Here is a 66,833-nt window from a genome sequence, read left to right as displayed (position 1 = left end):
CCAATGTCTGGCTCTCTTTGGGAGAATGGGCCTTCGAGGTGGCCCCAGGGAGCGTGGATTGGGGGGTGCAGGGAGGGGGGGGGAAAGGACCACGACAGGACAAACTTGTGCTGTTTTTCCAAAAAGTGGTTTATTTGTCGAACGCTTTGCCCCTGGCGCGAGGCCAGGCCATCCCTCCCTCCCTCCCGAGGCGTTTGCTACAAGCAGAGAGTTGAGGATGGGTCCCCAGGCAGAAATGCAGCAGGGCAGAGCAAGATGCCAACCGGCCTTCGGGACTGGCATGGGCCCCTCTTCTGATGCCTACAAACGCCACCAAGAGATCCCCAGCAGCCAAGCAAAGAAGGAGCGGCAGAATCCCCCACCCCCACCCCCAGCTCAGCGACCGGCCTGCGGTTTCTGTCAAGGAGATAAAGTGCGTGGAAGGAGGGTCTCCAGGGAGACCCTCCTCGATTATAAAGTCCATGGGGAGAGGGGGTTTCTGGCCCTACCCTCGGATTTGGGGAGGGAGCGAGCCAGAGGGAAGGAGAGGGGCAGGGACGGGCTGGGGGGGGCTTGGAGCGGGGCAGGATCAGGCCCCAGGGAGGGTTCAGGAGGCCGTCTGGGTGGGAAGCACGATTTCTTCTGCCTCCTCCTCCTCCTCCTCCTCCTGCTGTCTGCGGAAGAGGGAGACGTGCCCCAGGTAGCTACGGTCGAAGCAGTCGTTGCGGGGGGGGCCCTCCGCCTGGGCGCAGCAATTCTGGGGGTCCTTCCAGAAGCGCCTCTGGGAGCCGCAGAAAGCGGTGATGAACTGAGATTTCTGGGGGGGGAAGAAGATGAACTGAGATTTCTGCAGGGGAAGAAGAAGAGGGGATTGAGGGGGGGGGGCGAACCGAGTTACCTCCGGCCCTTTGAAAGCAGCTGCTTCACTTCATCGCTTCCAGCCAGGCTCTGGATCAACCCGCTTGGGGTCAGAAAGATGCTCTTGGGAGCCCCCTCCCCTCCCTGAGGAGAGAAGATATGTGTCCCCCCCCCTCCCAGATGGGACACTCACCACTCCTTGGGCGCAGAGGGTCCGTTCGCTCTCTGGCAGTTTGCAGCAGGATTCCGTGATGTTCTGGACTAAAGCCGGGCTGGGCTTCCTGCAGAAAAGGAGGAAAGCCACACTCAGGAAAGGCCGGAGGGGATCCAGGAGGCCTCCAAGCCCTTCCAATCTCCCAAAGCAATCTTGGGAGACTAAACCCTCTGGCTTAGCGTTTAGGTGCATTTCACATTGCAGCCACAAGAGGGCGAGGTAGGTTGGCAAATCTGACCTCTCGCATTGAATTGCTTCTAGGACCCCCATCAAACACAACAGCCCATCAATTCCCCCCCCCCATTTGAAGGGCTCTTTTTGGGGCTCCTGAAAATCTGCCGGCTGTACAAACTTCTATTGGTATCCTAACCGGTTGGCATAAATGGCCCCCGAGCACAGCACCCTTGCTCCATAGGCTTGCCTTCCAGATGGCTTGGACTACCACCCCCATCACTCCCTGCCAGAAGACCCCAGCCCACGTGAAGAGCTTCAGAGAAGAGCCCCCTAAGTGCCCAGATTCCCAAGGGGAGAGAGATCCTCTTCCTGGCAGCTCCAACCCAACCGGCCAATTTTTTATTTTTTTTACAGATTAACAGAGTTGGAAGGGACCTTGTAGGTCATCTAGTCCAACCCCCTCCCCTGCTTAGGATGGTGGGAGAGAGAGCTACTCACTGCTTGCCCTGGCTTGACGCTTGGCTGCAAATGGAGTCCAGGGTGGCGGTGGAGACGTCGGACAGGTCCAGCGATGCCCCCTCGCCCTCGTAGTTGGGGAAGGGCACTTGGCTGGCGAAGCAGCTCAGGCGGGCCTCGCGGGTGTCCCCACGGCAGCAGTGGAAGGGACGGGTCTTGAAGGAATACTCCTGCTTGCAAAAGCGGGCCAGGGATTTTTCCCACTGGAAGAAGGGGGGGCAGGGGGAGAGAAGCGAGGAGAAGGGATTAGCCACCTGGGGAGGGGAGGCTCCCCCCCCCCCCTGTGCGAAGGACCAGGAAGGATCTGCGTCCAAAGATTCTGAGGACAAAAGGCTAAACAAGAAGCTAAAACAGGGTGAGCAATTACGTCTCCGGTACGACGTGTGGATTTCAACTCCCAGAATTCCCGAGCCAGCCATGCTGGCTCGGGAATTCTGGGAGTTGAAGTCCACAGGGGGGGGGGTAAAGTGTCATATTCGCCCACCTTGGGCTCAAAGTTTTCCAGGCAAGTTTCCCCACGAAACAATCGGTTTCACAGCCCAGGTAAACACACAAACCCTTTGTGGCCTTTTTTACACCTTCTGCAGAAGGGTGTGAACTCAGCACCACAGACCCAGCCCAAAAGGGGTTGCAACTTTTGACCTCCCCCCATCCGCAGAGGCCCCTTTCAGTTGGGACTTCCGGATGGATGTGGGGCTCCCTCTGAGATGGGAGGGGGGGCGGGCAGAGCAGGAGGAGTGGAGGGGGGGGCCACCCAAATTATTCAGTGGAGAAGGGATGGGCGACTCCTGAATGTCTCAATAAACTTTGTCAAGAGCAAAGTTTTCCAGTTGCTTCACACACCTGGGCAGGAGCGTCGGGGGGGGGGGGACGGACCCTGGTTGAACGGAGGCTGGAGGGACACAAACGCACAAATGCAACCGGGGGGGGGGCGCAGGGGTAACACTCACCTCGTTGGAGGCACAGGGCAGCCTCTGGTCCTCGGACAGCTGGCAGCAGCGGGCGAACTGGAGCTCCAGTTGGTTCAGGGCCTCCCCCTGGCGCGAGAGGTGGCTGAAGCTGGTCTGGGGCAGGTTCCAAGGGCCGTAGCTGGCCTTCCTCCGCCCCGCGGCGCAAAGGGCCCCCAGGTTGCTGAGGGTGGGGCGGCCTGGCGGGAAGTCTTCCAGCTTGTAGAAGGGGGGCCTCCGGCGGCAGCCCACCTCCGTGCATGGGGGGCGCCTCCCTCTGGGCCCCAGGGGCACCGGCTGGGGCTCCCCGTGGATCAGAATGGGCAGCTCTTGCCCTAAAGAAGGAGGGAGAGGGGGGGCAGGTTATAAAAGGGGCACCCCAAAGCCCTCTCTTACTCTGGCTGGCTTCAGATAACCAGCACCTCCCGAAGAGGCTCCTTGCTGGCTGCACCCCAGAAGGTTCCTCTCGTTCCCAGATCAAATTTTCTCTTTGCTTTTTTCCCCTCTTCAGTTGGTTCCTTTGCAGGGGGGGGGGGGGCTCTCAAGGGCTGCCCTTTCAGCCCCTCCTGTTGTGGGGGCACCAAGTTCCCCTGCAGAATGAGGCCCTTGGGGAGCCTTGAGGGGTTTAGCTTAATCCCAACAATGCATCTCTCTCTCTCTCTCTCTCTCTCTCTCTCTCCCTCCCTCCATCTATCATCTATCTATCTATCTATCTATCTATCTATCTATCTATCTATCTATCTATCTATCTATCTATCTCTGTCTCTCTCTCTCTCTCCCCCTATCTATCTATCTATCTATCTATCTATCTATCTATCTATCTATCTATCTATCTATCTATCTATCTATCTATCATCTATCTATCTATCTATCTATCTATCTATCTATCTATCTATCTATCTATCTCTGTCTCTCTCTGTCTCTCTCTCTGTCCCTCTCTCTCTTTCCCTCTCTCTCTTCTATCTATCTATCTATCTATCTATCTATCTATCTATCTATCTATCTATCATCTATCTATCTGTCTGTCTGTCTGTCTGTCTGTCTCTGTCTCTCTGTCTTTGTCTCTGTATCTCTGCCTGTGAGATTCCCCTGTATGGGTTTGGGTCTGGCTGTCATCTAAGCCCTCCCTGCCCCTCCTCAGCAGCCTCACCGTTGTCCAAATTCTCCTGAATCTTCTGGAACAGGAACTCCCGTGAGATCTGATCAGTAAGAATGTCGTGTTGGGAGATCTCCACCGGGAACTGGCCTGGTGGGGGCTGGTCATCTCCATTGGCTGGGGAGAGGAGGAGGAGGAAGAGGTGGTTAACCATGGATTGGGCTCATGGTTTGTTTAACTGTGGTTCCCTAGTTAACTCACACCCGGCTGAGCCAAGCGTTGACCAACCACACTGGGGTCCAACCAAACAGATCACCTGGTTGCAGTTTCTTTCGTTCCCTTTTTGTGGAAGTGGGGCTTTCAGGCCGGACAGCTGAAGACGGCCCCCTCCCCCAGGAGAACGGGAGCAGCCCCCTCCCCAGTGCTGAGTGAGGGATGATGGGAGGTGTGGAGAGGTCAGGGAGATGGGGAAGCCTTACAGGCTCCTTGGCCTGGCCTGCCCTCCCCCCACCCAACTGTCTCCTCCCTTCAGCCCCAGATTCCCACCCCCACCCCAAAATGCAAAGAGGTTCAGGCGGAAGTAAACTGGCTCGGCTACGAAGGCTGAAGCTGCACCTGGAGGATTACTCATGATGAGGTTTCCAAGGAATGACACAACATCTCACCCCTCGATCCTCACAATCGCCAGAGCTCAACGGTTCCTGGCCTCTTGGCAGAGCTTGGCCCTGTTTTGGGGTGTGGGAGGCTCCTGCAGCCCAAGGGGGGGGGCTGTTTTCCTGGCTCCCCTTCCCCAGAATGGGCGTCTTTGGCTCCCTTTCTCCATCGCTGAGCTGGAGGAAGGGCCAGGCTGGTGCCATCTGCTCCTTCCCTCCCTCTGCGAGGGGCTCCTCAAAGAGCAGGGCTGGCATTCTGGGGGTGGGGGGGGTCACTTGACTGCCCCAGAGCCTCGCTCTCCTCCATCCACCCAGGTTGCCCTTTCTAGCCCCACTTCCTCAGCACAAGGGCAGCCCCATCAGCTGCCTTACCCTGAAAGGTGCCCCTGTCCCTGGATCCTCCCTTTGGAGGATGGAGGGGCCCTGAGCCCCACTCTGTGGGTCCCTCCTTCCCTTGAGCCCCAGGAAGGGACCACTGCAGCTGCCACCCCATGCCCACTGCTGCCACTTCTCCACCCCTTTAGCCAGTCCTGGGCCAGCGGAAGCCAAGCCTCCTTCGCTGGAAAAACTTTCAGACAATTTGGCTCCATAAACAACACAAAAGGGACTTTCCCCTCTCTCTCCCCCCCGGGCGGGGGGAGGATACCAGCCAGCAAACAGGGAATGAAGCAAACCTCAGGGATTCAGAGGGGGGGTGGCGGGTTGGAACCGCTCTCGCTCTCCCGGCCCCACAAGAGCCTCCTGGTGGCCTAGGACCCGCCCGTAGTGGAGCCAGCTGTTTTCAGGTCGCCCAAGCGGGGCGGGGAGGCGACCCCCGAGGGGCGCCTTTCGCCCGGACCCTCCCTCCGGCCAGCGGCGGCAGAAAGCGGGCTGCCTTGAGGGGTGGGTGGGCTGCCCGGGCAGAAGCCCCCGTCCCCGGGTTAAGCAAGGAGCCTCAAGGCAGCGCCAGGGGAATTCAGGGCAGCCCCCTCCTCTCCGCCCCCCGAGGGCTCCGCAGGGGGCGAGTCCCGGCCGGCCCTCCCTCCTCCTCCTCCTTCCCCTCCCGGCCTCCTGAGCGGGACCTACCTGGCGGCGGCGCCTGGGTGGCCGAGAGGGGCCAGGCGGCCAGGCAGCAGCAGAGGCAGAGCCAGACGGCGGGCATGGCGGACATCACGGCGGGACTTCTGGCTTGCTCGCTCGGGGATCGGTTGCTGGTGCCGCCGCGGCTCCGGCCCCTTTTATGCCCGGGCGCTGGGCGGAGACGCCGCCTCCGCGGAGGGCAGGACCCGCCAGCCGCCTCCCGCCGGACGGGACGGGCCTCGCAGCAGCCTCTTTGGGGAGGGGGAGACCGCGCCCCGCCCTCCCGCTGCGCCCCCCCCCCCCGAATTTGCTTACAGGGCAAGAAAAAAGGAGAACTTGGCCCGGAGTTGGTTGCGACATCGCGGGGCCCGATTGCTTAATCCGGGGCGGGGGAGGCAGCAGATTCACCCAGCAAAGCTGGGCTCCGGCTGATGGAGGGAGGCCCCTCCCCATTTATCTCTCCTCCTTGCCTCGTGGGGTGGGAGCTCTTGGGGGCCCCTAGAAGCCCCCGCCGTAGCTCCACCCCCCCCAAAAGCCCCCCTAGCTCCGAGCACGCAGCCCAGGGGTCTGGAAAAGCGTCGTGGGCGTCGGGAGGAGCGATCCCCAAGTAGATTTCCGCGATCCGGCGCCAGGTTGAGCATCGGGTTGCAGGCGTGGGGGCAGGAATTGCTGCGGAGCCAGATAAGAGCCCGAAGCCCAGGAGGAGGGGCCGGGTGGGGAGGGGGTCTTTTGGCCGCCTCGAAGCAGGACCCGAGAGCTACCCCTGGCCCGGACCCTCCCCCCCGGGGGTCTCCTGTTGGGGCTTCCTTTGAGGGCGCAACCCCCAAATTCTCCTGCTTGGAAGAGATCTGCTTCTGCCTCTCACCGCAGCGGCCTCTGGGGATCTGTTTGATCACCAACCGAGACCTGTTTTCGACCAGATTAACAGTAACCCAGAGTTGGTTGGGCTGCAGGTGTTCCCTAAATTGTGGGCATAAGCCCACCGACTCTGGCTAAGGGTGCAGGGAATGGGGTGCAGAATCTGATGGGCTATGTAGTCCGGCTTTCCTTTTCTATAATAATAGATGAGCAGAAATCTCTTAGGAGGGGCACTTTTAGGGAGCGAAGGCAGGTGCTGAGTGACACCTTCTGTCTTTTGGGGGCCAGTGGGGGGGGGGTTTCAGTCCGGGTCTCTCTCCTGGGGAGGATCTGGAGAAATCTGTGGTGTTTCCTTGGCAACATTTTTAAAACTGGTGTGAACATTTTTAAAACTGGCGTGCCAGGCTGAAGAATTCTAGGGGGGGGAAGTGGGGTCGTGGCCTCTCCAGATGTTGTTTTGAAATGCTGTCAGCTGAAACCGCAGCCACTTGCTCAACCGGGTGGGTTTTATCCTCCCCCACCCATGAACTCTGACCCCCCTCCCCAACTGATAGGCCTCTGCCGGAGACCATGCGCCACCTGTGTGGGCAAAGGGAGACGCATGACCGCAAAGTCAGGAGGGCCAGACTCAGCAGATCCAAAGCCACCTCTGGGGAAACCGCCCCCCCCCTGGGGACCCCAAGTGCTGAAGGCTTTTGCACAGGGAGGGGCCCTCTGGCTAGCTCAACCAGCCCCCGAAACTCCCCTGCCAGCTCGACAGACCAAAGTGGTTTCAACAGGGATTAGGAAGACTGACAGCAATCAGAAATGACGTGGTTTTGCAAGTTGTAGTCACGTATTTTGGTGATTCGTAATACTGGAGCAACTTAAAAACAAACAAACAGCAACTCTTCGCTGTGGGAAAGTATCCGGCTCTGGACTTTCTCTCCAAGGTGAAGAGGGTGCTAATTTTGGAAAGAGGCACCTGGAAGTCAGGCTGAGGCATAACTCAGGAAACAAAGAGGTGGTTTTGCCACTTCAGAGTGTTGCAATGTTCCCACTATATTTAAAATTGGATTTCTGGGCACGGATTTCTTATTTCCTTCCTTTTGGCACTCATGGTTTGGTTTTATACAAGAGGCTTGGTTTGGAGGTGAACTGGACCCTTTCCACTGAAGGCCCCAGCAGGAGACAGGCAACCATCTCCGGGATGTCCAAAAAAGAAAGTTTGGGGTTTATTCGATTTATATGCCGCCCTTCTCCCAACATTAAAAGAAACACATAACTACAAAAGTTAAAAAGAAATTAAATAGGATATTCCCAAACCCAATTAGAATTAACAATGACACATTTTTTTAAAAACAATTCAAATTAAAATTAACAATAATCAATACTTTGATTTGTTTTGTTCAGGCCAGAAGTCAAAAATTGGGGGGGGGGGGAATAAATTGGTGGAAAAGCAGCTTGAAAGTAATTAACAGCCCCATTTCCCCCCCTTCTGCTGCCGATAACTACAGAAGGGAGATTAAAACCAGCATGTCGGGAAAAGAATGGCTCCCCTTTGTGAATTGTTTTAAGGGGAATCCTGCAGGTCATCAGGGAATCCACTTTTTGAGCAAAAGCCTCAGTGTCTCTTGCATGGAGGCCAGTGGTCACTCTGGGGTAGAAAAATGGATTCTAGACATGCTCAGAGGTTAAAACTTTCAAAGCCTTCCTCCACACGGACTCAGCAGCCCTGATTCTGCAGACTTCGCCTTCATCCCCAGGATCCTGGTGGTGATGCCTGGCTCAACACAGCATTCCTTTGGACTACAACTTCCATCCTCCTCTTCCACGGTCCTGGAAGAGCCAGGTTTCCCTGCGAATTCAGCAGTCAGCAAGTCTCAAGAAAGACCCTCGCAGAAAGACAGGTCGGAGGGAGGCCAGCCCGGGAATTTCAAACGCTGATGTGAAGGCCATCCCTCCCTTAAAATATTAAAAAGTTAAATATTTAAATTAAAAACACTTTTTTATTTTTCCATCCTCTTCCTTCATTTTACTTTGCTGGCCTCCTGTCACAGATGCTGTTTTTTTTGTGGGGGAAACCTTAAGTTTTTAAAACTCCTTATTGTTTGCTTCCCTTTGCAATTTCCCTCTCTTGTCCCCCGAATTGTCATGCCAGCCGTTGCAAGTCAACATTCCCGGTTCCCCTCCGGGAGTTGTGTGCGATTTCTCCGCGGGTGGTTCATGAAGCCAATGTGGAAGGAAGACTCGGACACGAACTCCCTTCGGGACGAAACCGACCCAGAACGAAGTCTGGGGGCTTCTTTTATTAAGCATACACAAGGGAGGGGTGGATTCACATAGCCAATGGGGACCAATCACGATTGTGCAAGTTTACAGTATATGGTAACTCATTTACTCTCCTGTAGACTCGAAGAACACTCATAGTCAATAAACCTTTTATCATCCTGCAAACATCCAATGCTTAATTAATGTTTGAGAGTTGAACAGTTGTAACCCCTGATTTAATCAACGCTTAGTTACAAGTCTGTGGTTGCTGATCTGCTTAGTGTTAAGGGTACTGATTTAATCAACGCTTGGAGTTGGACAGTTTGTCTTATTGATCTAATCATACGGCCAATTATTGCTTTTAGTTTACTGATTTAATCATATGGTTAATTATTGCTTCTGTTCTATACGTGTTACAGTATGGCAGATGCATACCTGCACGTATATCGCAACAGTTGTGGGCTAGGAAGCCCCAGGGCCAGAGGGGGTGGCCAGGCATGCTCTCTGGACGCAGCTGACCCGTGGCTGGAGGAGAGCCGGGGGTGGCTGAGCGTTAAACCGCAGGAGCCGCCATCACCCGCTTTGGAGAGCCCGCTGGTCCCCTTTCCTTTTGCTTCGTCTGGCCTGCGGAGACAGATGAGCCCGAGCCACAGAACCGGCTGCATCCTAGCAAGGAAGCCCACTCTCTCGGCCAAGCCATGGGATTCAGGAAGACCCTCCCCATTTTGCTATGTGACACAGAGAATCCCCAGGTGGGTTTTGCAAGAGGCCCTTAAAAACCAGCGTTTCCAAAGCCTTCCGTCCACGAGACGGTTCCTCTTTTATCCCCAGAGAGAAACGACCGATTGACGTTGCCTTCCTTGGAAGGCCTCGCCTGAAACCCTCTGGTGAACTGACCGGCCAGCCGGAGGGGAGGGAAGAGGCGCTCCTTGGCCTCTTGGCCCTGAGCGAGCCGCAGCTCCGGTGGCTGTGAGTCAAAAGGGCAGTTTGGGGTGTCCTTTTTCCAGGCTGAGTCCCCACCGCAGGAGGCTCCTTCACGGTCAGCCTGGAAACTCAACAGAGCCCCCAACCCTCCCTAAGTGGCACCGGGGGGTGGGGGGGCGCTCCAAAGGGCCAGGGCTGCCTCGATGCCATCTGCCCACAGAGATGCCAGCAGGCCTCCCCCCACCCCACTCTGGACCTTCCTGGACTCACGCAAGGGACACTGAGGCCGTGGGGCAGAGCAGCTGTCCTCCATGTCCCCTAAGGCAGTGGTCTTCAACCTTGGCAACTTTAAGACCTGTGGACTTCAACTCCCAGAGCTCCTCAGCCAGCAAAGCTGGCTGAGGAACTCTGGGAGTTGAAGTCCACAGGTCTTAAAGTTGCCAAGGTTGAAGACCACTGCCCTAAGGGTCAAGGTGGCCTCAGCTGACCTGGGCTGCCAGGAAAGCCCCTGGGGCACCGCAGGCTTCTGCCAGCGCAGATCCCAGCCCTCCGGAGGAAAGTTGGACAAAGTTTATTGGGGAAATTGAGGCCACCTGCTCCTCACCCTGGGTTTCAAAGCAATGTGGGCCCCCGAGGGCTGGAGCAGCCCAGCCTCCTGTCCCAGGGAACCGGAGAAGGCTGGAGATAGGAGCAGCTCAGCCCCTCCGTGCCAGGATGAGTAACGGCGGGAAGGAACAAAGGCGCCATTGTCCCTCGGTGAGCTTGGGACGTGCAGCAGAGGCCAAACCTGACAGCACGGCCCATGCTCCCCCCACCCCCTTGTCTCCCGCCCCACACCTCTAGAATTCAACCAGGAAAGTTCCTGGGGGAAGAAGGGCTGACCTCAAAGGAGAAAGGCCTGCTCTGAAAGGGGAGAGAGAGAAGGAAGAAAGGGGGAAAGAAAGAAAGGAAGAAAGAAAGAAAGAAAGAAAGAAAGAAGAAAAAGAAAGGAAGGAGGAACAAAGAAAGAAGAAAGAGAAGAAAAAGAAAGGAAGAAGGAAGGAAGAAAGAGGGAAAGAAAGAAGAAAGAAAGAAGAAAAAGAAAGGAAGGAGGAAGAAAGAAAGAAAGAGGGAAAGAAAGAAAGAAGAAAAAGAAAGGAAGGAGGAACAAAGAAAGAAAGAAAGAAAGAAAGAAAAGAAGGATTGAAGGAAGGAAGGAAGAAGAAAAAGAAAGGAAGGAGGAACAAAGAAAGAAAGAAGAAAAAGAAAGGAAGGAGGAACAAAGAAAGAAAGAAAGAAAGAAAGAAAGAAGAAAAAGAAAGGAAGGAGGAACAAAGAAAGAAAAAAGAAAGAAAGAAGAAAAAGAAAGGAAGGAGGAACAAATAAATAAATAAAGAAAGAAGGAAGGAAGGAAGGAAGGAAGGCTTTCTCAGAGAAGTGGAATTTTCAAGGGTCTAGTCCTCCTTGTCTTTTTGAGCAGAGAGCCACTTGGAGGAGAGCAGGTGGGTGCGTGGGTGTCAGGGGCCGATTGCGCAAGGGGGCCCAGACAGATGCCCCCCCCCCAACCAGGGAGGGTTGCAACAGGGCCTCCCACTCACTCTTGGCCCGCATGAGTCCGTGGGGCTCCCTGGAAATCAGTTATGAAAGACCAACGTGGCCCAGAATCGTCACCTCCTTGAGAAACAAGTGGCCACTTATGACAGTGACATCCCCCCCCCCACTATCCAGAAGGGCCCCCACCCCTCTGCAAAGCCAGAAGAAGGGGGGGGAAACCGGGTCAGAGGAAGAGGGCAGCAGGTGAGGGCTTTGGCCCCCTGCCCACCGCCTCCCCCCATGGCTTTGGAGGCCTGGGGCAGCCCCTCTCCCAGAGGACGGGCGGGGGGCTGGCAGGGGGGCACAAGCAGGCGATGCCAGGCGAGGCCTCCGTGGGCAAAGAAGAGCCGCCTGCAGATCCGTCTGCACCCCCCCGATTCCACCGCCACAGAAGCCGGCTCCTGGGCATGGGCAGAGCGCCGTGCTTACCGCAGGTGCCCCCCCCTATACATAGGACTAAGAGCAACCCCCCCACCCCCTCCCCAAAAAATGAAGGAAGCGAGTTAAAGCCGCATGGATTGAAGAGGGTTTATTACCAGCCGCAGGTGAAAATTGCTCTGTCCCACTGAGGGTTAGGGGGAGCCCTGAGGAAGGGGCTGCAAATGCCCCCCCACCCCAAGCACTCCCCCCACCCACCCCCCACCCCCTGCAGCGGCTGCCGCTCTCAGCTCAGGCCTGGGGCCTGTTTGGAGCCTCCAAAGAGAAGAGCCACGCCTGGTCCAAGCACTCCTGAGTCAGCGCTGACCAACGGAGCCACCTTTGTGGGGAGGGGGGGGAAATGGACTGTTTTTGGGAGCCGTCACCAAGGCGGGGGAGGCCTGTCAGGCCGGGACGTCCTGTTCCCCGGAAAGACTTCCCCGTACAGGGAGGTAGACTGCCTTGGAACATGGAGGTTCGGTTTCACAGAGATGGGAGGAATCTTCCGGAGGAAGGGAGGTCAAAGGGCCCCTCCCCAGCCGCTCTCTCTCCTTTGCAGAGCTTCAAGTGAGGGGGGGGCAGCTCCTGAGTCAGGTGGGGGAAGGACCCCCCCCCCCAGAGCTTCCTCCGTGTCACTCCTTGGGCATCAGCCCTTATCGGCAGGAGGAAGGGAGGGAGGGAGGGGGGGCCTGGCCAGGGCATCCAGATCTAACTGGTAAGCTGACCTTCAGTGGCCAGGAAAGGTTCGTGCAGCCCCTCCCCCAAATACAGCCACGCAGGGCTCCGGGAAAGGGCGGGGAAGCGGGTGCGACACCTTCCCAGAACCTCCAGAGGGGGGCAGGTGACTCAGCCCAGGTGACGCTCCAGGAAGCTGCCCACCGAGGGAGGGGTGGCATCTGCAGAGCAGTCAGCAAGGAGGGAGAGATCCTCAGCCTTCTCAGCCTTCGTGCTCCTCGGTGAGGACTAGGCCCTTGGAACGAAGCCTGGAGGTCTCCTCTTGGGTGCGTGAGCCGCGCCAGCCCTGCGGTGGACCCTGCCTTTGGCTCAGAAGAGCTCCTCCGCGTTCCTCACCCGCGTCTCCTGGAGCTCCCGCAGCCGGCGCTGCACCTCCTGCAGATCCCTCTCGCCGTGGCGGTGGTTGTCCCGGCTGCGGACATTCACGGTGCGGTGGGTCATTTCCTTCCGGCCGACCACTGCAGGGGGGAGAAGCCGCCCGTCACCCCAGGAGCAGCCTGGCCACCCAGCAGCTCCCGGAAGCATAAACCCCTTGGCCCTGCGCGCCAGCCTGCCTGCCTGCCTGCTCACAAAACACTGAGGGCCAGAAACCTGACGAGTCCAGTTCTGTATTTTTCCCCGGCTACATCCCAAAATCCCCCTGCGGAGCCGAGCAGAAGCGGTTTGAGTGACCGCAAGAAGGGAGATCTCCCGCAACCTCCGGGCGGTTGCGTGGTGGATCCTTCGGCCCAGCAACATGGGACACCTGGTCCTCTCTTGAGGTTCTGGTGGCCCACCTTCTCCTCGGACCCCCAATCCCCCTGCCCGCCTCCCAGGCCCCTTCACTCCGGGCAATGCCAACTCACCGAACTGGAAGTTGTACTGGGCCAACTGGGCCCTCCGGATTTTGCGGTTGAGGGTCACCCCCGAATCGGCATCCAGGTCTGCCTGGAAGCCGGCCTGGTGGAAGAGCCGGTGGACCTGCCCGGAGGAGAGTCCAGCAAGGCCAGTTCAGCCACTGCCCCCTCCCCCCCGGCTGCACTGGGAGTCACAGAGGGGGGAGGCTGTGGGGATGCCCACTCCCCAATTATAGGGGGTTCTCTCAGCATTTGCAATGGATTTGGTCGCTTGCCAAATGGGGGGGCGCAATTTCCCCATCCCCTCCATCCACCCTGAGGCCCCCATTTCAGCCTTTCTCCCCCCCCAATTTCCTCCCCCCTGGCCAGGCCATTGGGGAGGGGGCTCAGCTCTCACCTCTCCAGCGTAGTCCTCTGCATCTGGGCCCACCGGAATCACCATGATTTGGGAGGGGGAGAGCCAGAAGGGCCTGGGGGAGGGGAGCAGAGCAGACAGCTCAGACACCCCCTCCAGCCAAGCCCACCCTGGAGACCCCCAACCCCCCCCCCACCGCTCCCCCTGGGCCGCTCTCCCTCCTAACTGGAAGCAGGGTTCAATTCCTGCCCCCTTGGGGGAAACCCCCTTTTGTGGCTCTTGAGCCCCCTGTCTCCCCCCCCCCCCACACTCAGTGGCCCCCGACTCACTCACCACTTGCCCCCGTAATTCTCGGCCAAGACAGCCATCATCCTCTCCACGGAGCCGAGCACTGCCCGGTGGATCATGACCGGCCTCTCGGGGGTCCCACCGTCCCTGCTGCAGGGGAGACAGAGGGCGGGGCTGGGACTCTCGTGCCACCCCCGGGGGGCCTCCGCCCACCACCTTTTGGGGGTGCCCAGCCAGACTAAAGAGGGGTACACTGTTCTGCAGGCCCTCGTCTTTTAATCAGAGAAAAAAAAAGGGGGGGGGCTCTCACCGTGCAGGCTTGAAGGGAATCCCCCCCCCTACACACAATGCTTTGAAGCAGCCCTTTAAAGGCCTTCATAAGGACTAGGAAGTTGGAAATCGCAAAGGTCCTGTTTCTATTCAAGAGCAGCTGGAGGGGAGATGGGCCTGCAGAGGGCTGGCATTGAGCCCAATTCTGGCCTTCTCTGCTGCCCCCCCCCCGCTTTTTGGGCTGAGGGGAGGGGGGGGCTTGGACAGAACTTTATTCTGCATTGGAGGGCCGAGAAACGCTATGCAATTCAGCCCCAATCCGAATGTTTTTTTTAAATGACCAACTGGAGGAGCATCCATCTTTGGGGGGGCTTCTGGCTGTGGCACCGGAGCCCGGCTGATGCCACCCACCACCCCCTTTCACCCTCCGTCTCTGCCTCCCCCCTGCCCCCCCGGGATTCCTGCTTGGCGGTTCCTCTTCCCCTTGCAAGGGGGGTGGGGGAAACAGAAGGGCCTCAGCCGGGGGAAGGGAAAAGGGGAACTGGGGGCTCTGACGGAAGCGCCCCTCCCACCTGCGTCCGTGAGTCCCCGCAGGCGTCACGCAGGGCTTCTGCGGTCACGGCTGAGCTGACACGCTTAGATCATGCTTGATGTTGTTGTTTTTTTAAAGAAAAGGAGAAGGACCCACAGATGGGACCAAAAAGGCCGTTTTGGGGATTCACGTCATGCAAACCTGATTTTTCTTCTTGGGGGGGGGGGGCAGCCCAAAAAATATGGGCGTAAGAAAAAAAAGAGGATTTGGGGGCGAAGGAAGGGGTGGCTTGGGGAGGGGGGCTTGCTCTGCAGAGAGGAGCACCAGGAGGGTTCCCCAAATCTTCTGCGACCGAGCCACTTTCTAGCCTGGGGGGTAGGAGGGGAGGGGTTCCCCACGTTCTTCCCCAGGGAGGGAAGGCCCCTCACCCCTTGTAGGAGAGGTCGAAGCGAAGGGGCATCTGGAAGTCCAGCTGAATGGTGGCACACTGGTGGTATCGCCCCAGAGCGTCCTGGATCTGAATGTCCACCTGCGAGAGACGGACGGAGGGTCAGCAGGGCAGAGACGGGGCCCACCGTCCGCAGAGAAGCCCCACCCGTGGGATCTGGAGGGGGGGGGAGGAGATCCAGGGAAAGGATCCGGCCCTTCTGGGCCTGAACTCTGCTGCTAAGCCGGAGGAGATGGGAGGTGGCATCCGGGCATCGGACGGGCAGCCCAGCCCTAAAGGAACATTTTTCTCTGACGGCTTCTGAGATCATAAAAGGCTGAACTGGGCGGAGGAGGGGAGCCGGCCCTGCGTGTCCAGGAGGATCTGAGGATCTGCACCGCTCGGACGTCCGGCTGTGCCACTCACCCCCCTCCCTCAGGAGGCTCCGCGTTTCGAACTCGGCTCCTGAACCGCTGCCCTCTGGGGCAGGGAACTGACTGGGGCCCCCAAAAGCTTCGCCGTACAATTCAGAGGTAAAAAGTGCGATTCATGGGAGCTAGAAACTTGGCCCCCCCATTCAGCACACGGCTCTATATAGCCGCCCACTTATGTGGCAAGAGGCAATCCCCCCTCCCTCCCCCCATGTGCCAGGCATGGGGTTGGCATCAAAGGGCCAGCAGCCCCGAGGAGGAGGAGGAGGATGGGATTCCTGGCCCGGAAGAGACCCACTCAGCAGACAGGAATGCTTGAGGTCAGGAGTGGAGGAAGGAGGATGGCACAGCTGCCTTCCCCTTCGGCCCCTGGCTGCCCTTCCGGTTGGCAGAGGGAAGACTCAAGAGATTTACGATCCTCAGATCAGAATCACCCCATAAACCATACGGGGGGGGGGGGGAGGGGGCAGAGCCTGCCTTGGGGGGGCCACGCCCAAAACACGAACACTTCAGTGGTGACTCACGGATGAAGTGGCTTCTCTCTCGGAGTCCCGCCTGGCCCCCTTCAGAAGCACCTGGGGCTGTGGGGGGAGGAGGAGGAGGAGGCCCCCTCCCACCCGTCACCCCCCCCAAAAAAGCCGGAGGGGCGGGCGTTGTGGCTGCCTTCTTTGGAGAGGAGAGCCCTCACACTCCGTGCCTAAAAGCCTCTGGTCAAAATGTCTCCCCTCCGCCAGGGGATGGGCTAGATGACCCCCAGGAACCCCTCCGTCTTCCGATTCTGCTGCTACTCAACTGACCTTGGGCCCGTAGAAGGCGCCGTCCCCGGGGTTCAGCTCCCACGGCTCCCCAAACTCCTGCAGGCTCTGTTCCAGCAGCTGGGAGGGAAAAAGGGGGAGCCGTCAGGAGCCGCGTTTGAAAGCCCCCCCCCCGGCAGGGAGGGAGCCTGTCCTGACCCCCCACACGAAAAGCCCGTCTCTGGCATGGGAAAATCCCCCCCCCCAATCCTCACTCAAGACGGGGAGACAGAGGCGCTCCAAGCCCCCCACCCCCTCCGCCCAGCACCCGGGCTCTCTGCGCCGGCAGCTCACCCTCAATGGGAGGACCCCCTGCCAGAGGGGGGAGGGCGAGGCTGCTGGTGCCCCACTCTTACCTGCTCGGCCTGGTCCCAGAGTGGGGGGTCCCCGAGGAAGTTCTTGGGGCGGGTGGAGAGGAAAAAGCGGAACGTGAATCCGAAGACGGAGTAAACGGCCTGCAGGAAATCCAGGCAGCCTCTGATCTCGTCCCCCAGCTGAATTGGGAAGCGGAGAGGGAGGGGGGGTCCTCAGTTGCTTGCCCTGGCAGCCCCCTCCCCAGCGGGCATCAGGCGTGCTCAGCCCATGCGGGGTAAAGCTCTCGGTTCAGCCACGCTGGCATCCCCACCTGATCCATGGAGCAGAAGATGTGGGCGTCGTCCTGCTGGAAGCGCCGGACCCGCGTCAGCCCCGTCAGGGCCCCCGAGGCCTCGTTGCGGTGGAGCACCCCGAAGTCGGCCAGCCGCAGGGGCAGCTCCCGCCAGGATCGGGGCCGGTGGGCGAACATGAGGCTGTCGGACAGGAGCGAAGGGCTCTCAGCCCCCAGAAGGAAGCCCTCTTGGCCGCGCCCCCCCAAAATCCAGAAGAGGGTTTGCCTCTGGATCTTGAACCCAATACCCTCCCACCCCACCCCGTTCTCACCAGTGGCCGGGACAGTTCATGGGCTTGAGTGCGAAGGTCTGCTCCTCCACAGGGAAGCTGAACATGTGCTCCCCGTAATGCTCCCAGTGGCCGGAGATCTCCCAGAGTTTGGCGTTGAAGATGTTGGGGGTGACGACTTCGGAGTAGCCGCGCTTAAGGTACTCGCTCTGGCAGGAAAGGGGCCCGTTTGAGCAAGAAGACCCCCACTCCCTCTGCTTCTCCCCACACCCGCCTTTCGGGCCTCCTGCGCATGGATGTGAAAACCGTCCCAGCTCCGGGAATATCCTCTCGCCAAAACAGCTTTCTAGGTCTCTGATTCTCCTGCCCTGGAGGAACGGCCCTCCCCAAAGTTTAACAAGCCCCCTCTCCCCCCAAAACCCAATTACTTGGATGGGGGAGGGTCTGGGATGGACCCTCCCTTCCCCCCCCCCCGAAGCCCAGCCGAAGGAGAGCCTCCCTTTGCTGCCCCTTTCTAAGCCCCTCAACCCTCTTTAATAATATTTCAATATTTCGGCTCATTTGAATCTTATTATTTTTCAGTGATTTGTAGCCCCCCCCTCCCTCCCCCAAGAGCCCCCCCTTGCTAGAGATGGCTGGCTAGAAGCTTAATAATTGATTGATCTGGCTCCCCTCCTCTCTCTCCAGCCCACCAGGCTTCCCCAAACCAGCCCCCTTTCGCCCCCTTTTTGGCAGTTATTCTACCACCCACCGCAGTGGCAGATTCTGTTCCACGCAACACAACGACACACACAGACACACAGACACACCTTGATGAAGCCCATGAGGGTTGTGTAGATGTGGGTCCCTTTGGGGAGGAAGAAACAGCTGCCAGGACTCAGCGGGTGGAAGAAGAAAAGCTCTTGCTCCTGCGGAGGAATCAGAGAGACGGAGGATTTCCAAAATTCCCCTCGGAGACGGCAGGCTGGCACAGACACCCCCCCCCCTAATCAGGTTGCACCCCCTCCTCTCCATTTCGCCCTAGATTCAATCCCACAAGCACCCAGAGGGGGAAAAGCCACTTGCTTTGGGGAGGAAAGTTACTTAAAAAAAACCCCTCCCTTTTTGTTTGAAGATGCCACCCCAAGTTTCTAGTCCAGAAGGAGGCCAGAAGAGCCATTCTCTCAAGATGTCAGCCGCATGGGAATTGCGATTCTTGGGCAAAACCACCCAGGATGCTCCAAGAGGCACGGAGGTTTGCAAAGGGGCCCCTCGGGGCACCACCAGGGTTTCTCCGTGGCCCAGGGAGGCCGTAATGGGCATGGGGCGACGGAGCACCCACCTTTCCAATGCGCCGGTGGTCCCGCCGGGCGGCCTCCTCCTGGGCACGCTCCCAGGCCGCCAACTGCTGGGCGCTGGGGAAAGCGATGCCATAAATGCGCTGGAGGGACTCTCCGGAGGGATCCCCTTGCCAGGAGGTGCCGGAGTTCTGCCAAGGAAGAAGAGGGTGGGTGGGCACCTTTGAGGGGGCTCCTGGGGGGCTGTGCCAGTTCGGCTAGGGGCCTCCCTGCCCCTCTGGCTTCATCGAGCCCCAGATTTACCCACAGGGCACAGACACTACCACCACCCCACAAGTCCCCCGTTCTCCAGGGAGGATGGGCAAGGGCGCAGCCTCAATGGGAGAGACTACATATCCCATCCTTCTGCTTCAGGACAGGGAGACAAGAAGCCATGGAGTTTGCAGAGGGGAAGGGGGGGGGAAGTCTGGCCTCTTTACAACCCCCTGGGGGGGGGGTTGCTCTTCCATAATCCAGAGGTCTCTAAACTTATAAGGCTGCTGGACTTCAACTCCCAGAATTCCCCAGCCAGCCCCGTATAACTGGTTGAGGGATTCTGGGAGTTGAAGTCCACAAACTTTAAACCAATGTTTCTCAACCTTGACGACTTGAAGCCCTGTGGACTTCAACTCCCAGAATCCCCCAGCCAGCTGTGCTGGCTGGGGGATTCTGGGAGTTGAAGTCCACAGGGCTTCAAGTCGCAATGTATTCTTATTTATTAAAAGCATTTTAAACTGCCCGACAGCTGAAGCTCTCTGGGCTGTTTACAAAAAAGCATCGGACACTTGGGGGCCCCCTTTGTGTCTTGGGGGGGGGGGCACAAACCTTGAGGAGTTTCAGGGCTCGGATCACCCCGCTGTGCCGCAGGTGGGGGCCACGACAGAGGTCGACTAACGTCCCGCATCTGGAGCACGGAAAAGAGGAAGTGGGATCAGGCCACGCGGAAAGCAGGCCAGCCTAGTCCTTTTGAGGGCTTGTTGCAAAACTCACGAGAATTACAGCTGCCTTTTTGTCAATCGAGTCATCTGAACACTTGCCAGGTTTCTAGCCCTCATGGGCGTGTGTGAAGCCCCGGCAGGATTTGCTAAAGCCACCGTGTTTCTAGACACCCAGAGCAAGGTTGCAGGGCGGTCTGGCTTGTAGGTAACTCCAGCAAGCGAGACAATCCAGCCGAACATGGACACCGAAGAGGCCTGGGGGAATCCTCAGGGGCTGTAGATCTGGGGAGGGGGCCACTGGGCAGCCACCACCCCCCTCCCTCCCCACCTGCTGCAGGCTCACCTGTACACGGTGGCAGTCCGAGACTTCACCCGCCGACCGATGATATCCAGCTTGAACCGGTTGTGCTGAAAGGCAGGAAGAGAAACCGATTCCCGTCGGGGCTGCCGAAGGACGCAGGGCCCCCTCCCCATTGATTCGTTTTTTTAAGGGTCTCACAGAAACCCCTTTCCATGGCCTCAAAGGCGGCAGAGCCAGAGGGAAGCCAGCTCATCTGCCAGCTCATCTGCCCCCATCCCCACCAGGATGGGTCAGTGGCTTGAGGCCGAAGTCCAGGGCAAACATGGCTGGACTAAGTATCAAACCTTCCCCAGTTTAAAAGAAGGAGCATTTCTTCTCCTCCTGGGGCAAAATGCAATAGCAATAGCAATTGTTGGATTTATATACCGCTTCATAGGGCTTCCAGCCCTCTCTAAGCGGTTTACAGAGTCAGCATATCGCCCCCAACAACAATCCGGGTCCTCATTTCACCCACCTCGGAAGGATGGAAGGCTGAGTCAACCTTGAGCCTGGTGGGATTTGAACAGCTGAACTGCTGAACTGCAGTCAGCCTGAAGTAGCCTGCAGTGCTGCATTTAACCACTGCGCCACCTTGGCTCAAAATGCACTTCCCGGAGTCCTTCGGGATTGGGCGGCATATAAATTTTGATAATTAAATTAAATTAAATTGTCTACAAATGATCAAAACAGCCTAAAAACCCCCCTGGCCTCTGCTGTTTTTTAAAGGGAACCCCCACTTTGGGAAAACCAGAAATAAATCAGAGTTAGCCACCTGGCTCCACTTCAATCTCTCTATCAAAAAGGTTTCCAGGGTCTTGGGGACTCCCTGCCACTAGAGGTGAGGCCTGACCCTTTCCGGTTGCTCTCGGGGGCGGCAAAAGACCTTGGGATCCTTTTAAAAATTAGGTCACCCCGGCTGCCAAAGTAGGTTGCGGCGAACTTCTGTGTTGTTTTCGATTGTGCTTTTTAATTACAGGTTTACCGGTCATCCTCTCCAGGACAAGTTTTGCCCAAGGACGATTAAGTGAAAAAGAACGAAGTAAATAAAAACCGCAAGGCCAATTTTTTTCTGAACTGGCCCCTGGAAAAAAAAATATGCTGGCTCATCCGTGGGTCACCCGTGGCAACGTCCAAGTTGTTTTGGTTGGAAAAAACAATCCTCCTTATTCAGATCATCGGCCTTTTTTTTTTCGCCCGGACTTCCTGTTTCCTTAAAACAGCGGCTCTGCGGCGACGGGCGCTTAAGGTAGACTGCTCCTGACCACAGAGGCTCTACGTTGGAACACGGTGACTAAGAAAACTGCAAAGCCTCCTTCTCACATCCTGTGGCGGCCCTCCGAGCCGCTCTGTTCCCGTTTTTAAAACGTGTGTCAGCCGCGCGGAAGCCTTGAGCAACCAGTTCCACTCCCCAGACGGGTTAAATTTACAGGATTAAAATCTGGGCTGGGACGTTCCCCAGCGGGGAAGCAGCGGCTGTGGGCACCGCCAAGGGCTTGGAAGCCTCTCCGTTAAAGCAGAGAAGGGCTCCAGCTGGCCGAGGGGCAGAAGTGCCACGTTCTGAAGCTCCCCCCAAAACAATGGGCAGATTCGACTCACCTGGCATGTTGGGTTAAAGCAGTGGTTCCCAAACTTGGCAACTTTTAAGACTTGTGGACTTCAACTCCCAGAATTCTCCAGGCAGCCTTGGAGGGCTCCAACTTTGGCCACTTTTAAGACTTGTGGACTTCAACTCCCAGAATTCCCCAGCCAGCCACAAGGGAATTCTGGGAATTGAAGTCCACAAGTCTTAAAGTGGCCAAGTTTGGGAACCACTGGGTTAAAGAAACAACAGGGACGATTGACCTCTCCCAATGTCCACCTAAAAGAGGCTGAAGGCTGCCTTTCTGTCCCCACACGCAGGGCCTCTGAAGGGGATGGACTACAACTCCCATCAGGAGCCCCGGATTGAAGGGATCCTACCTTGAAGAGCTCCAGCAGATCCTCTCGGGAGACCTCCAGCCGCTCAAAAGGGACCTCGGCTGCGATGGTCCCTTTGCAGAGTTCTTCCAGGACAGGGAGGTCTTTACTGGACACCTTCCTGGGGTGGGAAGATTCGGGGGTTGGGAGGCGGGTGGGGGGAAGCTGTAATTAAACTGGGGGCGTTGGGGGGAAATTGAGCCACCAAGGGCAGAGTTCTTCCTCCTCTTTGCCAGGGTCTTTTTAAGCCTGCCTATGCCTTGGGGATCTCCTGGTGGTCCCCCTTCCGAGTCAGCTTAAACAATGCTGCCACCTGCTGGGCCCTTCTACCCAAACCACTTCACAGCACAGCCTGCGAGGACACCTAGTGGGCGTTAGAAGTACGACAGGCTCCTTCATTGACGTGAGAGGCACCTCCCTCCAATGGGGGCTACTGACAGGGCAGAAACGTTGGGCGAAGGAGGAGGGATTACACAATAGCCATTCCTTTTGTTTACAGAATCCTGCAGCCTGAAGGGACCCCCCCGAGGCCATCCAGACCAACCCCTGCTCAGTGCAGAAAACACAGCAAAAAACAACAGTGAACAGAGCCACCCCACCTCCTCTCGGGGGCTGTTAACGTCCTGCCCGAACTCTGCCCGGGTTCCCACCTACCGTTCCTCGTCCAAATACAGGTCGTAGAAGAAGCCTTCGTCGGTACTGGGCCCGTGGCACAGCAGGGCTCCATAGAAGCGCTCAGCAGCCTCGCCCAGGAGGTGGGCGCTGGAATGCCAGAAGAGCTGGGGAGGAATTCAGGGAGAGGGTCGGTCGGGCACCGGCCTTCCTGGGGCCACTGAGCAAAGTTGGCCTGCTGAGTTATTCCTTGCCGAGAGAGACACGTAGGGAAGGACATGGGGGCAAAAGATGGGCCCCTTTCTTGGAAGTGGTCCTTCTGAGCTCAGCTAGAAAAGGACCCCTCTTTGGTGGCTCAGTGGTTAAATGCAGCACTGCAGGCTACTTCAGCTGGCTGCTAGTTCTGCAGTTCGGCGGTTCAAATCTCACCGGCTCAAGGGTTGACTCAGCCTTCCGTCCTTCCGAGGTGAGTAAAATGAGGACCCGGATTGTTGTTGGGGGCGATATGCTGACTCTGTAAACGGCTTAGAGAGGGCTGAAAGCCCTATGAAGCGGTATATAAGTCTAACTGCTATTGCTATTGCTATCTTTTCTTAGGGGGGGGGGGAGAGGTGCCCTTGGCAGACTGAAGCGCTGCCAACCGAAGGCTGAGCCTGCAACCTGTTGCGATATACGCGCAGGCACATACGTTAGCCATGCTGAAACACGTATAGAAGTAATGACTAACCATATGATTGGATCAGTAAGACCAACTGTTTACCTCTTAACGCTAAGTAAGATCAGCAATCACAGACTCTTAATTATAAGCGTTGATTAAATCAGGGAGTTCGTTAATTAAATCAGGGGTTACAACTGATTAACTCACAAAGGATTGGAAGTTTACATGATGATAAAAGGTTTATTGATTATGAGTATCCTTTACCATGTACCGTAAACGGGCACAATCGTGATTGGTCCCCATTGGCTATGTGAATCCACCCCTCCCTTGTGTATGATCAATAAAAGAGGACCCCCCGGGTTCTGTTCCGGGTCAGTTCGTCCCGAAGGGAATTCGTGTCCGAGTCTTCCTTCCACATTGGCTTCATGAACGACCCGCGGAGAAATCGCAGCAACCCCCCCACCCATTTCCCTCTTTCCCAAAGAAATGGGCCCCTTCCTTGCTCCTCACCTCTTGTCCGGCCTGAGAATCAAACCCCACAAAATCCACAGTGGCGTCACCCTCCAGAGGACGGTCCAAATCATGAAGGCTTCCGTTCACACGGGCCGTTACCACGGTCTTGGCCAGACTCTGGCTGGGGGGGAGTAGGGTGGGGGTGGGGATAACAACAAAGGAGAGTTTAGATTCATTCGGATCAATGAACGATTTAAAAAAAAGGAAAACACCCATGTGCCTGGAATAAATAAATGCCACTCCACGAGGGGAAAAAAAAAGTATCTCGGGAATCTGTTTATAGGAAACATTTTGCAAAGGGCTGTTTTGAGTGTTTTAAGGCTCACCTGATCTGCAAGGCCAGCTGATAAGGGGTGGTAGTCCAGGACTCGCACTCGACGCTTTGGCCATCTGGCAAGGAGACCAAAATTGGACGCCTCTCCCAGAGGGTTCGCTCTGCTTGGCGCTCGTCCGCAGCAGCCTTCAGCCTCTGGAACAAGGCCAGGCGCTCTGCAACTTGGGAAGGAAGAGATGCTGCCTAGGAAAGGAGAGAGAACAGAAAGGGGACCACCATGAGACTCTTGTGCGGGAAAGACCCAAAGACACAGCCAGACTCAACATACGAAGAGGCGAACCATTGGGAGGGGAAGTGAACATGCCAACTGCCAACCCTCTCTCCCAAAATCTGCCTTATTGGGCAGTCCTAAACCTGCACATACATATACATATACATACTGCCTTTATTGCCATTGTACAAAATAAATGCAACGAAATTTGCATGCACCAGCAAAAAGGAGCACTTAAAAACCCAGGTCCAGCCTTCCCGGTTGAATGCCTGCCTGTCACGCCCTGGAACCTCTTAGAACCGCCCCGGAAAAACAAAGAAAGGCAGCGGACCGTGTATTCTCGGCGGGGGCCGCCCCTCCTCGCCCAGATCTTCTTCCAGGCGCGAAGGACCCGCATCTCTCGGGGAACCCGCGTCCCCACGTGCAAAACCCGCGCGTCCTTCCCCGGGGCGACCCGGACACGCGAAGCCAGGCAGCGGGTGGGCGTGGCCCAGCCTGCGCAAAAAAAAAAAAAGGAGGGGAAGAGCGCGGATTGGTTGCGCGGCCGGCCAATTAGGCTCTCCCGCGCGTGCCAGCCCCGGAATGAGGGACGCCGTTGTTTTCTTTCCCCCACTGCAACAAAAACCCGAGGAAACGAACGTTCCGGCTTCGTTTGGAGCGATAGCCTCCCGCCCCCCCCCGCTATCCCCCCACCCAAAAATGATATTTTTAGGCAATTTAGGACTCCCTCAACGCCGCCCTGAATGTGCTTTTAACTAATTGAGAGAAAAAAAGGGATCTTCCTAACTGCTGCAAAAGGCAAATTGAAACCTGCGCTCCCCCCCCCCCCTTGGACTCATCCCCCCTTTTGAGGAGGGGGGATTAAAGGCACAAGGCCCCTCCCTCTCTTGGACTCCACCAGATGCAACCATCAGCTTTCAGCCCTGAGTTCCTACCAATACTGGCTTCTCATTGCCCTGCTTTCTCCTTTATTATATTAAAGCAGGGGCGTCCAAACTTGGGAACTTTTTAAGATTTGTGGACTTCAACTTGAGTTGAAGTCCACGAGTCTTAAAGTTCCCAAGTTTGGACACCCCTGTATTAAAGCCTGTGCAGAGAAGACCTGCCTGCCTTTCTCAGGCTTTTAAAGTTCCCCCAAATGCCAGACAAGGCCACTGCCCATCTTAGCTCAACAGGGCTTTCCCCACAGAATGGGTTGTTACAATTGCATTCTTGGGACCCAAGAAGAGAAAAAAAGAATCAGCAAAATGAATCAGTCCATCCGCTGAGCAAGCAGTTTACCCCCAGTCTATCACAAAGCATAGAGTCCCTTCAATGGGCCTTCAGAGAAAGACACAACAAGAAACCATCCAGACGGTGCCTTCCTTCCCTGATTCACTTCTAAACTGGTAAAAGCGCGAATGGACATAAAAAAAAACAAGGTAACAATCAGATGCCTGTCTTGATAAAGTAGGGAGAAAAGAACGCAGAGCTACGTTGCACAAGCAGAGCCGCGAACGATAGCCGTGACATGAAGCAGAGATCCTGTTGGCATTACGAATCCATTCAAACAATCAAAGGGGAGAGAACAAAGTCGAACCAAGGTAGATGTGGAGGTTGCTGGGTCTTCCCATCACACATCATCACATATTTGAGCCAGGGATTAGACAAAATCAAGCAAATTACACTACAGCCCTGGATGTTACGTGCACAGACCCTGGATTGGCAGCAATCACGACAAACTCTGCGGGCCAAGTCACAGCCAAGCAATTCCATCACAAATCCCAACTCGACATCTCCAGGCACTGCCACAAGGTGTCACTTCTGTACCCCCTCCCGACCCAACCCCCTTCCCACATAGACAAAAGGAAGCCCCTCAGCGACTTCCCAGTTACAATCCTTGCCTTGAATCCCATTTGCAATCCATCTCAAAAAAAGAGCCCTTAGCTGCTTCTCACCCCCCCAATCTACAGAGGGCAGCCGAGGGCTTTGGCATGCATTCACGCCTAACTCCTATCTACGTGCCACGCGGCCTGGTCCCTCCAAGCAAGCCTAACATCGCCCTGGGATTTCTCCCAAATTCCAGAGGGCCTTTTGCCTCGGTTCTCCTCCAAGTCCAAGGTTTCCATCCACACATTTGTTTACCTTTGCAGATCAGTAGAAAATTCTACCATGCAATTGTGCTCAGAATTGTAGCTTTAATGGGCCTTCGGCAACAATTCCACCCCATCATTTCCTCCTGCAGCACTGCAGCCCCTGGCTTCCCCCTTCAGCTAATGTGACCCCAGGCTGCATTCCCACAACACATTAAGCCAGAAACGCATCCAGCCCCTTAAAACTAACCCAGGTCAGCTAATGGCATCAACAGAAGACACATTGGCTTCGCTTGCTGGGCCTTTTTTGCACCGTATAGCAACTCTCTGGAAGCGGCAGAATTATTTTGAGCCTGTCTTTGGCCAATCCAAATCGAAGCAGATCCAGCAATACAAAGTTTAACGAAGTTTAAACACAAGGGGTTCAAAGTGAAGTGTGATCCGCCAGCTTACAAGTCAGGTGGCACTTTCAGTTCCTGGCCAGCTTTCTAGCGCCCGTCTTCAAGGAAGCGGAGGAGGGCATGGTCAAAAGCATTAACCGCCATCAGCCTCCTGGCTTTGCTCACTCCAAGGTGGAAAGTGGAGGCCAAGCAACGAAGCAGGCCTCCTCCTCTTCCTCCTCCCTAAGATCCTGTCCCAAAGGTGCTTTTCAAAAATCAACTGGTTTTCTTGGTCTCTTTCCCTGAAAACATTCTCATCCAATAAGCTTCTTCAGGGAAAGCCAGTTAATTCAGTGAAGAACTGAAGAAGCTACTTGGATGAGAGGCAGGATGTTTTCAGGGAAAGGAAATAAGAAAAGTCCGGTTGCCCCTTGAAAAGCACCTTTGGGACCACCATGAGCTGGAGGATTGAGAATCTCCACAAGCATCCTGGTTGCACCCTTCCCCAGATCACCAGCCCTGGGACCCGTTTGCCATACAATGCCCAAAATTAAAAGTGGTTCTTTCGCCATTTGGTTCTGCCGTCCAAGGACGCCAGGAAGGCGATTTTCTCACAAAGTTTTGCCAGCACCTGAACTCTCCCTGGCAAAACTGGTGAAGTGCCTTTCCGTATTAGCAGAAGCAGCCCAAGTGTGGCAGAGGCTGATCCCAAACGAACTGGGGCCATGGGAACACCTCACCTGCCGAAAGAGCACTGATTTGAGGAAATGTTGTGGAGGCCCTGTGGCGCTTCCTCACTTTTTTTGAGTGTTTTCTGCAACCCGAGCCATAAATATTGGACCAAAATGAGAAGCAGCAGGAGGATTCTATGGGCGGCTTCCATATTCCAGGTACATATGCTCAGCAGCACAACTAGAATGGGGGGGGGAGCATGGGAAAGGAACCCAGCGCTCCCATCCTCCTAAGAGGAATTCCGGGATCCCCCAAAGGCACCTTAAGAGTGCAGAGCTACATGTTTGCATGCTACATGTCTGCATAACACGTTTGGGTGGAATGTGCAGCCCCAGAGCCTCTCTCGAAAACAGCTCTCCAAATAACAAAAGGACAAGGCTATTTTTCGGCCTTGGACTGGGAACAGGGGGCTGATGTGTTGTCAATCCAGATTCAGGTAAGTGATTTGCCTTCCTGCCACAGCCCCAATTATTTCACAGCAAATGCCTGTTTTCCTGCCCGAAATTTGGGTTTCCATGAAAAGGGCTGCACTTGGCACCAGAACAACCCTCCACCCCCCCCCCATGAAGGCCCAAAGAGCCAAACCATCACAAGCCAGAATGCACAACTGAAACCCTGCGTACCCCACACCTCCCACGGCTCCCCCAGCCCCTTCCTGGCAGTTGGGAGCAGATGACGGTGACAGCAGCTTGCAACCCACATTTCTCCCCACTCATTCAATGGTGTTTTTTTTGCTTTCCCTCCACCCGAGCAGCGGCTCCCTTCCATCCCATCATGGTTTTGTTTTTAAGGATAAAGTGACAGCTTTTAATAAATATATAAAAATTAATAAATAACAGCAACATAGTTGACAACAGAAAAAGGCGAAGGAAGGTTAGGCTGAGAGGCAAGCGAGCCGGCCTGCATTTCGGACATCAACTCAGAATCCGTAAGAAGAAAACGATTCACGTTATTGCAACATCCAACCACAAAGCGGATCAATCACCGGACAGCCGAGGGCGGAAGGACTGCCGGCCCTCGGGCTCTAGGAACGGAGGCCACACCAGGTCAAGAACACTTTTATTAATATGCGCTACAAAAATAAGGGGAGGACGGCCGTCGCGTCGCCTCCGAGGTGCCTCGCTTCTCTCTGCAAACGGCACCCGTTCCAAACTATAGACAATATGCACAAATCAGGACAGTCTAAACTCGCCGGGAAAACGTGCCTTGTGGATCTTGTGGTGGTGGTGGTGGTGGGCTGCCCACGAGTCTTCCTTCTGTGATGGTTCTCTGCCCCACCCGCCCCCCACCCCCCAATTTGCATCACAGCCACTTCATGTGCCTCTGCAGGTCTTCTCCGGCAGGTGGGCGAGGAGGGGCCTTCCGGCTTGAATTCTACTCTGCAAAGCAAGAGAGGGGAAGGCAGGCGGGCAGCACCTGCTCTCCGGCCACAGGGGTAGTAGCCTTGCGTACCTGCTGGATACCTGTGGGAGGGCTTATTTACAAGAAGAATATCAAAACCTTCAAACTAGCCATTTTATTAAATGTATTCATGTACAATGCAGAGACTGCTGTGTCCCACAGAGATTCTCCAGTCTCCCTCCCTGTTTCTACCCCCTTCCCCACCCCCCCCACCCCCCCACACAAGAAAACACTGGAAAGTAAGTCAAGCCAACACAATACCCAGATCAACAGGCACAAAAATAAAAAGCACAGCAAATGGTTATTTACAGTGTTTTCCAAAGGGTTTGCTCCCCCCCCCCCCGCCTTCCTCATTTTAAATATTGCCCTGCAGGCATCTCTCTCTGCTGATATCCAATACCCTCCCCCCCCCAAATGACCTACTTTGATGGAAGGGGGCTCTCCCCACCTTCATAAAACTTCCCTTGGAAGCTCCCAATCCCCTGCCTCCCAGTTCCTTCCCAGAGATGCTGGCGGTTCTCTGGGAAAACAGGGAAAAGGCTGCAAAATTTAATTTCTGTTGTCCTCCAGCTCCTCCGGACCCTTCCGGACCCCCCCCCCCTCCAGTGAAATGCAAAAGGAACAGCGAAGCAAAGGCAAAACAAGCCAGATGGGGAAGCGTCCCCTCCTTCCGAAGGAGCCTGGTTTGTCTTGCTACTCTCTACACACATCGTGGGTATGTTCGCTGCCCGTCCCTTAACAGGGAACGGTTTAACGTGAAAGCATGAAACCTGGGGACAAAAGAAAATGGCCGGGGCTTGGGGGGAGAGAAGACGACACAGTTTTACCATTAAAAGTGTTTTTTTCCCCCCCATTCTATTCCTGCCAATTGCCGAAAAATTTCTCTTATTTTTGGGTGGCAATTTTAAGAACCGGGAGCCCTTTGGACTAACCCAGTCCGAGACACCGTGCCCCAAAGATCCACAAAAGTGCCAGGAGAAATGGGGGGGGCAGTCGAAATAAGGGGCACCCCGAGGACAGCCAAGTGCTTTGGCTCACCCGGCACAAGACATTTACATCCGGTAGCTGAGATGCCACCTGTGAAACCGTTGAGGGCAGGGAGCCTCTTTGCCTCGGTGTGTTAGATAGAGCGCAAGTGGGCTTCTCTCCCCCCCTCCCCAAAAGCCCCCCACAACTAAAGCGGCATCAGGAGGGCCGCAATCATGCAGGAAAGCAGAGATCAGCCACGTGGCTGGTTTTCTTCAGCTGCAGGAGAAAACAGGAGGTTTTTTTCCCAGGGAAGCATCAGGCCCAAACTAGGGGGAGGGAGGGGGGACACAGAGACATGAACTAAAGTTCCCCCCCCTTCCCAGGATCTCCAGACCATGTATGTGGGGAAGGGGGGGGGCTATAAAGCACTCGTTCGACAGACAGAACTGAAAACTCAAAGCTTTTTCCTACTATGAACCTCAAAATCTTGACGTTATAAGTAACAGCCCCCGACTGCTATGGGAAACAGGGCTCCCTTCTTCCAGGTGCTTGACTTAAGGGGGGGGGGAAACAACAACTGCAAAATATTGGCTCTGGGAAGCAGACTTTGTACAAGGAGAAACAGAGAGAAAATTGCTTTTAAAAAAAGAAGTCAATGTAAGAATTGCCCAGGGCTTAGAACAGAGGTTTGTCCAGGAATTCTGAAATCCACGCAGTGTTATCAAAACTGTACATCTTATTGTAAACACCAGGGCTGAAATACACGTGCAATAATGGCACACAACTGAACTATATTATTTTTTTAAAAAAAATACAGGGTTCCTGTTGATTAAAGGGGAGGGGGGAAAACTACAGGATTAAGAGACTTTGAGGTTTGGAGGGTTTTTTTTCCAGAAAGGAAGGAAGGAAGGAAGGAAGGAAGGGAGGAAGGAAGGAAGGAAGGAAGGAAGGAAAGAAGGGAGGGAGGAGCAGGGCACTCTAATTCTTGGTTATTTTCACTTTGCTCATTCCAAAGAGGCCATGGGCACAGCATCTCCTTGGGGGTGGGGGTGGGGGAATCCCCCACCTCCCATCCCTGCATCCATTTTTCCACCCCTCCCCTTTTAAATTTCAAATCTCTCCGTCACCACCTCTGTGGCTCCCACCAGCTGGATTTTAGGAAGAGGGGAAAGAGAAAGAAAGAAAGAAAGAAAGAAAGAAAGAAAGAAAGAAAGAAGGAAGGAAGGAAGGAAGGAAGGAAGGAAGGAAGGAAGGAAGGAAGGAAGGAAGGAAGGAAGGAAGGAAGGAAGGAAGGAAGGAAGGAAGGAAAGAAAACCAAAGGGAGAGAAAAGCTCAGGGGGCTTCCTTTTGGTGAGGGGGGGGGGGGGCTGATCTGCATGGACCTCCTGACTGAAGCCAGCCCACTCCTAAGGCTTCTGGAGGGGAAGGGGCAGCAGAGGCCTCCAACCAAGCATAACCTGGTTTGAGTGAGGGGGAGAAGGTGGGTTTGCCCCACAGGACCTGCCCTGCCCTCTCCCCCCCCCCACTCCCACTCAGCTCCCACGAGCCCCCTCACCCCAAGAAAAGGCAGAGCAGGGCCTGGCTACTGCCCACCTTCTGGTCTCCTGTCTCCAGACCAAGCAAAAGAGCCATTGAGTCCATCAGAGAATTCTGGTCCTCAGCGACTGGAGACGGGCCTGAGAAACGGTCAAAAACCTACAAGACTGCAAAAGAAAAGAAAGATTAGCTGGAGGGGGGGGGAGGGAGAGAGAGGAGGGGGCAGAAGAGAGAACCAGCAAGAGGGAAACGGAGGCAGGAGGAGAACGGGGTGGGGGGAATTGCGGGGGGGGGGGCTTCTCCTTCTTGTGGACTGTTTACCCGAAGAGTTAGAGAGAGGGGTGGGGAGGGGGCTTGCTAAAGTCCCACTTTCCTTCTGGAGCTCCGATCTTAAAAAGAAATCCCGTTTTAAATTTAATTTCGTCACTTCGGAAAGCTTTTATTGTCAACAACCACTTTTTTAAGATTTAACTTTCAAAATTACTTTTGCAGGAAGAAAAACAAAAAAAAGATGTGAGCTTCCCTCCCCCTCTACGGAGGCCACCAACCACGGAGAAAAAGAAAGTCGAGAAACGAACAGAACAAAATATATATATATCTATATATATATATATATGCATCTATATATATATATATATGTTTGCGTGAGTTGCGTCAGAGGAGTTCCCTCCAGCCGCGGGGCCCTTTCGGTCTGGGCGGGGGGTGGTGGGGGTGGAGGGGAGTGCCTGTTTGCACTGCTCTGGAGAGTTCAGGCACCCCTTGCCCGCTCAGTACCTGGGAGGGAAGAAGGGGCGCTTGGGCACGAAGAAGGGGGGGCCCCGGGCGAAGGGGGGCCGTGGCCGTTTCAGGCTGTTGAAGGGGTCTCGGTTGAGGAAGAATTCCCGGGGCCTAAAATCCGGCCGCTGGTTCCTGAGCCCCAGCCCGCCTCGGTTGGTGCCGTTCCGTTGAGCGGATACCGGGGAGCCCACAGAGAGGCCAGAGCCCAGGGCGTCTCGGGCGAGGGGCCCCATGCCCAGGCCCTCCCGGCCCCGGCCGAGGGGCTGGCCGCTGTGGTCGCAGGGAGGCTGGGCCCCTGGATCCCGGGGGGCTCCCGGCGGCAGGCTAAAATGCTCCTTCATCGTTCCTTGGTGGAGGCCCCCGTGCTCGGAAGCCATGGGGGGAGCCGGGAAGGGGAGGCCGAGGTCTCCGGGAGGGGGCGGAGGGCTGGAGAACGGAGGGACCCCGCCGTGTTCCCCTGGGAGGGGCGGGGGCGGCTGGGGGGGGAACGGCACCCCGCTGCGTTCGAGGGGCGGGGGCGGGGGAGGAGGCACCCCGTGAGGCAGCGTCAGCGGGGAGGAGGCCTCCTTGGGGAAGGGGCTGGGCCGATCCACCGCCGGCATCCGTGGGGGGGGCACCGAGTGGTCCCTAGAGAAGAGGGTGCTGAGATCCTTGGGCGGGAGGGCCGGAGGGCCCGAGGGCGGCGGCCCCAGCTGGTCTCTGGGGAAGGAAGCCCCGTGCTCCAGGGGAGGCGGTGGGACGTGGCGGTCAAAGGGGGCAGCGAAGCCCCCGGCTCGGAAGTTGCTGACGCTCTCCTGAAAGGAGCCCAGCCGGTCCTTGTACTGGCTCTGGAAGCTCGACACGGCCCCACCGCCGCCTCCGGACCCCAGGGGGGGCATCTCCGTCGCACCCGAAGGGCCGTGGTCAAAGGTGCTGCCCGCACTGCCCATCTCAAACCAGCCTGTTCGGGGGGCCTCTCGCCCGTGGCCCCGGCTGCCCTTCCCCAGCACTCGGATGGACTCCACCGTCTGGATGGGCTCCCCGGACATCCCCCGGCTGGCCATGTTGTGGTAGCCCAGCGTCTCGATGGGAGCCCCCTTCTCCTCCGTGCTGTCGGGCAGGTCGAGGCAGGAGGAGGAGACCCTGGTCTCGATCCGGAAGTGCTCCTCCGCCTGCTTCAGCAGCTCCCCTCCCGGAGAAAGGACGGGCACGTCGCTGGCGCCCCCTTTGGGCCCCTGGGCGAAGTGCTTGCCCTCCTCGGAGGGCTTCCGGGAGGCATTTTTCAGCATATTCTTGAACTCTATGGTGGAGGTGGCCGAGATGGCGGAGAGGACGGACTTCTCCGCGTTGGAGGTCGGGAGTCGGCCGGTGGGGCTCAGGAGGGCGTTTTGAGGCGAGAAGAGGGACCTCTGGGGAGCCACGTGGGGGGAGTCGGGGTACTGCTTCTGGAGCAGCCCCGAGTGCTGCTGCTGCTGCTGCTGCTGAGTGGGTTTGGGCAAGCCGCTGTGGTTGGAATCCGGCGGGAAGAAGACGTCGTTCTTGCTGGGCGTCGGGGAGGCGTCCGAGCCGGAGTCGTTTCCCCGCAGGGCGTAGCTCCCATAGATTCCCGTGGAGGGCAGAGGATCGCAGCTGTCGTTCTGGTCGTGGAGAGATCGGCCGGCCTGGGGAAAAGGCCCTTTCAGGCCAAACCCCGAGGGCCTCGGCCGGTAGCTGGACATGACCGCTGGGTATTCCGAGGGGTCGGAGAGCTTACCCGCTTTTAGGATCGACTTGGCCGGCTGCTTCTCCAGGTTCATCAGGGCGGAAGGCGGGGGGCCGGAGTAATCGAAGTCGCGGTAGTCTTCGTCCTCCTGGAAGGAGGTGTCGGGGTAGAACTTCTCCTGGGGGGAGTCCATCAGCGAGGACGGCAGCTCGATCCCGTCCGGGGACGGCTTGTACATCCCGGCGGGGGAATCCCGGCTCAGACCGAAAGGCCTGTAGGCGGAATTGGGCAGCTCCTGCGGGTAGCCGTCGTCCCGGCTCTGGAGGGGCGAGCGGGTGCTGCTCGGGGTGGAGGAGCCGGGGCTGATGATCTTGGAGAGCAAGGACATGGTGTCCACGTTGCTGGAGGACGGCTTGTCCATCATCTCGTCCTGCGTGGGCGTCCCGCTCCGTTCGTCCCGCACCGGAGTCCCGTCTATGCTGTCCATGGAAGTGCTGGTGGGCCCTCGGTTGAAGTCCGGCGAGGAGGAGGACTGGCTCTCGGGAGGCAGGCTGGAGGAGCCCAGGCTGCTCAGGATGGGGATGTTCAGATTCAGGCCGCTGAAGCCCGGATTCCCCTTCAGGAAGTTATGGATCTTCATCTCCAGGCTGGGCGAAGTGGGCTCCGGCTCCATCTTGGTCTCCGAGATCTCCGAAGACTGAGGGGTCGGGGGCTCCGCCGGCCGGAGGGACAGGCTGGGCGCCTGGGAGCTGGGGAAGTCCAGGGAATTGACGGGGGGCTTGAAGCCGGAGAGCCCCGGGCCGTGTCCGGAGGACATCTTGTTGACCGAGGTGGAAGAAACCTCGGCCGAAGAGGAGGAATTCGGGGAATAGCCGAGGCTTTGCGGCATGAAGGGCTGCGTGGTGGACAAGACGCTCCTTCCCTTCCCGGGAGCCGTCGGGGTGTTTGTGGGGGCCGGAGAGGTGCTCTGGGGGCCCGTCTCGTTGGGCTGCCCCGAATTCCCAGCAACGCTCTGAAGAAACGAGGACAAACCTGGGGGCGGAAGAGAAGCTTGTTAATCAGGCAGTCTTCAATTTACGACTGTATCACCGACATAAAACAAGCCCCTGGTTCATGTGAGCAGGGGGGGGAGGGGGTTGCCCCGTGTGGCCCCTTTTATCAGGCCCAGAGAGAGCAGAAGTGGGGAGTTACAACCCGGGGCAGCGGGGGGAGTCGGCTCTTGTGGGGCGGCCCCCACGGCTTACCTTGCAACCCCGGGGCGGCCTGGGCCTGGCTCTTGGAGAGGGCGGAGAGGATGCTCTCTGGGGTGATCTCCACTTTGGAGAGGATGCTGGCCAAGGGGTTGGGCGAGGCCCCCAGAGGCCCCGTCCCGGGAGTCTTCAAGCCGCCCATGAGGGAGGAGGGGCTGGTCGGGGTGCTGGGGGAAGGCCTGGAGGCAGGACTGACCGCTGGAGGGAGAGATGGGGGCAGAGGTGAGCCTTCTGGAGCCGCTCTCAGCTGAAGGGTTTCTGCCCAGCGTCCGAGGACCCCCACAAAGACCAGCAAGGTAGCGAATCTGACCGCAGACCGAGAGGGTCTTCACGGCTCTTCCCTCCCCTCCCAGACCCCTCTGCCCTTTCACCTCTTCACAGGTGAGCCTCCTTTCCCGGCAAAACAAATCCACCTGCAAGTTCCCTGGAAAGCCAACCTGGCTGAGAGAAGGAAGCCCCTTCTCTCCCTCCAGCCCCCCACCTGGGGACCCCTGGCCTCCCTCTCTCCCTCACCTGTGTTCTTCATGACGGACGTCAGGCTGCTGAGGATGGAGCTGATCTTGGCCAGGTCCACGTTGGCCAGGTTTGGCAGAGGAAGCGCAGGCGACGGAGGAAGCGGGGTTTGGATCGCCGGCTTGGGGGCCGGAGGCGGGACAGGAGTGGGCGCCATCACGGGGGCAGCCGCCGGGGGCGCTCCAGAGGACGCGGTGGCTGCCGGGCTGGCCGCCGACAGCGGGGAAGCCTTGGAGGTGCTCTCGGGCATCTTGGCGGGGGCCGGGGTGGAAGCCGCCGGCTTCTCTTTCCTCTCTTCCACTAAGGCAAAAGTGGCAGGTGATTGAAGCCTTGCTGGGCAGCCTGCAAACCAACCTCCCCCCACGCCCCCCCATGCCCAAGCAGTGGGGCTTTGAGCCGGTTTAGAGCGTGGGCCACTCCTGGTGCCTGTCCCCTTCCACCGGCCATTGGGCACTCAGGGGCAGCAGCCCCGTTTCCCACCCAGTTGCTCCCCTCCAGTGACCCTACCGATAATTTTGGGGGCCTCCTCCTCCGCGTCGGAGAGCTCCATGTCCTCCACGTCGCGGTTGTCTGTGGCCAGCTCTGGCGAGGGGGATTCGGCCGCGGGCACCTTGGGCGAGGGGGCGGCCTCTTCTTCCCCCATCCCTGGGAACGGGGACTCAGAGCCCGTGGGGGAGGGGGCGTCCATGCTGGGCGAGGGGACGGGAGACTCCTCTGGGTCAGGAAGGGTGGCCTTGAGCTGGTCCAGCTTCTTCTTGAGGTTGTTCACTCGGTTGGCGAAGGTCTTGTACGCCTGAGGGGGGGGGGAAGCAGAGGAGAGTCAGAAGCAGAAGCGCCTCCTCCTGGGCACAGCCGGGCAAAGGGAGAAGGGCCTCCTCGCAGGGGAGAAAACCACCTGAGCTGGCAACAGGGAGGGAGGGAGGCTCTGTCTCTGGTGCCCCTCGGAAGGCCATCCAAAGCAGGCACAGCACAACATGGCCTCTGCAGGAAGACTGGCCCTTCGCTCGGCTTTCCTTGCCAGCCTGACAGAAGAGCAGGAAGCCTGATGGGCCTTCCCCCGCGAGAAGCATCTTGGCCCGTGTGTGTGTGTGTGTGTGTGTTTCTGTGTGTGTGGTGTTTGTTTGTTTGTGTTTCTGCAGACTCACGTTGGCCACCACCTTGACCTCCTTGTACTGGGCTTCGTAGAAGATGCCGGCGTTCTCCAGCACTTCCGTCAGCGAAGGGCCGTCCTTCACCTGCTTGTCGAGGCTGTTGACAAACTCCTCCAGCTTGGCACTGGCCTCCTCGAACTCCTTGGAGAATTTCTTCCCTCCGGTTTTGTCTGAAAGGCCGAGGAAGGAGAAAGGAGGAGTGTTTGGGGCGAAAGTGAAGCCAGGGAAACAGGGCAGCCCCAACAGTGGAATTAAGCCCCAGGGAAGGGAAGGAAGTCCAGGCGTCTGGAGAAGCTGCTCTAGTGGTGGGTTCCGCGTATGTCTTAGCGCCTCCGTGAGCCCCGCGACACTCCAGCTGCTCAGCGGAGCGTCACACAGTCACTGTACGCGCCATGCGCGTGTGCGGAAGCGCCAAAGACTTAAAAGACCGGTAAGGAGCTCGGGCGAGCGGGCCCTCCGGAGCACCGTATCAGAACGGTATCCGGTGCTCCGGACAGGCTCCGTGCCGGGGTGCACCGCCTGCAACCCACCACTGAGCTGCTCCTTGAGGGCGCCAGATGACGCTGGAGAGTCCGTCCCGCCTTTACCTTTTAAGCATTTGAGGGTCTCGGTGCTGCACACGTCCACCCGCATGGTGGACAGCTGCTTCTCCTTCAGCTCGATCTGGTCTTCCGAGAGCTTGTGGGACAGGAGCTCATCCACCAGCGACTGCGGCTGCGCGAGGGGAACGGAGACCCGGTTGAGCCCCAGCCTGGCCAGCCCGTCCCACCAAGCCCAGGTAAGAGGGAAGAGCCATTGTTCTGACCCCCTGGCTTGATTGCCAGCAACAGGGGAGGTTTTCCTGGGCTTCGGTCTGCCTCGGAAGAGGCTCGGCTGGAGCTTCCCTCCTCTGCCCGCAATCCAAGGGCCTCCCAGCCTCCCACCTCGAGTGACCCTCAAGCTGAACGGAGACAATCTCTTCCGTCCCTGGACTTACCCGAAACTCTGCCACAATCTTGGATTTCAGTGCTGCCTTCGGATTGGTGGAGGCTGGAAGGGAGGGAAGGAGGGAGGGAGAAGCATCTCATTTAGAAAAGGAACCCAACCCAAGGGTCCCCAGCACTTCCGCCTCGACCCACTCCTCTTCTTCATCCTGGGATGTGACCCTGATCTCCCCCAGGGAAGCTAAGGGGTCGTTCTGCCTGCAGGGCTGATGCAGGCACTGGGCTGGGGCCAGGAGTTACAGGCCCCCAGCGGCCCTTTTGGGAAGGTGGGTTAGGGGCTTCAGAGTGGAGGTTGGGGGGACTCATGGCTCCTTCGGGGGAACCTGAGCTTCTGACCGGCGCTAAGCGGCTTCCTGGGCAGCCCATCATCCTGACTGCTGTTTGGGGCGAGGGACAGAGAGGCCTTCCCCTTCTCTTAGCCTGCCAAGGCTGGGCAGGAAACATCACTGCCGTGTGAGTGGGTGGTTCTCCCAAAAGGGGGACGGGGGCCCCCTCTGCAAAGCGGCCTCTGGCTGCCCCGTTGAGACCCAAGAGTTCCTTACTTTGAGATTTCTTCCAAGACTTCGTTGGCTGTTTGCTCGGAGTTTCTTTCTGCTGCTTCTGGGATTTGAAAGTGGAGCCTGGAAAACACGGTTGTGTGTGCTGTACTCCGGGGGGGCCTCGGAGTGAACTGAGATGGGGGTGGGGGCTACTGTGAAGGACCAGAAGGGCCCCTCTGCTTTGACTCCCATGAGCTGCTCCCCAAACGAATATAGATTGAGTACGAAGGAAACACTGAACTGGAGGCCATCCCCAGCGCCTTCCCTCCACAGGACAAACTGAGAAAGGGCTAATGCAACCTTTTCAACTACTTCAGGCCGGCCAGCTACTCGAGGGGGGACACATTTTAGGGGACAAAGCAGAGTTTCAGCCAAGGATTCGGAGCTGCCCGTCCGGTTGCCTCAACGTCCCCGACTGAGTCTGTGTGGCTCGTGGAACCCCCGGAGAGAAGCACAAGAGGGGGCCAGGAGGGGAAGGGAAACGCAGGGGGAACTTACTTAAAGCTTCTTTGAGAACGACGATGGTTTCTTCCGGATACACATTTCTGTCTTCCCATATTTTAAATATCCTCTCTATGGACTTGGAGACGGAGGGATCTCTGGAAACAACAGAGAGGAGGCCGGTTGGGACCAAAGAGGCAGCTGCGTGTTTTTGGGAAGAGCCATTTTCCACCCGAGGACCGAAATCCACTCAAAAGTCAGATTCCGGCAGGGGTTCCGATGACGACAGGGGCGGATTTGACCAGTGACATAAAGGAGGAGGAAAGGCTCTCATCTGCCGGCCACTTTCTCTGCATCTCAGAGCAAGGAGAACAAACAAGGAAAGGGCTACCGAAACACCCCCTTCCCCCAAATATTGGGATTCCACAGCCTGACTGGAGAGATTTTGGAGGCCTCTGGAAAGCACAGGAAAACCGAGGTTTTTCCAAGCGAAGAGAGAGAGAACTTTGCCACCGAAGAGAAAGGGCCCAATGACCGAAGGGCACCAGAGGGGCATCGAAGAAAGCTTGTTCCTCCAGCAATCCCCCCACCAGCACTTCCACGGAGGGCGAGGAGTGGGAGAAAGCTCCTTCCTGAAGGAAAATATCCCCCCCCCCCAGGGCAGCCACCAGCGGCCTCGTCCACCCTTAAGAGTGGCTGAGGTAGAGAAACACGGCTTTACACCCAACCGGCCGGCCCAGATTTTGGTCGGCACGGCTGCCCCCTCTAAAAGAGAAAAAACCCTGGAGGTCTTTGGAGTCAGTCAAAGCACCGTAAGAAATAACGGCTGGGTTAAAACTACAAATATTGCCCTAAGAACCTTCCAGACACGCATAACTCTCCAAAGAGGCAGAAGGTAGAGAGGGGCAGCAGGATCCAAAGACAGCCGGACTTCCAGGGAGCTCCAATTGCCCCCCCCCCAATCACTGCAGCCCCACCGATGAGGAGAAAGGCCCAAAGCCACCAAGGAAAAGAGGAAATGCAAAAGTTTAGGAACACGAGGCTCTTTTCTTGGGAACCTTCGCTAAGCGGAGAAGCAGCCCCAGGCAGCAAACCCAGGACCTTCTCCCCACCCACCCAGGAGCCTCCGCTGAGCAGAGTCTCCAGGCAGTGGGGCAGAAGGGAGGGGCCGACCCCCTGCCCACCTGAGTCCCACCGACCAGGAAAAGGGGGATTGCCTCCTGCTCTTCCTCCTCCTCTTCCCAAGTTAAGAGCTGCTGAGCTGCTTCCGATACAAGTTTTAAACTTAGCCGGAAAGCTCCCAGGCTCCCTCTCCCGCCTCACCTCCGCAGGTGAGTTTGGGGGGGATCCCAGGGGCACAGAGTGGCCAGAGAGAATTGCAGCCACTGGCAATAAAACCCCCAAAGAAACAAGCACCTCCTGCTCTGTTGCCAAAGAAACTTCGGTCGAGGCAAAGCTCTGGAGCTCTCTCAGAACCACAACCGCTTCCTTGACCGAGCAGCCGTCTGTCCAGCCCCTTTCGGCCCTCTCACGGCCCTTGTGGCCAGTGCAGCCGGAGGGGCCACGGGAGGGGCAGGGAAAGGGCCGCCAAAGAGCCCCCACTTACTTCACCAGAGCAGCGGCTTCAGGCAGCACTTCGGCAAACGTGTCGCGAAAGATGATGGCGTTTTTCCTCTTGCAGTTCTGGATGACGTCGTTGGCCAGGTAGAAGAGGTTCAGTCGGTGAGCGAAGGCGGCTGGGAGCAGAAGAGAAGCAGGGGGGGGGAGGCAGAGGGGGGGGGTCATTCAACCGGGCCAGCTGACCTCGGACGGATCGCCTTTAATCCCCCTCTTCAGCCCTGCCCTTTACCTGCTTATTCCCCCTGCGGCCGCCCTTCCCAGCTGCAAATCTGCAGGGGGGGGGGGTGTCCTAACTTTTAAAACTGCCCCCCCTTAAATCTGCAGGGCTCCTGTTTCTCCTTCAAAAGACACACACACACACCGCCTGCAGATTTGGGGGAGGGGGGTTGAGGGTGGCTTTTATTTGCTTGGGGTGCTCTGTTGAGCTCAGGGGGCGTCAGGGAATGCCACCCCTGGCACCCCAAGGCCCTCTGCCTGCCTTGGGGCTGGGCATTTCACCCGCCAGGAGCGATGGCGAACCTTTGGATCACCCCCGACCCCACCCCAGAAAGAGGCCCCCCCCTCTTTCCCTTCCCTGCCACCCCCCCCCCCAGCCTGAGTGGCTGCCATTTGCTGGCTGACCCTGAGATTCCTTTGCCATTGTCGGTCCAGCCTTACGCCACAATCCGTCCCGTCCTCCGACCAGCAAGAACACAGTTGCTGGGGCCAACGACAGAGGCTGGTTGACACGTTGGCCCAGGTCTCTTAGGCCAGCAGCCTCTCCCACTAGAGGCCCACCTGCTAGCTCTCTTCCGGCTGCCAGAGTGGTGGGATAACCACACCCATTGTCCCCAGCCGGAAGCAGGAGCAGCCTAGCAAAACCTGAGAGCAGCTGAGGGAGCCCCCGGTGGGCTTATCTGGCCCCCAGCGTCAGGCATTCGAAAGCAAAGCAGAGGCGCAGTTCCGCTTGCAGGAGTCCAAGGCAGCTTTCAAAACAGTGGAAGGCAGCACCCCAAAAGCTCCCCCTGCCCTCTTCATCTGCTCCAGGGGCGCCAGGGATTGGGGGGGACATGCCCCCCCCCAATCCCAAGGGAAGGGAGCCTGGATGCGTCTCACAGCTTCGAGATGACCTTGGTGTGGCCGCAGCCCCCCTCCAACACCCGTTCTTCCTGAAGCTTTTCCTTCCCAAGAGAAAGGATGAGCTGCCTGACTGCCTTACCCCTGTGGGCACAGGGCCCTGCTTTCCCCAAATCTGGATTGCCAGCTAGGGAGGCTCAGGCCCTTTGGAGGGACCCAGCCAAGCGCTGTCTCCCCTTAGGACTCGGGAGGGGCTGCTGAACATTTGCACAAGCTCTGCCCCCCCCCCCGTCAGCCGTCTCCCTGGGCCAGGAAAGGAGAGGGGCTCCGGCCCCCCACTGCCACAGCTTTATTTATTTATTTATTAGACTTATCTACTGCTTCATAGGGCTTTCAGCCCTCTCTAAGCCATTTACAGAGTCAGCATATCGCCCCCCACAGTCTGGGTCCTCATTTCACCCACCTCAGAAGGATGGAAGGCTGAGTCAACCCTGAGCCGGTGAGATTTGAACCGCTGAACTGCAGATAACAGTCAGCTGAAGTGGCCTGCAGTGCTGCACCCTAACCACTGCGCCACCTCGGCTCAGTTTTCCCTCCCAGAGCTGACCCTCTCTGGATTGTACCCCTCCTTCCTCAGCCGTCCCCTCACCAGGGGCAGGGAAGGCATCCTTCGTGCCAAAGTCCCTGGCAAAGCCAGGAGCGAGCAGACTGCTGAAATGCCCCCCTGGCCCTGGGCTGCTGCCCTGCCAGCCCACCTTCCTTCCCGGATCGCCACAGGGCAGATTATTCCAATCCCTGTTGGGCTCAAAGGCAGCTGGACAGGCTCTCCCGCTCAGGTGGTTTCTATTGCCAGACGTTTTAAGAAGGGTCCTCCCCCCCACCACCACCACCGCCTCAAAGAGCGACCAACGGCAAATGCTCTGTGGCCCCTCAAGGAAAACGAAAACTCCTGGCACGGCTGAGTCCCCAAGTGATGCCCTCCAGGCAGAGGGGAACCACTTCCACCCCTCTGCCTGATCCTGGTTCAGATTTGCTCATTCAGCTGTCAGGATTCCCAACTGGGGGTCCCTGCAACACGTGGGAGTTGTGTCTACGCAGGAGGGGAGCCAAGGGATGGGTGGTCAATGGCCCCAGAGGGTTTGCCTTGGAGTTGGGGTGAAACCAACCACTTATTTAAAACAGAAAAAGACCCCAACCATTTCCGTGGTGTCTTTGAGGGGGCAGGAACCACCTGATCAGACTTTTGCAAACTACTCAAGGTTCGTTTTTTGGGAGGAAGAAAACCTTTAAATAAACAATGACCCACAACCCATGGATCAAACAACAAATCTCTGACGGGGCCTTTGGGGGGGGGGGGGATATCCACAGCCATTCTCCTGCCGTTTCAAAGTGCAATTTGCAGATTGCCTTAGGAATTCCTAGGTAAGCGTGCAAGGACAAAGCTGTGCAAGAGGGTCTTGGTGCAAGACATCCCCCTCCCCCACAAACCTCGGAAGGTTCAAGCTGCAGAGACTCCCCTCTGGAGACCCTTTCCAGCCACCCACCCACCCCCTGGTGTTCTGACCCTCGTTCGTCCCCAAGCAAATCAGCTCCAAGCATCTGCGGCACCAGACTGCTCCGACCTCACCCGCTCTCTCCATCTCGCATGGCCATCCCGAAAAACTGCCATACTGCAAGGCAGCCGTACCGCCACCTTGGCAGCTTCAAGACGCCTGGACTTCAACTCCCAGAATCCCCCAGCCAGCCAATATCACAGAGGTGCCACCGCACCACACAACCACAGCATCTCTCTGCCCTCCAGGAGTCAGCAACCCAGCCTCAGCCTGGGCTGACCCCCATTTCCCACCCCCAGCCAGGCCTGTGTTTCTAGCCCAGTGTTTCTCAACCTTGTCAACTTGAAGATGTCTGGACTTCAACTCCCAGAAATCCCCAGCCAGCGAATGCTGGCTGGGGAATTCTGGGAGTTGAAGTCCGGACGTCTTCAAGTTGACAAGGTTGAGAAGCATTGTTCTAGCCAGCTCTGCTCTTGAGAAAGGAAACCCTTTTCGGGAGCTGGTTTAGGTGGAGACAAAACTTTAGGGTGCCCCACAGCCGGTATAGGGGAGAGGCATTCTTGAAACATCCCCGTTCTGCAGCCATGGGAAACCAGGCCAGAGGCGCCTTTCCCACCAATCCTAAACTGCCAGATACTGGCCAATATTCCTTTTTCCACCTTATGGAAAGTTTTAAGCTCTGTTCTTTTAACTCCATAAAAAATGTAACTCTGTGAGAGTTTTAACCCAAGAACCGCCTTAAATTGAAGCACAGCGGCTGTCCCATTCGATTGTCGAAATGGCGAATTATCTGTTTCTACGGGCAGCCTCTATGCCACTCCCACCCGCGTGTCTTAAGACCATTAATGTGGGTTTTTTTTCCAACTGCGCCACCAAGTTTTTAAACCAGCTTTGCCCTGGTGGCGGTCAGCGACACGAATGTCAAATGGAGACCTGTAGCCCGTGGTAATAAATTTGCCATTTTCAGAAAAACGGAGACACGCACATTTTCATAACCTCGATTCTAAGCCTTGGGTGGAAATCCGAGTGAAATTAATGAGATTACTAATTGTGCTGCAGATGGGGATGTTCCCTGAGGGATGATGCGGCTGAGGCAAACATTTCGCAGCCCTTCAAGATTTTAACTGATATTTCAAGCCGATATCCAATTCGCAGACACAATTTCATGCCGGTCACCAGATCCCACAACTTCTTGGGAAAGCCTGGGAGCCATTCCCAACATTCAGAAATCCAGAGAAAGCGCAGAGGTGCAAAGCCAACTTTTGGACTCACAAGACAGTTCAGAAAACTTGAGTAGAGAAAGCATCTCTTTTTACTTGGGAAATCCACTCTCCGCTTCCCGAGAGGAATCAAGTGTGGGGAGGAGGGGAGGAGGGGGAACCATGAGGCCAGGCACCCATTCAGAAGCTAATCCAGGCAATGGGCAAGAACTGTTGACACCAGCAATGCTATTCCATTCACAACCAAGATTAGCATATTTTTAACGCTCCCTCCATCAAACACGTCTTTTCCGTTCTCTCTCCAAAGACTGAAACACAGATGTTGTCCATCCCGGCTTGCCTTTCCCACCTGCCGCCCTCCAGATGTGCTTTTGGCATCTGGGGAGTCGCACATCCCCCCCCCCCCAAAGTAGGAGGAAGGGTAGCAGGTTGGAAAGGACCATTCAGGAACAGCCCTGGACAGGCAGACTTTAGACCTTTGGCCCACAGCAACATTTGCAATCTTTACAAAAAAACCACTTTAAAACAAAAAATAACCAACCTCTCGCGGGACAAGAGGGTTTTTAAAAGACCAGGAATGCGCCCGACGAGTCCAGAAACCAGCTAAACATTTCCCGCAAAGTGGCAAGCGAGGAGGGGAAGCGTTTGCCACCAGCAAAAGTGCCCTCAATTGCCCTTTTCAGCAAAATAAGCCCTGTTTATTTTATTTTCCAGACCTCCTCCTCAATATTTTCCCTTCGGAAGAATCAGCCACAGAAGAGGAGAAACAAGAAACCGTCTGCAAACATCTCAAAAGGTTTTTCTGAGTGCCCCTGTGAGTCCAGGTGGCACCTTGGCACCACCCTGAAGGGTGGGGAGGGGAGATTCCTCTCCACCTGCCCGTCTTCTGCCATGCGGGTGCCCAGCCAGCCAGACCCAGAAACAGGGACAATGGCAAGTGATGGTTTAGCATAGGGTGGGAAACGTGGCAGAAGAAGAAGGGAAGAGCAGGGGCCCCCACTCAAACCTGCCCCACTTTGAGACTGGGTGGACTTCAACTCCCAGAATCCCCCAGCCAGCAAAGCTGGCTGGGGGATTCTGGGAGTTGAAGTCCCCCAGTCTCAAAGTGGGGAACGTTTGGAGACCTCTGATCCACTTGTCCTTGCAAGGGAGACCTGCGTCCAGGAAGGCTCAATGGTCAAGCTCTGGTCCAGCTCCGACCGGGGGGGGGGTCTCCAATGGCGGGGTGGGGTTGGGGGGGCATCAGCCTGGCTCAATGCTTGCAAGGCAGACACCCCTCTCCATCGTCCCACCAGATCCAGGCAAAGCAAAGCAGGGGGGCCTCTCTCTCCCCCCCCTCCCATCTTCTTCGGACCCCCCACCCCTCCCCAACGGCGGAGGGGCGGACCGCGGGGAGAACCTCCGGCGTGACAGCGGACCCCCCCTCCCCTCCCCTCCCTTTCCCAGCACTCACAGCGGCGCATCCAGTGGATCCATCGGCGGGCGATGGCTGCGTGGTGGCGCTTGTTCTCCAGGCACCAGGAGGAGAGGCCCTGGATGGACTCCATGGTGTTGCTCAGCGCCTGCAGCTTCCTGTCCAGGGACGCCTCCAGCCCCGACGAGGAGGAGGAGGAGGAGGAGGAAGGCGGCGGCGGAGAGGAGGAGGCCGAGAAGGCCGCCGTGCCGGACGACGACGACGGGGCCGCGGCCGAGGAGGAGGAAGAGGCCGAGGAAGAGGAGGAGGAGGCGGAGGAGGAGGCGGAGGAGGCCTTGCCGCCGGCCGCCATCTTCCCTCCCCTTCGGTCGCACCAGCAACGCCGCTCAGGGCGGGCGCCACTGCGCACGCGCGCGCGCCCCGCCTCCTCCTCCTCCTCCCCGAGCGCGCGCGCTCTCGCCTCCCCACGCGCAGGCGCAAGCGCAGGCGCGGAGCCGGTTTTCCTCTCCGTGCGGGACAGGAGGGGAGGGGGGGGTGCATAGAGGAGGAGGAGGAGGAGGGAGGCGGCTGGATGGGAGACCACCCGGAAAGCCACGGTGGTTTTGGTTTTTTTGCACCGGAGCGGAGTTCCTAAAGGAAGAATCCGTTGAATCGGCAAAGCGTCAACAATAAGTTTATAATAATAAATAATAGCCAATTTCGTTGTGTTTATTTTGTACAATGACAACAAAGGCTATATAATATATAGTATGTATGTATGTATGTAGGTAGGTAGGTAGGTAGGTAGGTAGGTAGGTAGGTAGGTAGGTAGGTAGGTAGGTAGGTAGGTAGATAGATAGAGACGGGCGGACGACAGACAGACAGACAGACAGACAGACAGACAGACAGACAGACAGACAGACAGACAGACAGACAGACAGACAGACAGACAGACAGACAGACAGACAGACAGACAGACAGACAGACAGACAGACAGACAGACAGACAGACAGACAGACAGACAGACAGACAGACAGACAGACAGACAGACAGACAGACAGACAGACAGACAGACAGACAGACAGACAGACAGACAGACAGACAGACAGACAGACAGACAGACAGACAGACAGACAGACAGACAGACAGACAGACAGACAGACAGACAGACAGACAGACAGACAGACAGACAGACAGACAGACAGACAGACAGACAGACAGACAGACAGACAGACAGACAGACAGACAGACAGACAGACAGACAGACAGACAGACAGACAGACAGACAGACAGACAGACAGACAGACAGACAGACAGACAGACAGACAGACAGACAGACAGACAGACAGACAGACAGACAGACAGACAGACAGACAGACAGACAGACAGACAGACAGACAGACAGACAGACAGACAGACAGACAGACAGACAGACAGACAGACAGACAGACAGACAGACAGACAGACAGACAGACAGACAGACAGACAGACAGACAGACAGACAGACAGACAGACAGACAGACAGACAGACAGACAGACAGACAGACAGACAGACAGACAGACAGACAGACAGACAGACAGACAGACAGACAGACAGACAGACAGACAGACAGACAGACAGACAGACAGACAGACAGACAGACAGACAGACAGACAGACAGACAGACAGACAGACAGACAGACAGACAGACAGACAGACAGACAGACAGACAGACAGACAGACAGACAGACAGACAGACAGATAGATAGAGCCTGCAGCCGAAGTTTAACGCCTTGAATCACCCGGTCTCCCTGCCACTTTCCGCACTCCGAAACGTCCGCCGCCGCCTCTTCGCCTACTGCTGCGGCCACCAGGGACTGACGGCCGAATCCCAGCCTCTCCATCAGGAAAACGCCCCGGGGGAAGCAGCCGTGGCCGCGAGTTCCGCAGGCTCGGAGCCAAGAGGACGGGGTGGGGGTGGGGGGTCTCCTCGTGGCCGGTCCAGAAGCCGCCTTCGCAGAGGCCATTCGACCCCCCCGAAGAGAAGGCAACGCCGCTCATGGCTGCAAGATGCGACTTGGACGCCGGAGAACTTAAATCAAATGCAAAAGTAAAAGGCTTTTTCCTTCGGTCTCCCAGAAAGCGAAGACGCCGGAGGCTCTCCGCCTTTCTTTCCCCTCTTCCGAAGCCGCACGGCTGGTGGCGGCTGCATTCGGTCCCCCGGGTCCTGCAATCCGATCCCCGGGGTCCCAGCAGCGCAACTGGCGCGCTTGTCCTCTTTTGCGCGTTCTTCCCAAGCAAGGAAAGTCACGCAGCCCTCGTGCCGCTGGACAGCTCCTGCCTCGCGGGCGCTCTCCTCCCCCGGGCTTCCTTGGGTGGCCTTGGCAGTCCCAGAAGCCTTGGCCGTGGAAGCAATCCGGGCCTCCAAGTGCGGCGGCGGCGCCCTTGGTTTTTCTACACCCAAATGGAAAGGTGGGGAGGGGAGGAAGAAGAAGAGGAGGGGGGGGATGTACTTGACGTCTCTCAAAACATCTCGCTCAAAACAAATTAGCAGCAGGAGAACCAAGATTGAACCGGGACGCCAAAGGCTGCTCGTCCCGAGACTCGTCCCGAGTCTTCACGGCTGGCAAACGGGTTTCGGTCCCCTGCTCGCCGCGCCCCCCACCTCAAAAAAATTGGGGAGATTTGCTCCCAATAGTGGATAAATCCAGCGGGTTTTTGCACCCCTCGCTTTCAACTCCAAATACTTTGGGCAAGGGTCTCTCTCTCTGTGCGTGTGTCCCTCTTCTCCAAGTCTGCGTCGCGATCCGAGGAAAACGAAGTTCCAAGAAGTCTGCGCATCCTCCAGGGCAGTGTTTCCCAACCAAGGATGAGGGGCTCTGTAGTCCAGGCCTCTGGAAGGCAAAAAAAGGGGAGTGCGTATATAGCAGTGGTTTCTCAACTTGGCCACTTGAAGATGTCCGGACTTCAACTCCCAGAATTCCCCAGCCAGCATTCACGTATAAACAATTCAGTGTCTAGGACAGTGTTTCTCAACCTTGGCAACTTGAAGATGTCCGGACTTCAACTCCCAGAATTCCCCAGCCAGCGAATGCTGGCTGGGGAATTCTGGGAGTTGAAGTCCGGGCATCTTCAAGTTGCCAAGGTTGGGAAACACTGCTCCAGGGTCTTTTGAGAGTGGGGGGGTCCCTCTTTAATCAGTATTTCTCAACCTTTAAGATGTGCGTCAACTTCCAGAATGCCACGCTGACTGGGAATCCTGGGAGTTGGAGTCCACGCATCTTTAAAGTTGCCAAGGTTGAGGACCGCTGCTCTCAAACTTCTCCGGGGGGGTCTTGCCAAGGCTGCCCACTTGCGGCGCCTCCTAACCACCGCTCCCCATCCATTTCGTTGTATTTAAGGACAATAAAGATTGCACTTATTTCGTTCCCCTTCGTGCCACCTGCCCCGCAAAGCCCCCCAAGTACCCCTTGCTGGAGCCGAGGTCCCATCGCGCCAAGGGCTGCGGATGCACTTCCGCGCGTCGGTCATGAAAGCGAAGCGTTTAGCGCAAAAGGCTCTCAAGCCGTCTGCCAAGGAGGCAGCCGTCATTATATACACACACACACACACACACACAGAGAACTTCACGCCTCGCTTGCAGCCGCCTCCGCTGGCACCAGGACCTCCCCCTGCTCCCCCCTCCCCGGGAAGGGGGCTCGGTCCGTGCAGAGCATCGGGGAAGGGGCGAAAGGGAATTCAAACCGTGGAGAGATAGCGGAGGCTGGTTTGGGCTTCCTCATCCTCATCTTCCTCCTCTTCCCACTTCTCCTCCTCCTCCAAGACTCACAACTCTCCACTTATTCTCACTATGGGCACCTGCGTTCCTTTGCGGGGGTCTCTGCACGCGCTCAGGGCACTGTTTCCCCCGGGTTGACCGCAAGACAGGGAAGTCAAGGCGCTTTCTACTCCGAGGGCAGCATCGCTCGCTGGTTTGACAAGTCAAAAACCTTGGCGTGGCAGTGGCATGACAGTCCCCCCCACGGCTGTGGGTGGAGGACCACCAGGCCAGGGCACCCAGAAATGTGGAGGGTCCCTCTAGGAGTGGGAGCAAGAAGTGGGCGCTCCGTGACCCCCTTTCCCCGAGGTGGCTGTGCCTCTGCTGCGCGCAACGGTTTTATCGTCCAGTTATTGAAAGGCGTTGCGTCCATTGATCAGCTGGCTGTCCGGAGGGCCAAGGACAGGGGGCAGAGGATGCCACCCAGAGTGGGCTGCCAACCTCAAGGGGAAAACGGGCGGTGTCTTGCTTCTGGACGCAGCCTCGCATTTTAGAGGGTGCGCCGGCCGTCCTGCTCCGTCCGCATCCCCGAGAGGGCCGCGGGCACAGGGCGGGAGGTGCCGTTTGGGAAGGAGGAGCCTGGAGTCAGCCCCGCCCCCCGAAGGTTGAAAACCCCTCCAGGAATGGAGCAGCTGCGGCGTCCACACGTGCAGCGCAGACGGGAAGGGGAGCCGGGCAGAGGCAGATGCCCTGAGCGTCCCCCGCGACCAGGCACTTTCCGAGGGAGGCGCAGATGAGAGCGGCCGCTTCTCCGGCTCCGACATGCAGGCCGGGGGGAGAAGCCCGCTCCGCGCCTCGGCCGGACTTCTGCTGTGCCTGGGCTGGCTGTGCCTGTCGCCCGGTGCCCCCTCGCCCTGCCTGGAAGAATGCCGCTGCTACCTGAGCGCGCTGCTCTGCCAGGAGCCGCGCGACATCCACTCCCTGGCGCAGCTGCGCAGCTTGGAGAACTTCACCGAAATGTGAGTGTCGGGGGGAACCGGCAGGTGGAGCGGAGGGCGGGGAGGGGGGGCCGCCTTGCCCGGGGACAGGAGGCGTCCCAGTCCCCGTCTTACGGCGAGGCAGCGGGAGCGGCGGGTCTCCCAAAAGAAGATCGGAACGCAAGGGAAGTTTGATAGCCGGCGCAGCCTCAGCGCCAGAATCGGGTTCTGCTGCCCCTCTCGCTCCTCCAAAAGAGGCGCGGACCCTCCCTCTCCCCCTCCCCGGCTGTTCTCCCCGCCTGGCGGGGATTACCTCGAGGCCATCTCCCTGAAAACACCGGCGCAGTCGAGCCCCAGACAAGGGCAGGTGGCTTTCCAAAGGGGGCTCGCAAGGAAGCCCAATCCGGAGCGTGGGCAGCGTTTCCGGAGCTCCCCTTGGTGCCAACCGCGATAAGAGCGCTGAGCAAACTTTGATAAGGGTTGCAACGGTCGGAGCGGCTTTTGTTTTGCCAGGAAACCTGGAGAGGGAGAGAGAAAGAAAGAGAGAAAAGAGAGAGGGAGGCAGAAAGAGAAAGAGAAAAAGAGGCAGAAAGAAAGGAGGGGAAAAGTGAGAGAGAGAGTGAGAAAAACAGAGAAAGAGAAAGAAGAAGAAAGAAGGGGCTGAGATGGCAAATAGCCACATGGATCCGCCTTCTGCTGCCAAAAAAAGGCCCAAATCCCAAGTGCTCCTAAAAGTGAAAACTGCTCTTTAATATTCCCGATCAATCACATCACTTAGAAAACTGCGCTTTGATTCTGTGGCTCAGCAAGAGGCCACGATTCGGGGTTTGAAGGGGCCGCAGCCCACTTCTCCTTGCGCGAACCTTAGCTGGGGACACCAAAGTGGCTGGACAGAGGGGTTGACCCAGTGGGCCTCCTCGCCCCGACCGAGCCAGAGAGAAGACCATGGACTGATGCCACTCTGTCCCAGGGGTGTCTTCTTGATTTCCCCATCAGGGCCTGGAGCATGGAGGGAGGCAGCCCCTCCTCCACCCTGCCCTGGTCACCACCAGCCGTCTTCCCTGCAAGGGAGGCCACCTCATCTCCAGGAAGGGGAGACTCACTCGGCCTGCCTGGCTCCCTCTCCCCCACCCTCCCAGGGGCGTGACAGTTCCTTAGGCTGCATTAAGCAGCTTCCTAGAAGACCCAGCCCAGCCGGGCTCTTTGTGCCAGTGCCACGAGAGAAGGTGCCACCCAACCCCATTGGGCCACTGCTGGGCATGGAGGGAAGAAAGCTGGGTGGGTGGCAGGATCCCCAGAGACAGAGGTGGGCCATTCAGGCCAGACCCAAGGGTAATTAGCCATAAAAATGGAAACAGCCCATATCCTGGGAAACGTGCCACCGAAATGCTGGTCTGACTGGGGAGCTTTCCCCCCCCAAAGAACAGGACACTTGGGTCCCACTGATGAGACCGCCACTGAGTAAGGGGGAGGCACATGGAAGTCTTACCGCCTGGCAGAAGCCCCCATCCCCTTCCCTTTTGACTTTAAGGCCTCCTCTGTATATGCCCTGCAGCCTCAAAAAATGCCAGTTTCTTTTTCCCATCAGCTTTTGAGAGGTGTTTGGCGCAGGCTGGCATCGCTTTGGCAATCAGGAGGCCCCGATTCACACTCCTGCGCCTGCCACGGGTGGCATCCCATACTCCCGTGCCCGCAATGCAGCGGAGTTCGCCACTTGGCACTACTTTAACCCCGCTTCTCTTCTGGTCCTCCCCCAACGCACACACCCTTCCCTCCTCCTGTTCGCTGGTATCCCCTTCCCTGGATTACCTGGACGGTGGGTTCTTCATTCTTTTGCAGACCCTTCCCTCCTCCTTAGGATCCCCTTTGACACGTTGCTGTTCATAACCTGCCAGCTGGTGGGGGGGGCAGAGAACCTTTCGGCTTTTCCACATGGACGGAATTCCTCACCTTAGCAGCCTGGACGGGATGTAGTTTGTAAGCTGCAGAAACCTGAATTGTAGCATCACTTTCACGGGCAAAGAGGCCTGAAGGGAGACATGGTGGAAAGGAGAGGAAAATCAATACTTTGAATCGCGGGATCTAAATGCATTAGACAGCCCGTAAATATTTCAAAATAGGGCAGTCAGCCGCATTCATTACATTTTTCCGTTCATTTGGTTCGAAGAACGAATTAATGGCGCCCGGGAGGAGGGGGGAGCAGCCAAAGCTGTCAACAGATTAATTGTATTAATTCTTGGAAGACAATGAGATCTCCGGGGGTCACTCACCTAAAAGGACCTCGGCAGTTTTTAAGGGCTGCTTTGTCTGGCCTGAGATTCAGTCCCGCATGGCCCAGTTTAACTCGGTTATTTGCAATAAGGCCGAAGAAGACTTGTTACATACATTGGGAGTTTATTTCCACGCAAGCTAACCTTGGTTGGTTTTCTAGAGGCGGAAGGAGCTTTTTGTAGGAATGGGTGTGTACGTGTGTGTGTGTCTGTGTCTGAAGTGTATTTTGTGGATGAAGGGGCCCCATCCTGCCCGGTCCTGAAGCTCCCCCTCTCCTCCTGCCGGTTTCTGGTAATAGCTCTTCTCCATCTTCTGAGCCGCTTAAGTGGCCAGAAGGGATGGTCCATTCTGCCAAGGCTGTTTTTCCCAACATCAGAGGGACCCATCAATTATGCCCGGTGGCAGGAAGGACGAGAAGGAGTTCCCGGAAAAGCTGTGGCGGGCGAGGTGGGGAGGGAGATGTCGCAGGGAGCCAGCCCTAGGGCTGAGCATCACAAGCCCCCACTCAAGGCCACTTTCACTCGGCAATCCTAAGAAAGGCCTTGTGGGTTCACATCTGGGTCAAAAACGGAGGGTACAAAACCAGAGGCCATCGTGGAGTTTTGCCGATATTCCACCTGCGATAAAATGAAGTAAAAAATTATATTTGCAACTTAGATGTCTGTCTGTGATCTTCCCGTTAAGATTTCAGGTTTTATATTCTGTATTTTTGCCCCGTGGTTCCTTTTTATTGAAATACAACACAAATGTGCCACACCAAAAAAATAAAAATAAATACATTCCACCTACGGGTGAGAGAGACGACTGGAGCTGGGCAGGACAGTGGGCCACTCCGCTGAGGGTCTCCCCTGCGGCAGAGCCAGGAGGGGTCTGCTGCTGTTTCTGAAGTGGGGGTGGGCTGTTCTTTTGCAGAGTCGTGGGAAAACCAGGCCGGGCTGATCAACCTGACTGGGGAAGATCTGAGAAACCCCCGGGAGCTGAAGAACTTGTGAGTTTTGGAGGGCAGCTCAAAGGGGGCAGGGACACAGTGGGGGTGGGGGTGGCAGAGGGCCTCTTCCTGGGTGGAGAAGGGGGCTCTTTGCCCCTCCCTCCCTCTGAAGACCCCTTCATGCCTTCCGTGCAGGACAATTGCAAAGACCAACTTGAAGTTCATTGCTCCAGATGCTTTCAAGGCCAGCCCCAACCTGACCCATGTGTGAGTCTTGGGAAGGGGGCCCTTCTCGCTGGGGGTGTGTGCAGGAGGGGGGGGGGCTCTTCTGCAGAGAGGGTCATTGAGGCGAAGGGAGGTTCCTTAGCAAGGCTCAAAGCCCGCCTGGGGGATTTGGGGAGTTGGAGTCCCACCCGTCTCAACCGTGGCTTAAACCAGTGTTTCTCAACCTTGGCAACTTGAAGATGTCTGGACTTCAACTCCCAGAATTCCCCCAGCCAGCGAATGCTGGCTGGGGAATTCTGGGAGTTGAAGTCCGGACATCTTCAAGTTGCCAAGGTTGGAGAAACACTGGCTTAAACGATGACCGATCTTCCTGGGGAAGAGGGAGAGCTGGGCTCAGCTCCATCCGAGAAGCCCCAGGGGTCTCTCCCTGCCCCCCCCACCACCACAGGTCGATTCTCCTCCCCCTTGCCCCTCCCCCTTTGTTCATTAACAGCTTGCTGGAACTCGATTAATCATTGTTAGGGTTAATGTCCCTCTGCAGCCCACAGAGATCGATGGGTCTCTGCTTAGCACAGCTCTGGCTGCCCTCTTGCTGGGCGGGAAAGCCAAGTGTGGAGAGGCTGGTGTGGGGCCAGCCCTGGGGGGGGGACGGACAGCACCAAGGCCAGAGACGGCCGGATGGGTCAACTCCAAAGGGCTCACACCAGGGCTTCCCTTCCTGGGATATCCAGCCGGGTCCTGGCCTCCCTCGGTCCAGTCACCTCCCTGCAAGGGTGGAGAGGCTGCCAGTGGCAAGTGAACAGAAACCCCCCAGATAAGGGAGCTCAGCTTGGGTACAAGAGGCGGGTGCCCAGGCCACAGGGCAGGGCTGCCTCCGTCCGATGGCTCACCCAAGCCGATCTGAATCTTGCAAGCTTAGCCATGCAGTAAATCAAGTGCTTCTGGGCCAGTCCGAGCTGGAAAAGGCTGCACCTGCTGAACCTCGGCCTGTAGGGAAAGCAAGCAGGCTGTGGAGAGCAGCAGAGAAGAGACTGAGGGGGAGGACAGGTGGGGGAGCGGGGGGGGGGGAGAAAGGGAGTCACGTCCTTCTGCCTCTCTGTAGGAACCTGGCCTTCAACCAGCTGGAATTCCTCTCCTGGAAGATCTTCTACCATCTCCGCCTTCAGGAGCTGTGAGTGTCTGCATACAGAGAGAGAGAGAGAGAGAAGGAGAGAGAGAGAGAGAAGGAGAGAGAGGGAGGGAGGGAGAGAGAGAGAGAAGGAGAGAGAGAAGGAGAGAGAGAAGCAGAGAGAAGGAGAGAGAGAAGAGAGAGAGAGAGAGAAGGAGAGAGAAGGAGAGAGAGAGAGAGAAGGAGAGAGAGAGAGGGAGGGAGGGAGAGAGAGAGCGAGAGAGAGAGAGAAGGAGAGAGAGAAGGAGAGAGAGAAGGAGAGAGAGAAGGAGAGAGAGAAGGAGAGAGAGAAAACCTTACAACACACAAAGTTTGGTCTCTGGTGGATAAATTGGGTTTTCTAGTCAGGCTTGGCAAGTATCACTCGTCCCTCTTAATGCTATTCTGGAGAGCTGGAGGCATTGACCAAAAACCTTAAAATAAGGAAATGGGCTCTCTCTTCTGGTGGGGGGGAAGCTGGGGGGGGTTGCAGCTTCATCAGGCTGACTGTGTGTCCCCCCCCCCTCCGGCTTTCCCTGGGCAGGGTCCTTGTGGGGAACCCCCTCCGGTGTGTTTGTGGCCTCCTGTGGCTGCAGTCCTGGCAGCAGAAGAGGCAGCTGGACTGGGCGGGCAACCAATCCTTCCAGTGCCTGCAGGAGGACAGGAGTCTGGTGCCCGTCTTCAACCTCACCCTCTCCGGCTGTGGTAAGGCAGAGCCCCCCCTCAGAGGGAGACACCCCCCTGGCCGAAATGCAGTGGGTCCCAGCCCTGTCGAGAGTTCCCCTTGCTCCTTTGGCTGCTGCAAGAGAGTCCCTCTGCAGGGGGTGGGGTGGGGGGGTTTGGTGGCTCCCTGAAGCCCCCACTCTGCCCCCACCCCACCCCTGTGCAGATTTCCCCCAGGTCAGGATCGACTACGACCCCACCCCGATGGGGGAAGGCGAGAGCGTCAACCTGACGTGTCACATCTCCGGACAGCCGCAGCCGGTGGCCGACTGGGACTTGCCCAAGGTGTGGGGTGAAGCCCCCATCAAAACCAAGGCAGGTTTGTGGGGAGGGACCGACCTCAAGGATGAGAAATCCGGGGGGGTGGGGGCATTAAATCAGAGGGGGCGCCTGGTGGGTGACGCCTGTCTCTCCCTCTCCCAGAAGTCAGATTCGGAGATTGTGCTGCAGATCACCAACGTCTCTGCCAGCTACAACCTGCAAAACATCACCTGCCAAGCCGAGAACGAGGCGGGCATGGGGGAAGCCGTGGCCAGGCTGAACGTGACCTGTGAGGGGGGAAAGGGGGCTGGGGCAGGGGGGGCTGGTGGGACGTCCTTTCCAGCTGGCATCCTGCAAAGGGGGCTTAGAAGGAGGGATTCGCTACCTGCCTGTGTTCGGCGGCTGGGAGATATTTTTCCTGGCAAGGAGGGTACCCAGGTGCCCCCACGCCTGGCAGACTGAGCAAACCAGCAGAGAAACAGAGTGGGCTCCCTCCTCCCTGGGGGGAAGAGGGCAGCCTGGGGGTTCAGGATTCTGCCACCCAGCTTGTTGCTGATCCAAACCCATCACGGAGCTTCATGCCCTGCGTCCGAACGGCCCTTCCTCATCCCCTGCCCCTCTTGGGGTCTTCATCTGGTGGTGGGGGGCAAGCGCCTGGCCCAAACGCTGCCCTCAAGGCTTGCAAGGGAAGGATTTCAAAGGCCCTCCAATTTGGGGTTCCCCTCACAGACCCCCCCCTTTCCTTTCCCTCCTCTCTGCAGTCCCCGCCGTGATCCGGGCGCTGAGTAAGGCTATCATGTACTACCGCTGGTGCATCCCCTTCTCGGTGGACGGCAACCCCACGCCCAGCATCCGCTGGCAGCTGGACCACCGGGACCTCCTGGAGACGGAGATCGTTTACACCAAGCTCTACCCGGAGGACGTCCCCACCACGACCATCGTCCACGGCTGCCTGGTCCTCGACAAGCCCTCCCACTTCTCCAACGGAAACTACACCCTGCTGGTGGCCAACGCCCTGGGATCGGATTCCCGCACCGCCTTCCAGCACTTCATGGAGAACCCGGAAAACTTCCCCTATGACATACCTTTCCCCGGTACCAGCCTCTGTGGGCCCGGGGATGGCCAGGGCGGGCCCTCTGGGTGGGGCACGGGGGGGCTCTGCAGCCATTAGGAGCCAAGGTGGCGCAGTGGTTAAATGCAGCACTGCAGGCTACTGCTAGATCAGCAGGTCAGCGGTTCAAATCTCACCGGCTCAGGGTTGACTCAGCCTTCCATCCTTCCGAGGTGGGTAAAATGAGGACCCAGATTGTTGGGGGCAATATGCTGACTCTCTGTAAACCGCTTAGAGAGGCCTGAAAGGCCTATGAAGCGGTATATAAGTCTACTGCTATATATATTAAAGAGGCCACTGAGTGGAAATAAAGCCTTCTTCGGCCTCGTTGCAAATAACCGAGTTGAACTGGGCCAGGGGACTGGATCTCAAGGGAGGGAGAAGCCAGGCGGGGCCCTGCAGTCTCTTCCTCTGGACGGCCCCCCCAGGGGGGAGAGAGCCCTGCGAAGTAGAGGGCAGCCATGGCTGTTTGTCTGCATGGGGGGTTTGTGTGCAAGAAAGAGAGACAGGAGGAGGAGGAGGAGGATTAGAGGGGAAGAAGGCAGTTCAAGGGCTGTTCATTTGAGGGGGGGGTGGCACCTGAGCTTGAAGGTTCACCAACTCCCCCCCCCCTCTTCTCCTTCTCTTTCCTGGATGCTGCTAAGGCTCCCACACGCCTGGCAGTAAGTGTGGCCCCCTTTCGCCCCTGGGGAGGGAGGGAGGGGGGAGGGCATGCAGAAAACGGGGTGCTTTCCAGTGGAGAGATCCCCCCCTCTCTCTCTCTGGGGATGAAGGCACCCACAGAGACCCTTTGCACCCCAAAAGAGAAGAGATGGGGGGGGGAAGAGACAGTTATGAGGGCAGCGGGAGGGGGAGGCAACTTGGGGAGGGGGCTCTGACTCTCTTCTCTCCTTCCTGCCCAGGACCAGAGGACACGAACGTCACCGAGGAGGGCCCCGTGGAGACCCCGGAGGAGCACCCGGTTGGGGTAAGGGGCCAGGAAGGAGCCCCCCCTCTTGGGACAAGGGGAGGGGGGGGCATTCTCAGGGGAGGGGCAGCCGAGGGTGCCACTCTCTCTCTCTCTCTCTCCCCCCCACTCGGCAGATCTCGGTGGCTGTGGGCCTGGCCGTGTGCGCCTGCCTCTTCCTGTCTATCATGCTGGTCTTCCTCAACAAGTGTGGACAGCGCTCCAAGTTCAGCCTCCAGCGTAAGTGGGAGGGGGCTTCGGCCTTCCCTGAGCCCCCCACCCTTTCTCTTCCTTGGGCTTCTCCAGGGCTGGGCACCTTTGGGGTCCCTCCAGTGGCTCCCAAGGGCAGCGGTGGCCATCCGTGCCCTGACTGGCAGAGACCGACCTCAGGGCTGGGGAAGGGGAGGCATCAGGGTGAGGAGGAGCCCCCCACCACCACCTTCATTAGCCTTCCTCCCCCTCCCCCCCCTTCAGGCAGGCATCAGCTGCTAATTCACTGCTGGAATTGATTCAGCCTGTAAATGGGCTTGATCGCCCTGAATCACCCCCTGGGGGGCTGGAAAGGCAGCAAAAGGCTTTGGGGGGGGCGGGGGGAGGGAAGCAGCAGCCACTTGTTGTTGTTAGAGTCATCCAGACACCACCACCCCAAACACACACCCACACCACCCTCCCCCTCTTGGAGTGCTGCTCCTGCTAGGCTGGCCGAGAGAGCTGGCTGGCGCTGCTTCTGAGGCTGCCAGAATGGGGGCATAAGAAGCTGCCCCCCAGGCGGGCCAGTTCCTCCCCCCTCCCCATTGGCAGGTAGACTTCAGCTGCCTCTGGCTGCTCCTGCAGAAGCAAGGTTGCCGGGGAGGGGAGGCCGTGGAGACCCCCTGCCCAGGTCGGCTCAAGAGTCCCGCCAGGACCCAGCAAGGCCGAGTCCCTTCTGGTCCTGCCAGGGGAAACCTGAGACCCTCCTGGAAGCCCACCGCCCCCTTCCCCCCCCCCAGAGCAGCTCTGGAGCCGTTCCCCCCCTCCCCCCCGCCAGGCTCCAGCAGCCGTCCCTGACGTTGATGAAGAAGGATGGGGAGGGGCTGGGGGGGGGGCCACGGACCCTCTCAACGGTAATTACTGAGGCTTAAATGCTTTGCTGACGGCTCCCTTGGCACTGCCTGCCTTTCAGGAGGGGGGGGGCACCAGATTGGTGCGGCAAAGAAGCCCCTCTCCTCGCCACCGCAGGCAACAGATGCGCTCCGGCAAGAGCTGATCGGCACTGTCTCCTCCCGCCGGCTGGGTCGGGGGGGGGGCTCCCGTGGAGGACCCTCTGGAAAAGGGGGGTCTCAGCAGCCCCTGGCCTGGGCCTGAAACTGGCCAGGGAGGGAGGGCGGGAGGGAGACCACCAGGAAATCCCAAACTGTCAGATAAGAAAGTCAAAGATCACCGCAGGAGAAGCGGCCTCTGCAAAATTTGCACCCGGACTTCGAAACGCCTTAAAAATTGTGGGGCGTATTATCACTCCCCCCCTGCCCCCCACCTGCTAAAGGCTGTTTGTAGCCTCTGCTGGGACGGCTCTTCCCCAGGGAAAGGGAAACCCTCCCAGGCAGGCGGGGCTTCCCACCACAAGGCCACCCCAAACCCTCCCAGCTGCTGCCTTCTCCCTTGACCCGGCCGGGCTCTTTGGGAACAAGGCTGCCCTCCCCCTTGAGAGCCTCCGTGGCCGTTGGGTGCCCGAGCAGCTGACCCACAGGCCCATCTAAAGCACCGGGGACTGGCGCCCGGCGGCTGGGCAGCTGTGGCAACCCGCTGGCCTTCTCCGCAGGGTCGGTGGTGCTGGCCCAAGAGGATGAGCTGGCCATGTCCTGCAGTTCATGGACGTGAGCGGAAGCCCCCGCTCCTCCGTGGAGGCCAAGCTGGAGGGGCTGAAGAGCAGCTTCGTGGAGAACCCCCAGTACTTCTGCAACACCCGTACGTCCTGCGGGCCGGCAGGGGGGGGTGGGCTGCACTGCTGGGGGCGGGGGGCAGGGGAGCCCCACTTCTCCGGCCCCTCCTGCTGCCCAGCTGGGCTCCCTCACCGGGAGGAGGGCGGCCACCCTGTTCTCTGGCCCAAGAGGGCGCCTGTCCCCCCCCCTCTGACCTCCCCATGGACGCTCCCTTCCTCCCCAAAGCCGTCCGGCACCTGAAGCGCCGGGAGATCGTGCTGAAGTGGGAGCTGGGCGAGGGGGCTTTTGGGAAGGTCTTCCTGGCCGAGTGCCACAACCTCAGCCCACCCAGGAGAAGATGCTGGTGGCCGTCAAGGTGAGGACCCCTCCCCTCTTCCTCTCTCGCCCCTCTGGGTCTGGGGGAGGGGCTGCCTGGAAGGACCCCCAGGTGGGTCCCCTGGTCGTTTCGGTTTGGGACCCCGAGTCTCCTGGCTGAGCACCCCTCCCTCCCTCCCTCCCTCCCTCCGGAGACCCTGAAAGAGGCGACCGAGAGCGCCCGGCTGGACTTCCAGCGGAGGCGGAGCTGCTGACCGTCCTGCAGCACCAGCACATCGTCAAGTTCTACGGGGTCTGCACCGATGGGGAACCCCTCATCATGCTCTTCGAGTACATGAAGCACGGGGACCTCAACCGCTTCCTCCGGTGAGTGGGACGCCCAGCAGCTCTGAGTCTCTCTCTCTCTCTCTCCTTCCTTCTCTCTTCCTCCTTCCTTCTCTCTCTCTCTCTTTCTCCTTCTCTCTCTCTTTCTCCTTCTCTCTTTCTCCTTCTCTCTTTTTCTTCCTCCTCTCTCTCTCTCTCCTCCTCCTCTCTCTCTCCCCTCTCCCTCCTTTATTTCTCTCTGTGTCTCTCTCTCCTTCCTTCTCTCTTCCTCCTTCCTTCTCTCTCTTCCTCTTCCTTCCCTCTCTCCCTTTCTCCTCTCTTCCTCCTTCCTCCTCCTCTCTCTCTCTCCTCTTTTTCTTCCTCCTCTCTCTCTCTCTTCCTCCTCTTTTTCTTCCTCCTCTCTCTTCTCTCTCTTCCTCTCCTCTCTCTCTCCCTCCTTCTCTCTCTCTCTCTCCCTCATCCCCCTCTATTTCTCTCTGTCTCTGTCTCTCTCTCTTCTTCCTCTTTCTCTCTCTCTCTCCTTCCTTCTCTCTCTCTCCGTCTCCTCTCTCTTCCTCTTTCTTCCTTCTCTCTCTCTTTCTCCTTTTCTCTTCCTCCTTCTCTCTTTTTCTTCCTCCTCTCTCTCTTTCTTCCACCTCCTCTCTCTCTCTCTCCTTCCCTCTCTCTCTTCCTCTCCCTCCTCTATTTCTCTCTGTGTGTGTCTCTCTCTCCTTCCTTCTCTCTTCCTCCTTCCTTCTCTCTCTCTCTTTCTCCTCTCTCTCTCTCTTCCTTCTTTCTCTCTCTCTTTCTCCTTCTCTCTTTTTCTTCCTCCTCCTCCTCTCTCTCTCTTCCACCTCCTCTCTCTCTCCCTCCTTCTCTCTCCCTCTCCCTCCTCTATTTCTCTCTCTGTCTCTCTCTCTCTCTCTTCTTTTTCCAGAGGTTGGGTCGGTGTGGCCCACAACTGTCCCACCCTTGTTCCTCCTTTCCACCAGCTCCCCCTCCCCGCCCTGCGCCTCTTCTCCCCCCTTCTCCATTACTGGAGCAGTCTCCCCAGCGTTTCCCTCCCTCCCTCCCTCCCTCCCCTGCTAATGCAATCTTCCCTTTGCAATATTGATTAGATTAGTTGTCTGAAAGGCTCAAATTGAAGGGGATTGGCCATCAGCTGGAATAATCGGAGGCTCTTTCGATCGGCCCCCAGGTATTGCCCGTAGGCGAGAGCTGCCAGCCTCCCTTGGACGGGCAGGGAGAAGCGCAGCTCTGAGGCCTACGGTGATAAGACCTGGCATTAATGGAGGGTGGAGGCTGGGGCGTCGCCCGCCTCTGTCAGCCGGGTTTTGTGTCAAGGAGGAAAAAACGGAGCTCTTCTTGGGGAAACGGCCCTGGGCTCGCCCTCCTGGGGGGGGGAGGGGGGTGTCCCGCAGACCCCGGGGCAGAACCAAAGGATGCCCAGCCGTCTTTGGCTGCAGGAGACCGGAAGTGCCCCTCGGCTGACCTCCCTGCCCCTCCGTGGCTCCTTCTGATGGAGCCTGAAAGAGTTGGGGGTTTCTGCGTCTGCACGATTGACCGTCTCCGGTGGGCGCGTGGGGGAAGAAAGACCCCCTTCTTCCCCCCCTCTCCCTCAGCTGCAACCCTCCCAAATCCTCCCCTGGGGATCAGGTTTCCTGGTGTAAGTTGGCCAAAGCTGAGTAGAAGCCTGTGAGGGCCAGGAAGGAGCCGTTGGAGAGGATCGAAGCGGAGGAGGGTCTCACTCCCCCCCCCGTTCCTTCCGCCTGGCAGGTCGCACGGGCCTGATGCCAAGATGCTGGACAACGGGAACGGCCAGTCCTTCGGCCAGCTGACCCTGAGCGAAATGCTGCAGATCGCCACGCAGATCGCCTCCGGGATGGTCTACCTGGCCTCCCAGCACTTCGTCCACCGGGACCTGGCCACACGGAACTGCCTGGTGGGACACGGCCTGGTGGTGAAAATCGGGGACTTTGGAATGTCGCGGGACGTTTACAGCACCGACTATTACCGGGTAAAGGTGGTGGGGGGAGAACCTACAGCCTTCGGGAGAGGGGGGATTCAGGGCCACCCCCTCCCTTCCCTGACCATGGCCAGACTCCCACCCTCTGTGCCCGATTCAGAGTCTGCTGCCTTCCTATGGACTCTGCCAGTCCTGCTCGGATGCCCCTATCTGCTGGCTGGCACCTGGTGCTCCTCTTTGCCCACCACGTGGGAACCTCTCAGCTTCTTGGGGGCTCCGAGCCTACATCCCCCCCCCCCGCCCAAGATGCAAGAGGGATCCTGGCCAGCTGTGCCAAGGCCTCTGGGGCTCATGACATGCTCGGAGGGGGGCTTTGCCAGGGAAAACTGGCATTTTGGGGTTCTCTACAGGGCTGGCCGCTCTGGCTCCCCTACTCTCTCGCAGGCAGGGGGAACCTGGCAGGGCCCAGTCCTCCCTCCCTCCCTCCCTCCCTCCCTCCCTCTCTTTTTCCCTCTTAGTTTCTCCCCCAGCCTCTATCCATATTTAATGGGGCCTGGGGTGGAAAAAACTATAAGCACTTAGCCAGTGGAAAGACGGGGGGGCAGGGAACTGCTATTTAATGGTTAATTAAAAGCGGGGGGGGGAGGCACGGAGCAAGGAAGCAGATGGAGACAGCAGGGGTCCCAGTGAGGAGGAGGAGGAGGAGGAGGAGGAAGAGGAGGAGGGGGCATCTTGGTTAAGTGGACCTGCTGAAAGGCTCCTGGCCCAGAAGGAAGCCCATCATGCCCATCCTCAAGGCTGCCAATGCCCCACAAATACAGTGAGGGTGCTGAGTGCCCCTCCTGACTGGCATCTTTCCGGCGTCCTGTCCCTGTGCCCTCCGTTCTTCCTGGCAAGAAATATGCCCGGTTCATTCCCCCTGCCGTGGCATCTTGCTGCCATTCCCCATCATCCCCAGGATCTGACCCCGTGGCCCCTCTTGCTTGCCCCCCGCCCCAGCCGCTCACCCCTTGCCTCCCCCTCTCCAGGTGGGGGGCCGTACCATGCTCCCCATCCGCTGGATGCCCCCCGAGAGCATCCTGTACCGCAAGTTCACCACCGAGAGCGACATCTGGAGCTTCGGCGTCGTCCTTTGGGAGATCTTCACCTACGGGAAGCAGCCGTGGTACCAGCTCTCCAACACGGAGGTAAGTGGGGGGGCTGTGGTGGGAGATGATGGGAGGGGGACATATTGCTCCCACCCTCTTGCTCCCTTTGCTTGTGGACGGCTTTGCTGGGAGGATGGTTTTGGGGTGGGAGAAGTGAAGGAAGCTGCCCAGACTGCAGGAGGGTCGGCTTATGGGCAGACGACACCCCAGGAGGGAAAGGGGGAGGGCTGGGGGAGTCCCTAGCAAATGGGGAGGAGGGGCCTCTCTTCCCCAGGTGAGCCAATCAGAGGTATTGAGCAGGTTCCGACCAGTTCTGGAGAACCGGTAACGGAAATTTTGAGTAGTTGGGAGAACCGGCAACTGGCTGGCCTCGCCCCCATCTATTCTCTGCCTCCCGAGTCCCAGCTGATCGGAAAGAAATGGGGATTTTGCAGTATCTTTCCCCTGCCACGCCCACCAAGCCACGCCCATAGGATTTTGAATCCCACCACTGGAGCCAATCCCAGACTTCCCTGCACGGAGGGGCCACTTTTAAGTTTCCCCGGATGGGAACCTTCCCGGGAGAGGAGAAACGGCCGGCTTCTGGAACCGAGCAGGCCGTGCGCAGGCAGGGTGGCTCTGGGCCCGTGGGGCTTCTGGGTAGCCGCCCAGGCAGCCATTGCTCGCCCCTCTCCCGCTTTGCAGGCCATCGAGTGCATCACGCAGGGCCGGGAGCTGGAGAGGCCGCGCCCCTGCCCCTCGGAGGTCTATGACATCATGCAGAGCTGCTGGCAACGAGAACCCCACCAACGGCAGAGCATGAAGGCCATCCACAGCCGCCTGCAGACCCTGGTCAAGGCCCCCCCGGTGTACCTGGCTATTCTCAGCTAAGGGGGAGGGGGCGAAAGGGGGAAGCTCCCCCCCAACGTCTCCACCCATCCATCCATCCATCCAAGCAAGAAACTCAACCCATGCAAGACCCCTTTCCTGAACTCTGCCCGCTCCTTCCGGACGGTTTCCTGGCCGGCTGCAGGCAGGGCTGAGAAGCAGCCCCCTCCCCACCTTCTGTATATAAAGGCTTGTTTAGGGGAAGAGACCCTGACCCGCTGGAAGAGACCCTGGGGCCCCCATTCGCTGCCTCTTGGATGCCGGGCAGCTGCCAGGCAGACCCAGGAGGGAGGGAGGTGAGGCGGGGAAGCCACTCAGCTTCGTCCGGGGTGACGTAAACCTGCTTCTCCACAAGACGATGGGAGTGACTCTCTCCTCCAGGCGCCTCCGGGGAGGGGGGGTGTCAGAGTGCCCCCCCCCAGGAGAAAGGCTGCAGCTTCCACCTTCTTATTTATTGTCCTCAGCTGTAAACCTTCATTGTAATAAATAAACTTTTCCTGGCAGTGGGGAGGGGGCTCTGGGGGAGTCAGACCAAAGACCACCTGAGGTTCAGAAGGGGCTGGCAAAGGATGACAGCCCCTCCCTCCTCCAGGTCGATTGAGACCCCCCCCCCAGAAGCCCCCAGTGAGGCATGATCTCAACCCAAGTTAAGCTGGGACTTTGCATATTGCATCCGAAATAAACTGCTTCCCCCCCCCCCGCCCTACACACAAGGTGGGCTGAAGCCATAATCATGGTGGCTTGTTGGGCAAAGAGCCCCCCCCCTGCGCCCCCCACCCCCTGCCTGCCTTTGTTGCCCCCCCCCCCCTTTGCTGGCTTTTCACACCTTGTGAAGCTTTTGACACTTTCTCAGACGACAAGACCCGGTGTGGCATTGGCCCCCCAGCTCCGAGTGATGGCTGTTTGAGAAAGCGCCTTTTGAAAAATTAGCGTGCAGGACAATCGGTCCCTTCCTCAGAACAGCCCCCTCCCCAAAAATGGGCTCCTCCGTGTGCCCAAGTCTTAAAGGGGGTCCGGTGGTGAAACACATTTTTCCAGGCAGAAGGGATTAAGGGATGGCATTTAATTGGAATATGGACCCCCTCCCACCCCCCAATAGAGGGATTAGGCTCTGTTGGAGGGGGTCCCTCCCTCCTGTCCCCCCCCCATTTCTAAGCACTTAATATATCAGCTAGGCTGTAAACTGGGCAGCCCCTCTTGTCTCCCCAAAGGGTGGGAATCCGTCCCCAGCAGCCCAGAAGGGCCCCTGGCCCTCAAAGGAGTTTGCGAGGGGGGGGACGTCTCCCCTAGGCTGAGCTCTTGGTGTTAGATGTCTGTGTGAATTGGAGGAAGATGCTGGAAAGACCCTGGGCTGAAGGATGAAATAAAACCTCTTGGATTCATTCATATCTTTGGGGGAGACGCGTCTGCCTTTTTCCCCCCCTCCATTCAGAGACCGCCGTGCAGGGCTGGGGAGGGGACCCCCCCAAACCTTCATTGTCTGCCCTGGTTTGTGGGGCGCAGGTGGGCCCTTTGGCCATGGGGACAGTTTCTCTCCCCTCCCCATCTCGGCCTCTTCGCAGCACAAAATCTGCTCTAAAAACCGGAGAGTCACAGAGCCATAAGATCCTTTGGAGCCTCTGCTGAGTGTGGGACCCCCTAATTATGGGACTGCGGAAAGACCCTGTCCCCCAGGATGGGGCTCCCTTCTCTTAACCGCTCCGACTCTCACGATGCCTTTCCCAGCATTATGTGGCCCAAATCTTCCCGTAACGGAAATCTATTTTTCCATTTCTGGAATGAGAAGCCAGACCTGGAGGCTCTTTCTGAGTGATCTCTCCCAGGGATCTGTCTGGTCTCGAGGCAGGGGGGATCCAGTTCATCTTCTTTCTCTGGTTCTTCATCCCCCCCCCCCCCAGAAGGTTGGCTTTCCGTGGAGTCTGCCGGGTCTCCGACAAAGGAACGGGGTCCCATTCTCTTCTGTTTCCCCCCCCCACTTGCCTCCCCACCCCTTAGCGAACACCCCCCACCCCATGCAAAGGCGCCCCCTGTTCCTTCTGCCCACCAGATCTGGGCAGGAGATCGTTGGGATTCAGCTGCCAGCCTCGTCTCTGCCTTTCTCGGCTGATTGGGGGCGACAGGAAGAGTGATTGGCCCCCCGAGAGAAAGAAAATGCACACCTTCATCTAATCAAAAGCCTTTATTGAATCCTCGGTAATCACATCTGTGGGGAAATGGGGGCAGCCACTCATGCCCAGCTGGGCTCAGCGCAGCCTGGACGGGCCTAATGGGGCCGAATTGATTTCATCTGAGTGATGAAGAGGGCAGTTTCCTTGTCGCCAAAGGCGAGGCGGGGGAGAGGGGGGGCGCAGCGGTCTTTGGCTCAGAGTGCCAGCGGAGGTCCCTCCCCGCTCAGGGGCAGAGCGGGCACCAAGGGCCTGCTGAAGAAGGGTAGTGCCCAAACCACAAAAGTCGATTTCGGCCAACCCCAAGAAGAAGAAGAAACTCGGCAGCGTGGCACGCGATGCTCCCTCAGATGGTGGGAGTGACGCTTGCATCCTTGGGCCAAACTTGGCAATGCCACAATTGGCAGAGCCGAGGTGGCGCAGTGGTTAAATGCAGCACTGCAGGCTACTTCAGCTGACTGCTAGTTCTGCAGTTCAAATCTCACCGGCTCAGGGTTGACTCAGCCTTCCATCCTTCCGAGGTGGGTAAAATGAGGACCCGGATTGTTGTTGGGGGCGATATGCCGACTCTGTAAACCGCTTAGAGAGGGCTGAAAGCCCTATGAAGCGGCATATAAG

The 66,833-nt window shown here is 57.7% G+C and overlaps 4 protein-coding genes across 6 annotated transcripts; 1 reads left to right on the top strand and 3 right to left on the bottom strand.

Moving 5' to 3' along the window:
- Window positions 1-111: 111 nt before the first annotated feature.
- Window positions 112-5,662, bottom strand: ECM1 (extracellular matrix protein 1). The gene is made up of 6 exons (XM_087705001.1): window positions 5,503-5,662; window positions 3,839-3,961; window positions 2,692-3,023; window positions 1,724-1,944; window positions 1,031-1,118; window positions 112-796 (listed from the first exon to the last, which is right to left on the bottom strand). Exons 1-6 carry the CDS (start codon window positions 5,585-5,587, stop codon window positions 587-589), a joined length of 1,059 nt encoding a protein of 352 aa, XP_087561127.1. The 5' UTR covers window positions 5,588-5,662; the 3' UTR covers window positions 112-586.
- A 6,521-nt stretch (window positions 5,663-12,183) lies between these two features.
- LOC106556079 (threonine--tRNA ligase 1, cytoplasmic) lies at window positions 12,184-31,227 on the bottom strand. 2 transcript variants are annotated; one of them, XM_087704986.1, is made up of 18 exons: window positions 31,087-31,227; window positions 23,721-23,911; window positions 23,392-23,515; window positions 22,266-22,390; window positions 21,615-21,732; window positions 19,659-19,723; window positions 19,203-19,281; window positions 18,383-18,529; window positions 17,871-17,969; window positions 17,104-17,270; window positions 16,811-16,973; window positions 16,542-16,679; window positions 16,189-16,266; window positions 14,962-15,062; window positions 13,777-13,881; window positions 13,486-13,558; window positions 13,098-13,212; window positions 12,184-12,710 (listed from the first exon to the last, which is right to left on the bottom strand). In XM_087704986.1, the coding sequence occupies exons 1-18, from the start codon at window positions 31,132-31,134 to the stop codon at window positions 12,562-12,564; spliced, it is 2,085 nt and encodes a 694-aa protein (XP_087561112.1). In that variant the 5' UTR covers window positions 31,135-31,227; the 3' UTR covers window positions 12,184-12,561. The 2 variants fall into 2 exon arrangements, with proteins under 2 accessions (XP_087561112.1, XP_087561111.1); XM_087704985.1 differs by lacking the exon at window positions 31,087-31,227 and adding an exon at window positions 24,271-24,403.
- An 84-nt stretch (window positions 31,228-31,311) lies between these two features.
- On the bottom strand, window positions 31,312-45,617 carry RPRD2 (regulation of nuclear pre-mRNA domain containing 2). 2 transcript variants are annotated; one of them, XM_087704983.1, is made up of 11 exons: window positions 45,267-45,617; window positions 39,971-40,100; window positions 38,422-38,522; window positions 37,927-38,004; window positions 37,378-37,430; window positions 36,989-37,115; window positions 36,396-36,571; window positions 35,758-36,043; window positions 35,251-35,550; window positions 34,732-34,935; window positions 31,312-34,519 (listed from the first exon to the last, which is right to left on the bottom strand). In XM_087704983.1, exons 1-11 carry the CDS (start codon window positions 45,577-45,579, stop codon window positions 31,797-31,799), a joined length of 4,491 nt encoding a protein of 1,496 aa, XP_087561109.1. In that variant the 5' UTR covers window positions 45,580-45,617; the 3' UTR covers window positions 31,312-31,796. The 2 variants fall into 2 exon arrangements, with proteins under 2 accessions (XP_087561109.1, XP_087561110.1); XM_087704984.1 differs by lacking the exon at window positions 34,732-34,935.
- Window positions 45,618-49,648: 4,031 nt separating this feature from the next.
- NTRK1 (neurotrophic receptor tyrosine kinase 1) lies at window positions 49,649-64,558 on the top strand. Its single transcript, XM_087705000.1, is given in 19 exon segments — window positions 49,649-49,966; window positions 53,106-53,179; window positions 53,315-53,386; window positions 54,447-54,515; window positions 55,036-55,196; window positions 55,381-55,529; window positions 55,638-55,764; window positions 56,237-56,569; window positions 57,489-57,553; window positions 57,670-57,772; window positions 59,331-59,366; window positions 59,369-59,476; window positions 59,677-59,775; window positions 59,778-59,806; window positions 59,961-60,000; window positions 60,003-60,132; window positions 61,846-62,086; window positions 63,064-63,222; window positions 63,868-64,558. Coding segments are annotated over 19 exon segments (2,382 nt in total). The 5' UTR covers window positions 49,649-49,765; the 3' UTR covers window positions 64,054-64,558.
- The last annotated feature ends 2,275 nt before the right edge of the window (window positions 64,559-66,833 follow it).

The sequence above is a fragment of the Thamnophis sirtalis genome, unplaced genomic scaffold (genome assembly GCF_051295495.1).
Source record: "Thamnophis sirtalis isolate CommonGarterSnake01/CBP01778 unplaced genomic scaffold, rThaSir2_p1.2 scaffold_2, whole genome shotgun sequence".
Classification (NCBI taxonomy): Eukaryota; Metazoa; Chordata; class Lepidosauria; order Squamata; family Natricidae; genus Thamnophis; species Thamnophis sirtalis.
Note: the sequence above shows the minus strand (reverse complement) of the source record. Positions and strands in the feature narration are given on the sequence as shown.

Excerpts from the sequence above, each read along its gene's own strand:
- RPRD2 (XM_087704983.1), bottom strand. The coding sequence starts at position 45,579 with ATGGCGGCCGGCGGCAAGGCCTCCTCCGCCTCCTCCTCCGCCTCCTCC. Across the intron at positions 36,044-36,395 it reads AGGTCAAGGTGGTGGCCAAC|GCGTACAAGACCTTCGCCAA; the intron begins GTGAGTCTGCAG and ends CCCCCCCCTCAG. Across the intron at positions 35,551-35,757 it reads GGAGGCCCCCAAAATTATCG|TGGAAGAGAGGAAAGAGAAG; the intron begins GTAGGGTCACTG and ends CTTTTGCCTTAG.
- LOC106556079 (XM_087704985.1), bottom strand. The coding sequence starts at position 24,336 with ATGCGGGTCCTTCGCGCCTGGAAGAAGATCTGGGCGAGGAGGGGCGGC. Across the intron at positions 17,970-18,382 it reads ACCACCGGCGCATTGGAAAG|GAGCAAGAGCTTTTCTTCTT; the intron begins GTGGGTGCTCCG and ends ATTCCTCCGCAG. Across the intron at positions 13,559-13,776 it reads GAGAATTACGGGGGCAAGTG|GCCCTTCTGGCTCTCCCCCT; the intron begins GTGAGTGAGTCG and ends CCCCTCCCCCAG.
- ECM1 (XM_087705001.1), bottom strand. The coding sequence starts at position 5,587 with ATGTCCGCCATGCCCGCCGTCTGGCTCTGCCTCTGCTGCTGCCTGGCC. Across the intron at positions 1,119-1,723 it reads GCGTCAAGCCAGGGCAAGCA|GAAGCCCAGCCCGGCTTTAG; the intron begins GTGAGTAGCTCT and ends CCTTTTCTGCAG. Across the intron at positions 797-1,030 it reads CCCTCTGCGCCCAAGGAGTG|AAATCTCAGTTCATCACCGC; the intron begins GTGAGTGTCCCA and ends TTCCCCCCCCAG.